Source organism: Silene latifolia, chromosome X (assembly GCF_048544455.1).
Source record: "Silene latifolia isolate original U9 population chromosome X, ASM4854445v1, whole genome shotgun sequence".
In the NCBI taxonomy this organism is placed as follows: Eukaryota; Viridiplantae; Streptophyta; class Magnoliopsida; order Caryophyllales; family Caryophyllaceae; genus Silene; species Silene latifolia.
In genome coordinates this window covers 25,169,078-25,241,166 of record NC_133537.1, presented here as the reverse complement: position 1 = coordinate 25,241,166, position 72,089 = coordinate 25,169,078, and the positions used below count along the sequence as shown (strand labels likewise).

At 39.1% G+C, this 72,089-nt stretch overlaps 1 non-coding gene across 1 annotated transcript; it reads right to left on the bottom strand.

Annotated features, from left to right (window-relative positions):
- Positions 1-36,648: 36,648 nt before the first annotated feature.
- LOC141625700 (small nucleolar RNA R71) lies at positions 36,649-36,755 on the bottom strand. Its single transcript, XR_012535466.1, has one exon. It is a non-coding gene; the product is annotated as a small nucleolar RNA R71 (small nucleolar RNA).
- Between the last annotated feature and the right edge of the window lie 35,334 nt (positions 36,756-72,089).

Genomic DNA, 72,089 nt, shown 5'->3' with positions numbered 1-72,089 from the left:
CTAAAATTCCTAGAGTCTATAGGGTAGATCGTCACATAAAACGGGTCGAGGTCATATGACATTCCACTAAATTTAAAAAACGAGTACGGTGAAACGGGGACAAAAATTTTACCTCCGGAAACTCAGGTAGAGATTCCGTAGAAGTGTCAGCAACATTCCTAACAGGGGCCCGTAGCACAGCAGCACAGGAACCCGTGCGCGTCTCGGACCGTGAACCAGCAGCAGTAACAACAGGAGCAGCGGTAGCAGTAGTAGTAACAGTGGCGGGTGTCAACACAGCAGGGGTCGACACCGTCGTAGTAACAGCTGGCGTGGTGGCAGCAGGGACCATGACCAGAGCATCTGGCGGAGTAGGAGCAGCAGCCGACAAAGCAGGCTTCTCGAGTCCGACTTCTTTACTACTCTCCATAACTATAATGAAAAGCAAGTTCCAATTAACAATCAATCAACAAAATTGAATTTCCCCAAATCAATTTTCAAAACCCTAATTTGTATAAAACTAAGGGAAAATTGTAATTAAATAACAAAGAAAGGGAAAAGGAACTTACTTGAGAGATTACCCAACAAGAATTACAATTAAAACCGAAGAAAACTACAAACAATCAAATTAGTTCGATTTTCCGCAACCCTAACTCGAAAATCCCCAAATAAATCGAGAATTTGATGATGCAAATAAGGGTAAGATGGTTTAATTGATACTTAAAATGTATTTGGGTAAATTGATTGGTAAAATTTGGGGAAGAAATTGGGGATTTAGGTTGAGGGATTAAGGGAGTCGAAGGGAATTGAGGGAAATTGAAACAAGCAAATGAACATAGAGTGAGGGAAAAAGAAATTCCCTCGTCTAATAACCGTTTGAACAGCTCGATCGAGTAATTTGGAGTTGCTCGATCGGGAATATTCCTCCTCCATTTGCTCGATCGAGTGACTTGACTACTCGATCGAGAACCTCTTAATTATTCTTGCTCGATCGAGTGTTTGGAACAGCTCGATCGAGAACTTTTGCTTAGGCATTTGCTCGATCGAGCACATAAAGTGGTCGATCGAGGGCTTCTTTCTTGGCACGCTTCCCAATTATTAGAATTTCTCCCAAAACCTGCTATATACGCAAAAATACTTCCCGTAAAATACTAAAATAAAATTACACAGTCAAAATTCGTCCTAAGCTAATTAAATCTATCTAAACTAATACTAAAGTCTATAGCTAATAACTAATTAAATGTCTATAGAAAATTCAAATTACAAAATTTTTACAAACGGGATAGCATCCCGTATCATCCTTTGAAGCAATTAAATAGCCCAAAGCTGGGCTTCTGGCTCGATGAGGTCCCTTCAGCATTAGTGACCTCCGTCTTCAATTTCTAAACAACTGAGCCATCGGAAGGGGAATATCACATCTCGTAATCTACAACCTTCCTCTTTGCTTTATCAGGCGTCTTCTTCTCATGGCCCCCATGATCTTTAACGCCAGCAGTGCTAGGTTCCAATTGCAATGCACCAAGTTCGGCAACGGGATCTCCACTATCCATTCCGTCAAGTCCTGCAAAAGCAAAAACATCATGATGGTCCTCCAATTCGCTCCCAGACTGAGGCGGAGGTGTCATAACATCAGTGTATAACTCAATATTAGCACTAGAGAGATCTTCGTTGGGGTCTATAGAGGGAATAGCGTTACAGGGCATGACTTGCATGGGCGCCCTGCGAACACTGGACTGGGTGAATGTCAAATCCTCCCCACCCACCTGAAAGGTTAAAGTCTTAGCCCGACATCAATTATTGCATGAGCAGTATGCAAAAATGGTATTCCAAAAATAATGGGAGTGTATGAGTCCTCGGGTATGTCTAAGACTACAAAATCAACAGGAATAAAGAATTTCCCGATCCTAACAGGGATGTCCTCTAATACTCCTAACCGCCGTGATAATGAGCGATCAGCCATCTGTACGGTCGTGTTTGTGCATTGAAATTTTGTCAAACCAAGTCTCTTTGTAAGAGACAGAGGTAAGACGCTTACGCTAGCTCCTTAATCACAAAGTGCATTATCGATCAAGTGAGTCCCAATATGACAGGGAATTGAGAAACTACCCGGGTCAGCTAATTTCGGTGGAGTCTTATTCTGAAGAAGTGCGGAGCACTCCTCAGTCAAAGCCACCATATCGACTTCATCTACATTCCTCTTAGGTAAGAGAATTTCTTTCATGAACTTTGAGTAAGAGGGTACCTGGGTCAGTAACTCGGCAAACGACACGTTAAATTTAAGACTTCGCAAAAGATCGACAAATCTTCCAAATTGTTGTTCCGTCTTTGTCCTCCGTAGCCTCCCTGGAAATGAAACTTGGGGCTTATAGGAATTATCCTTATTTGTATATTTATCGTCCAAATTAGATTTAGACGACAAATTATCATCCTCAGCATTAAAGTTACTCGATCGAGCAACATCACTTCTTGATCGAGAGGTTCTCTCAGAAATTTTGCTCGATCGAGCAGTTTGGGACGCTCGATCGAGAGGCCTGTTTTTCTCAGTGCTCGATCGATCACTTTTATCCCCTCGATCGAGCACTTCTTCAGTAGATTTGCTCGATCGACCATCAGATACCGGTCGATCGAGTACACTAGGTGAATCCGTTACTTTTTCGTCAAAATACGTCTTCTCATGAACAATAGCTTCAACCTTCGACTCTGAAAATTCAGCATTCTCCTTTGTTATTTCTGGTCCCTCATAGGAAAGACCACTCCTTAAACTGCTCAAATTTACCGTCTCATATGGTTTCTTGTCAGGTTGTGACGGTAATTGGCCCGGTTGTCTTGAAGCTTGCTTAGTAGCCAATTGAGTTAACTGGGACTCAAACAATTTGATAGAAGCATCCTTTGCTTGGTCATTTTTCTGCATTTAAAGTGCAAGTGATTGCACCAGTGACTTCAACTCAGCTATGTTATTATTACCATTAGAAGAGGCACCTTGCTGATGCGACGGTGGGAAAGAAGGAGGCTTGTGAAAGCCTTGTTGTTAATTTCGATGAGGTGGAACATAGGTTTGTTGTTGCTGTGGTGGAGGTGTAGGATTCAACACATTCTGGCTAGACCACCTCAAATTGGGATGAACTCCAGCTTGGTTGTTAAAATAATAGCCTCCTTGCCTAAATTGTTGAAAAGCATAGACTTGCTCTTTCTCAGTTAAACACTCCACTGCATTATAGCCATCAGTACCACATCTCTCACATGAGACGGTCTCTTGTCTAGATAACAAGTGAACCGTCTATTGATTTTCTGCAGCATGCAATTCTAACTTATCAAATCTTGCATTCATGGCTTCCAGTTGAGCCATAAGTGCACTATTGTCTCCAGCAACTGTTCTAGTACCACTCCTTGGATTCCCCTATTCAGCACAATGGGTAGCCATCTCCTCTTTAATGTGCCAGCCCTTATCATCGTTGATATTCTTCTGAAATCTTCCATTGGCTGCAGCATCTAAAACAGCACGATGGTCATCATATAACCCATTTTAGAACTGGTTGCACAAAAACCACTGGCCAAACCCATGATGTGGGACAGACCTAACCAGCTTCTTGAACCTATTCCATGCTTCATACAAGTTCTCAGTCGGATTCTGTTTAAAACTTGTAATCTTCCCTCGCAATGCATTAGTTCTCTGCGGAGGGTAGTATTTCTTATAAAAGGCAAGAGCTAGGGTATCTCAATCAGTAATATCTGCTGTAGTCCTATTCAAGTCAGTCAACCACTCCCGGGCTCCATCAGTAAGAGAAAAAGGAAACAGGACTTCCTTAATCTTCTCTTGGGTCACTCCCTTAGTAGCAGATATAGTAGAACAATAATCTACGAAGATCTCTAAATGCTTCCTCGGATCCTCACCAGCTACTCCTCTAAACAGGTTTCTCTCCACCAGATTAATATAAGAGGGATGAATATCAAAGGTACTCCCCTCATCAGTTGAAAGCTTAAAACCCTTAGGAATAGAATCAACTGTCGGCTCAGAATGACTAGCAATGTTAGGCATCTTCGCAGGTTTAGTAACGGCTGCAGAAATAGAATTGTCTTCCTCTAAAATTTGAGCTTTGCAAAAGTAAAATTTTCTAGAACTGGTTCAAGAGTACTCAAGTCTTCCTCTCGACGAATCTCCCTCAATAAGTTTTGTCTACGGCAAAATGTCCTCTCTGGTTCAGGATCAGTTGGTACTAACTCTGACCTGTTGGACCTGGGCATAAACAAAACTAAGAGAAAAGAATAAGAACTGTCTCAAGGAATTGAAAATCCCTTGAGACTTAAACAAACTAGAATAAGACAAGTAAATAAAATTGTTGCCTCCCCGGCAACGGCGCCAAAATTTGACACGGATGTCGCAACCTATCAAAAATAAAACATAACCGGCCTAAACTTATGCAGTAGAGGTAAGCAAGGTATCGTATCCACAGGGAGGCGGTCACTATCTACTCGTATTAAGTCTGTCTACGGTCACAAAATGGGGGTGGTTGGTTGATTTGTTTTAACTAAACTAATGAACTGAATTAAAAGCAATAAAAGAAATGACAATCAAAATTGGCAAGAGTGAAATAGAATGTGATCAAATAAAGAGAAGGATGCTAGGATGTCGGTTCACCATGATATTACGCAAATCAGTTAAAGGTAAGGTCAGTCTGTCTGATGTGAGAAGGATAGTGGAAATGACCTTCCGGTCCGCTATCCACCCTAGATTCTTCCTAAATAGCTTCCACTCTGATTAGGGTAGTCTATTGTTCATAACAGGTCTGTTCATTCCAATCTTCCGATCTAGGTCTGAATTTAACTAGGTTAATTAATATAGTCGCGTGCACTAAACCAAGTAATCACTGTTATATTGCTACAAGACAATTCTCACATTAAAACCTCCTAAACTAATTATCGCTTCATTGTTTTACTATCATGGCTCCCCTAATCCCAGCAATTAGGAATTTATCTAACCATAACAATAATAAAACTGATAACGATAGATAAAACTATATTAAACATGGTATAAAGATGAAATAATAGAAATTGCATAAACTAAGTATAAATTCTAATACGCTAACAACAATTAAGAGACAAGAGAATTAAATGTTGCCAGAAAGAATTAAAACTATGAATTAAAGAGTGAAAGGAATTACACAAATCGAATTCTGAGAAATAGCGAAGCAACATTGAACGAGAGTAATGAATAATGAATGCTTAAGTTATGAAATTAATGACTGATTAAAAGATTAATGAAAGATCCCTAAACCAAATTAAGTCTCTCCTATCTATAGGAAAGATATTTAATAACCTAAATACGATAACTAAGATATTAAGTAAATAAGGTTTACGCAGTAGAATCTTGCGTCAGATAACAAAGTGTTCGATCGAGCACATTTAAAATTCTCGATCGATAAATTTCCAGCCAAAACCTCTCGATCGAGTATAAAATCTACTCGATCGAGGAACACCATAAATCTGTAATACTACGGTTTTCTATGTCTACGGGTACTCTATCGAGTGGGACTTACTCTGTTGAGTAAGTATGTTTTTATATGAAACAGTAGGCTACCTGATGGGTACTCGACCGAGTATGTTGGGAACTCGATCGAGTAAGGGTCACTCGATCGAGTAAGTGACTTACTCGATCGAGTAAGTTGGTATTACGGGCTGTTTTAGCCGGGTTTTGTTAATAACGCGTGATTAATATTTAAGGGTTCTGTCATTCTTCTTAATCACTTTTCACTTTCTAAAACCTTTCGAAGATAGAAAAAGAGATACGTTGCATTGCTCTTTGCGCTGTTAACAAATCCCATGGGCTAGGTTCGTCGGAATGTATTGTTCTTAACGCCGTTGAGTTCGTCGTGTTAAAGTTAAGATTATTGTATAATTTTTATACTGTTTCATTGAGTTTGTATAAAACCCTAATTGGGTAGATTAGGGGTTTGGGAGTATTATGTTGTTTAGAGGATGATTGTATGATTATATGTGGTTATAGGAGGAGATTTCGTAGAGGAGCATTTTTTATTAGCTGCTTGTGACGGTCTTGTGGTTGCTATTCCAGGTAGGGTTTCCATACTCGATTATTGATTACATAATGTTGCGTATTGTTGTTGATTCATATCATCTTGGAATTGGAATTGGTGATTGTTGATTGTATAGTTGGTTGTGATTGTTTGTCTGTGGTTCACGAGGTGCGCCCTCGACTGAGTGGAGTCACTTGCGGGAGTCGCTTCACGCCCTTGATTCGCCTATGTGGAACCGGCCACAGAAGGGGATGTGCACATTAAGGAACATGGGTTATCGCTCGGATGAGATGAGCGGGGCTTAGGTGGGAACAACTGCAGTCCCCCACTGGCAGTGTGGAATACTTGTTGCGACGGGTATTCTGGCAGGACTACACACTTTAGTTTGTAGTCAGATGTATGGAGTTATGTGGAGAATTGGATGATTGTGTACTTTATCTTTTGGATTGTTTTTGTGTAATCAGTAACTGACCTCGTTTAAATGTTTTGAAAACTGTGGTGATCCATTCGGGGATGGTGAGCAGTAATTGAGCAGGTATGAGATGATGCGCATGGGATAGCTGGGTTGAGTTGCCACGAGATGTCTAGAAGTCTTCCGCTGTGTCTTAAACATTTATTTTTTTCATTTGAATTAGGTTTTGGGAACAGTTGTATTTCTTTTAACAGTTTTGGTTTTGGACTTGTATCGCTTTAATTATATTTAATAAAGTACTTTTCGTTATTGTCTATTTGATATACATTGCCTCGGGTAACCGAGATGGTAGCACTTCCATGCCTTAAGTGGTCCTGGTAAGGCACTTGGAGTATGGGGGTGTTACAAAGTGGTATCCGAGCGACGATTTTGGAACCTGTAACTAATGAACCTAATGAATCTAGGGAGTCAAAATAAATGAACCCGGGTAGGAGTTGTTAAGAGTTAATGCAAAGACTTGGGAGACGTCCTAAAGTCGCGATCTCGCCCTACAACTTTGAACCGGTCACTATGGGGTGTGTCTTAGGGTCGCTATGTGTTTATTTAAGTTATGTTGCATATATAAGTTGGAATGTGTTGTATGAATCAGTGGATGAATGCATGTGGAGGGTGGAGAATGTGGCGGCGTAAAGGTGAGTAAGTAACATGATATATGTGATGATATGGAGACGGAATTGCATGATGATTGATTTCAAATGTGGCTTAATAGAAACATGTAGAATAGGATGTTGTTTGTGGTATATATACTATTCATATCGTTTTATATATATAACTGTTGTGGAAAGTAGTTGAGTTGAGCATGCAGGTAGTATACGAATCAGCATGACTCGATTAAGTGGGGGGGCACTCGATCGAGTAGGTGAGGGACTCGATCGAGTGGGTGTGACTCGGTATAGTGGAGTGTATATCGTTTCTGGACAGTGTGCTGTTTTTGGGCACTCGATCGAGTAAGTAGGGGGACTCGATCAAGCGAGGTCAACTCGATCGATTAAGTATAGGGCTCGATCGAGTGAGTTTTTGATGCATCCTGGTCAGGTTCTGGAGTCGAGGCACTAGATCGAGTAAGTTCTGCTCAGGTCGTTTACGTGTTTAAGTTATGAGATGTGTGTTTATGTTTACCTCCTCTCTTATATAGTTCAAAGATGTCGCCGAAGAGAACCACGTTATATGCTAGGGCTGAGATGATAAGTATTGATGAGATAGCTAAGATGCTAGAGCATCAAGACGCGCTTACAGATGCCTTAAAGAAGTTTGGGAAGGATAAGGAGGCTGGGGTGGATTTTGCTAAGATGAGCATCAACATCGCTCGTTTCAACCCAAAAGAGTATATGGTGTTTTAGCAGGATTTTCCCTGAAAGGATCCGGCTTGATTATTGAGTAATAAGGGTATCTATTTCAATAAATTTAGAATAATAGTTTGAGTAAATAACAAGGAAATATTAAGTATAAATAATATCGTTTGTATTACTTTGATAAGCTGAACACAAACTCGTGTATACAACTGAATATCGAGGAAAGAGTAAGAGATAAATTATAAATAATTGATGAAAAAATCATATATCCTTTACAATTGTTAGATCATGCTATTTATACTTCTTCAGATGCTCACGTTGCATTCAACCTCAACATTCCCCTTGATCGTTGGAGTTGTTAGCTGGAAAATAGGGCACATTCCCTACTAATACGGTTGACCCGTTCTTCTTCAACAAACCGTTGTTCTTTTCCTCTTGCACGTTCTGATTTGCTAAGATTATATACTCTTTGTAGTTGGACTTGGTCTTCCATAAGAGTAGGAGGTGGTTATTTGTTCATATAACTGTATTTCTTGTTTGTCAATTTAATCCAGCCTGCTTGAGTGTCCTGTCAGGCTATTCTGTACTTACCATCAGACTTTTCTTCTAGGATTTAGTAGCTTGCTTATCTTGTGGTACTCTTCATCTGCCAAATAGTAATTAGATTTGTCCGGTCCCTGGTTGCCCCAATCAGCCTAATAAGGTCAGGCTAATTTGAAGTCCGACCAGGCTAAATTGGGCCTAACAATTGCCCCTTGACATTTTACTCGTGCTGGATCAGGCCAGGGGTGAGATGTCAATTTTACCGGGTTAAACAATAAAAAGAATTATATTTACTCAATGACTCTTAGACTCCTTGTGACCGTTAATCACTGCAACGGCTAACTACATGATGTCATGCTGATAGTTTTGTGTTTTCTAGGGTTTTTGCACCGTTACTCTTCTTCTATAAATACGGTAATTGCGATGAGTTTATTTTTCACCAAAATTCTTCCACTTTTCTTGCTAAATCTTCTCTAAAATTCTTCCCTATTTCCCAGGAATTCCAGTCTGCTAACTATAATTTCTCATTAAGTAACATTAATTTATCACGATAAATAAAACAATAAAGGATATGGGAGCCAAAAAGCGTCCCCGCTTCCCGCAAAGTCATGGGCCGAGCCTGAACCCACGTACGTCCATGAGGAGGAGGTGGTTGAAGTTGATCCTCCCGCCGAGCTATAGCTTTTAAATATCAAGATTCTATCTTTTCTCGCCTTCAATCCTCGGATTCCTATTTTCCTGAGGAAAACTTATTGAAAACAAACTATGATGGGGTTTTAAGGAGAAAAATTGATTCCCGACTTACCGAGGTCCGGATTCCTGCGTTTTGTCCAAACGAGCTAATCGGGTGTCACCTGGTTGGTTCTCAGATTTATGAATGGGCGTTCAAAGTAGGTTGTAAGTTACCTTTTACTCCTTTAATGATTGATACTATTCGTGCCATGGAAGTATCACCTTTCCAAATTATGCCAATGGTTTGGAAACTTGTCCATTCTATTGAAAATTTATGTGCTAAACATAAACTTGTAATTACTATCAACGATATCAAGGCAGTATATCATCTGAAAAATCCTTCTACCGTCGTTTCAATTTGAGAGTCAAGTCGAAAATGTCTCCATTAATTACTAACCTGGACTCTGGGGACGATAAAGGCTGGACAAAGACTTACCTGTTTATCCGGACTGAAAGTCTGGGGTCAGGCCTGGATTATTTGAGATATCCGCCTTTGGAGAGTGGTAGGTTTCCTGCATTCTTAATTTGCATTTTATATCATACGAGATTGGAATATTTAAGTTTTACCTGTGCATTTTTGGTGATATTTGCAGCTCCTGACTGGAACTTCGACCCTCTTGACGAGGAAGCTATTTCAAGGATAGAGGCCTTTCTTTCTATTCCTGAGGAAGAGAGGACTTGGCCTGCTAGTCTAGGCAGGGATTTGTTGCCCTGGTATATGAAGCCTAAGCTGAGTGTGGTCAAAGTACCCAAAGGCAAGCCTAGCTCCACTGCTCTTTCCTGTATGTCTTCTATATGTCTTTATGTTGATTGTTGTCTTCTTGCCGCTTCTCTTCTAATATTTATATGTATTTTTTATACATTCAAAGTGTACTGATCTCTCGCTAGGTTGGCCACTTTAGCGCCGCCGACTTGAAAGTCAAGGGGGTTGCTAGAATGAATAGTCCCAAGAGCCAGGAGGCTAGTGGGAGCGACAAGACACTTGACATTTTGGTTTCGATGTCCAGCCTCCCCGGAACCGCCTGTGCTAGTGTCCCTGCAGGTCGTTCAGCTTCTAAAAGGAGGAGGAAAGTCATCATTCCCGAAGAGGAAGGGAGAGAGAAAGAGCCTATTCAAGCTCAACCAATCGGAGTGTCGTGGAAGTGTCTCGCTCGGATGGACGATATGGACGCGCCCGGCACGATAAATGATTTTTCTCGCTAGTATGAGCGCCGCCTTTTATCCGATAATACCCTTGAGTCTTCTACCAAAGTGGTGTCTATCTTGTCTTCTCGATGACAAAGGTCACGCCGCTTCTCTTGCTTCTCAAGCTAAGGAGGTTAATTGCAAAAGGCCTTTTTTAATTATTATGTGTTGTTTGTGTTGCTTTATGTTTGGTCGATTGATTTTTTTCGTTTTTCCGTAGGGATTGACGCTGGGTTGGCTACGCTTATCGGCTCGGGGATGCCTGTGCTAGGATTTCGGCTTGGAAGAGAAATTAGATAAAGTTAACCGTGAGCTGCACACATCCAGGGGTAATGAGGTAGTACTTCAATCTCACTGGGCTCGGCTAGAGAGGCATCTAGGGTCGCTTTGGTTTGTGAGGTGGCTGCAAAAACGCCGAGAAAGTTGTCGTGCAATAGCTCGAGGCTGCAAGGGAAGAGCCGGAGGTCACAAGGAAGAGCCGTCGCGAGAAGCGGTAATGCAGATCACCGAGGAAAATGAAGAGCTTGTCTTTGAAAAGGAGCTGGTGGAGGCGCGACTTGCGATGTTGCTCAAGATTCTTTGGGAAAGGCCGGGTCGATGCTATGAGGGATCCTAATCGACCGGGCTAAGTGGGATCCGGATTAGGATGAGATACTCGGACACCCAATATCCCGATTTGGCCAATATGGGTCAAGAAGAAGAAGTGGATTCTCCTCCTTCCAAGGAGAAATCGTGATCGTGAAATGGTGGATGGTTGTGAGTCGATTCTTGGTTCAAGCCTGTTTAGATTTATGTTTCTGCTTTTCGTTTTGGCCCATCCAGGAGGGATGTTCCTGGAATGAATAAATATTAGGTATGTGGTAGGGCTGGTTTTTTGGATGAATATTTTGTTTCGGTTTTGAATAAATATTTGATCTTGGTTGGTTTCTTTTTGTGTTTTGATAAGGTATATTTGTAGTGTTGGATGTGTACTGATCTCGCCGCTTATTTGTATCGATCCGCCGATTATTCGACCGATCGGGGCCAGCTTTTTTTGCTGATCTCGCCGCTTTTTTGCGTTATGGGTGGGGTTATTGCCTGTCTGGAGGGCTTACGACCCATCTATGTTATACAAGCCAGGAAAAGGTTTTCCAGGTTTGTATATTAAATTGAGCTCAATATTTTAAGGCCTGTTTTTGCCACTGAAAGTTGGATATCAGTGGGGTGGCCCCCAATCTTTAAAATTTGTTTTAAGTAAAGCACACTATGTAAAACAAATATTGAAGATTCTACTCGTTAAAGGGAAATACGAGAATATTGATAAGTATTTGGGCATATAATGGAAGAGATCATATAAGGCAATTATTCATATAATGACAAATATCATACATTTAGTTTCGTATCAGATCAGGCAGGAAATGGTAAGATAAAGATTATACCTGGACAGGGGGATATATTTTATATGTGAAATAGTTTAAGTGTGCAATATTCCAGGCTCTTGGGATCATTTCGCCGTCCAGGGTTTGTAGTCTATAAGCTCCCTGGCCGACTATTGAGTCAATCAGGTAGGGACCTTCCCAGGTTGGGGCCAATTTGCCGTTTTCTTCTTTTTGTGTTTTGAAAAACTTTTCTGAGAACTAGGTCTCCTACCCCGAATACTCTAGCTTTGACAGTCTTGTTGTAGCTTTTTGCAACTCTTTGCTGATATACTGCCATTCTAGTGCTGGCTGCATTTCTTAGTTCTTCCGTCAAGTCTAGCTTATCCTCCATTAGAGGTATATTGCTCGTTATTGTATTCAGGCTGCATCTGGCTGATGGAATGTCGACCTCTGCTGGGATTACTGCTTCACATCCATAAACCAAGGAGTAGGGGGTTTGGCCTGTGGATGTTTTAGGCGTGGTTCTGTCAGCCCAGAGGATCAAGAGGAGTTCTTCAGCCCATCTACCTTTCCTTCTTTCTAGCTTCTTCTCTATGCAACTGATTATTACTTTGTTGTAAGATTCTGCCTGGCCGTTAGCTTTTGGATATCCTGGTGTGGAGGTCACCAGGTTGATGTTCCATTGAGCACAGAAAGCTGCTGTTCTTTTTCCCATGAATTGCGTGTCATTGTCGCATACTATTTCAGAAGGGATGCCATATCTACATATGATGTTGCGTTTGATGAATGCTATGACTTCCTTTTCTTTGACTTGCCTGTATGAATCAGCTTCTATCCACTTGGAGAATTAGTCAGTCATTGCTAGCATAAAAATTTTTGCCCGGGTGCTTGAGGTAGTTTTCTTACTATATCCATGCCCCACTTCATAAATGGCCAGGGGGCGGATATGGAATGTAGATCCTCAGATGGCTGGTGGATATATGGTCCATGAATCTGGCAGGCTTCGCATTTAAAGCTGAGTTCCAGGCAATCGGCCCTCAAAGTGGGCCAATAATAGCCTGTTCTGAGTACCTTGCTTGCCAGGCTCCTTCCGCCTTTATGATTTCCACAGTATCCTCCATGGATTTCTGATAGTATCTGTTCAGCTTCTTGTGGTTCCAGGCATCTGAGGTACGGTCCTGCCTGCGATTTCTTAAAAAGCACGTTGTTAATAATAGTATATGAAGCAGCTTTGATTTTGAGTGCCCTAGCATCTTGCTTATTCAGGGGGAGGATTCCTTGTTGTAGCCAATCATAGTAAGGTTTTGTCCAAGAATTGGCAATATATATTGGGAAACTTTCATCTTGTTTGTTTATTGCAGGTTCTAGTAGATGTACGATGGGTATTTTATCAAAGTTAGGGGGATTGAAGTTGGATCCTAGGCCGGCTAGGGCATCGGTCTGGGTATTCAAGTCCCTAGGAATTTGATCAATATTAAAATTGCGAAATTTTGTTTTTAGATTTTGGACAACTTCCAAATAAAGTATCATTTTTGAGTCTTTTGCAGTATATACGCCATTTACTTGATTTGAAATAAGGAGGGAATCAGTACGTACCTTTAGGTTTTGTACACCAAGGTCAATACATACCTTTAATCCAGCTATTAGGGCTTCATACTCTGCCTCATTGTTGGTAGCTTCAAATGCAAAGCTTATAGCTTGTACTATCTTATCCCCCTGTGGCGATTTTAGTACTACCCCTAGGCCTGTGCCCCTCATGTTGGCTGCACCATCGACAAATAGGGTCCATCCTAGGTTTGTTTTGTCATTGGTAAATCTATTTACTTCTTTTATTAGGTCGGGTTCTTGGGCTGGACTAAAATCAGCCACAAAGTCTGCTAGTGTTGTGACTTAATTGCTGTCCTTGGTTCAAATGTTATGTTGTACGTGCTTAGCTGGACTGACCATTTGCACATTCGTACGGACAATCCTGGTTTCCTAAGTACAGACTTGATAGGAAGATTGGTTCTGACTATTATAGGGTGGCTTTCAAAGTATGGTCTTAATTTTGTGCAACTCATAATTAAAGCTAAAACGTATTTTTCAAGTAGGCCATACCTGATCTTCGCATCTAGTAGACTTTTACTTACGTAATAGACATGGTATTGTTGTTCGTCCGCTTCTTTTACCAGATCGCACTGACAAAGATTTTGATCGACAATGTATCTTTCGGGGTTCGTCTTTGACTGGTTTTGCCAACAAGGGAGGAGAGGATAGATATGTTTTCAGATCTTAAAAGGCAGCTTGATGATCAGGGGTCCATTGAATGTCTTTGTTTTTTCTTAGCAGATTATAGAATGATTTGCACCTCTCTGACGATCTTGAAATGAACCTGTTCAGTATCGCTATTCTTCCCGTCGCTTGTGTATGTCTTTGACTGACTTTGGTGGTTCTAGCTCCAGGATGGCTTTGATCCGTTCAGGGCTGGCTTCTATTCCTCTTTTGTCACCATATAGCCCAAGAATTTGCCTCACGAGACTCCAAAATGGCATTTCGTGGATTGAGCTTCATATTGAATTTCTCCAGTATTTGGAAGGCTACTTCCAGGTCTTTGATGTGGTCTTCTGCCTTTTTTGACTTGACTACCATATCGTCAATGTAGACTTCCATGGTATCTCCTATTTGATCTTTGAACATCATGTTGACTAATATTTGATAGGTTTCACCTGCATTTTTTAATCCAAAAGGCATAGTAGTATAACAGTATATTCCTCTGCGGGGTGCATCTTTATTTGGTTGAATCCACTGGAGGCATCCATGAATGTTAACATCTCGTGGCCTGCAGTGGCATCCACCATTGCATCGATATGTGGCAGAGGAAATGGATCTTTGGGGCAGGCCTTGTTTAGGTCGGTGTAGTCTACACAGACTCTCCATTTGCCGTTTTTCTTTTGGACGACTACTACATTTGCAAGCCAGTCGGGGTACATTACTTCCCTAATCATTCCCATGTCCAATAGCTTGTCAACTTCTTGGTTGATGATTTCATGCCTCTCTGCAGCAAATTTTTTCCTTTTTTGCTGTACAGGCTTAAAGGATTTGTCGATATTTAACTTATGGGTTATAATATCAGCATCTATACCAGTCATATCAAAATGTGACCAAGCAAAACAAGACATTTTAGTTTTGAGAAAGCTGACCAGATTGGGTCTGATTGAGTCAGGTGCATCTGACCCTACAAGTACCTTCCTGTTAGGAAATTCTGGGTACAGAATGACCTCTCCTGTTTCCATCTGTGACTGCGCAATATATTCTTTCCTGACAGGTGACTTTAATTGTTATGCGAGGGACTTACCTGACTTTGAAGGTTTCAAAGCCTGGGTGTAGCATTCCTGAGCTGTCCTTTGTTCTCTCCTGATCGATGGTGGTTATCCGCCATTCGGTTGGTATTTTCACACATTGATCATATGTTGACGGGATTGCTTTGACGTTGTGGATCCATGGTCTGCCCAGGATTACGTTATACGAGGATAGGCAATCCATTACCCTGAATCTTTCATAGGAAGCCACGCCTTCCACATAGGTTGGCAGGCTAATTTCTCCCAGGGTGTTCTTTGTTTCTCCGCTGAATCCAACCCGGACACTGGATTTTTTGATGATTTTCTCTTCATCTATCCTCATAGCTTTGAGGACGTCAAGCATCACCAAGTTGATTGAACTCCCCCCGCCTATCAGGATTCTTGATACCTTAGCTGTGCCAATTCGCATGGTAATTACCAGGCTGTCAAGGTGTAGATCTGATATTCCCTGCAAGTCCGAGTCATCAAAAGTAATAGCAGGTAATGACTTAGATCTAAGAGGGGGTTGAAGTTTAGACTCCCTGGATATTCTTTTGGCAGCCGAGCTGGTTAAGCCACAGATTTCTGATCCTCCATTTATGAACTTGACTTCATAGATGGGGGGAGGAGGAGGAGGATCTCTGCTGTTCCCTGAATCTCTCTTGTTTTGTCCTTCATTTTTGTTCTTTCGTTGCTGGATTAAGTCTTTCAGATAGCCTTTCTTTATGAGGTATGCCACTTGTTTCCTGAGTTGGATGCATTCTTCTGTGGTGTGCCTGATGTCTTGGTGGAAGTCACACCATCTCGTTGGATCTTTCCTGGGGTTGTCGGATTTTTTGGGCCATCTGACCGTGTCTCCCAAGCTTTCCAGGCGTTTTATTAATCCTGCAGTATTTATAGAGAAGTTATATTCAGGAATAGTTGGTAGGTTAGAAAGGTTACCTTTGTGTTCTTGTGCCATGTTGACTTCAGATCGTTCAGGCCTGGAATAGGGTGCTGATCTTGGGTTGCCTCCTTTCTGGTAGGAGCTTTTCCTGTTAGTGTGTCCATAGCCTTGCTTTCCTCCGGACGAGTTTATTCTGAAGTTGAGATCTTCTTCCAATCTGACATGTTCTAAGGTGATGGATTGAACAGTGGCAAAGGTTGGGCAGGCTTTTTTGGTCAAGTCTGCATAGATGTCACTATCAAGCAGGACTCCTTACCTGAAGGCTTCTACCGCCGTCTCTTCGTCGCACCTAGGAATGGCTACCTTCTCTTTGACAAATCTTGCCAGGAATTATTTGAGTGATTCTTCAGGGAGTTGCTTTACCCTGGATAGGTTACTGGGTCTCTTGGCCATGTCTCTGCTGCTTGCGAATTGCTGATTGAAGGCATTGACCAGTTCTGCAAAATCCTTGATACTCCATTTAGGAGATTGATGAACCATTGTAATGCTGCTCTAGTCAGGGTTGTACCAAAGCCTTTACACATGCAGACCTGCCTGAGTTCACAAGGTATTGAGGCGGCTAACATCTTCTGTTTGAATATGGCAACGTGATTTTGTGAATCAGAGGTTCCATCATAAGTTCTCATGGATGGGACGGTAAATTTCTTAGGGAGATCAATCTTTGCAATTTCATCTGCAAAGGGTGAATCAGCGAAGCTGTCAACTTCTACTTCAGCCACAGGGTTTGGCACTCCAAGTATATTTTCTATGTTGTTGTGGAGTTTTTGAATTTCCTGAAGCATAGCCATCATTATTGCTGCTTCAGTTTTGTTTGTTTCATCGTTGGGAATGATTTGGGTGCCGGATGAGGTATCCCTCTCCGGAGTTCCAAAATTGGAAAAGCCAATGTTTTTGATAATGGATGAGAATGGGGTTCCTGGTTCGAATCTGGTCTTGGAGCCTGAAGCTTGATTTTCCAATTTTTTTCTCAGGTTGGACTCAGATTCCTTAAGCCTACTGATTTCAGCCTCTGCTTGGGCTGCCTTTTCTTGAATTGTCTCCAATTCTTTGATCTTAGCTAAGGCAGCCGCCAATTGTTATTCTAGGGCTAGTTCTACCATTTTTGTATGTGAATATTAAATGAAGAATGGTAAAAGGAATTTTTTTATTAACAAACTAGATGCCCCACGGTGGGCGCCAATTGTTTTAGCAGGATTTTCCCTGAAAGGATCCGGCTTGATTATTGAGTAATAAGGGTATCTAGTTCAATAAATTTAGAATAATAGTTTGAGTAAATAACAAGGAAGAATTAAGTATAAATAATATCGTTTGTATTACTTTGATAAGCTGAACACAAACTCGTGTATACAACTGAATATCCAGGAAAGAGTAAGAGATAAATTATAAATAATTGATGAAAAACTCATATATCCTTTACAATTGTTAGATCATGCTATTTATACTTCTTCAGATGCTAACATTGTATTCAACCTCAACGTTCCCCTTGATCGTTGGAGTTGTTAGCTGGAAAATAGGGCACATTCCCTACTAATACGGTTGACCCGTTATTCTTCAACAAACCGTTGTTCTTTTCCTCTTGCACGTTCTAATTTGCTAAGATTATATGCTCTTTGTAGTTGGACTTGGTCTTCCATGAGAGTAAGAGGTGGTTATTTGTTCATATAACTGTATTTCTTGTTTGTCAATTTAATCCAACCTGCTTGAGTGTCCTGCCAGGCTATTCTGTACTTACCATCAAGCTTTTCTTCTAGGATTTAGTAGCTTGCTTATCTTGTGGTACTATTCATCTGCCAAATAGTAATTAGATTTGTCCGATCCTTGGTTGCCCCAATCAGCCTAATAAGGTCAGGCTAATTTGAAGTCAGACTAGGCTAAATTGAGCCTAACATATGGGTACAAGTGGGCCAATCTTATTTGATAATTGGCACAGAGAGATGGAGAATATTATGAATGTGGTGCATTGCCCTTGGGATTTTAGAGTAGAACAAGCTGCGTTCTACTTGAGAGATGCGGCCGGTGAATGGTGGGATAAGGTGAGGGAGAGTGCCTTAGATCTGTATGTGAGACAGGGGAAGTCTGCTATACCTTGGGATGAGTTCAAGAGAGAGATGCGTCGAGTGTTTGTGCTGGAACATGTCCCTAGTAAGTTGAGAGAGGAGTTTGATGATTTCAAAATGGCTCCGGATATGACAGTGGCTGAGTACTATCACAAGTTTAATGAGAAGTCTAGGTACGCAGAGGATATGGGGCTGAGTCAGGAGAACTTAGCATTGAGGTTTGAGAAGGGTCTGACATATAAGATTATGGAAAACTTATCGGTTGGGGTCCTTACAGATGTTAAGGAGGTGTATGAGAGAGCGGGAAGAGCTGAGAGATTGGTGGAGATGGCTAAGGAGAATAGGGAGAGAGGTTTCGAGAAGAGAAAGGCTGAGAGTGAGGGTGGTGGTCAGTCCAGTTACAAGAGGGGTGGCCATAACCAGGCATGGGCTTATTCGTCGGGATCGGGCTTTAGTGGTGGAGCTTCTTTTGCGCGTGGCCGAGGTGGTGGTAGTAGCAGCTGGGGGATATCTTGCTTTAACTGTGGCAGTATGGGCCACAAGAGACATGAGTGCACCAGTGCTGTGGGCAGGGGTTTCCAGAGATCATCACAGGGGAGTTTCTTTCAGGTTCTGTCTCAGAGTCATGCTAGTAACATGCCGACTGGGTCATGGAACAATCAGGGTGGTCAGAGTAACAACAACAGCGGGGCTAACCGCAATGGCGGCGATTCATATCAGAGACCGTCGACGAACAACAACCAGGGGTCGGCTGCTAAGCCCTCTACTTCTGCTTGTATTGTCTAGGGAGGTGGGCAGTAGACCAGTGGTAAGCTTTTCATGATGGATAAGAAGGCAGCTGAGGATGATGCTCACGTAATCACGGGTACTTTTCTTGTTAGTGGACTCTTTACCTTTGTTTTGTTTGATTTGGGGGCATCACATTCGTTTGTATCATCGAGTCATGCTAAGCTTTTGGGTTTGAGAGAGTTTGAGTCTGTAAAAGATGGAAGTTTTTATACTGTCGGGTGAGTATGTATGTTGTGGGAGGTTATATAAGAGTGTATCTATGATAGTTGGGAAGGTTGACCTTCCAGTAGATTTGTTAGAGTTTCCCATGGATGGTTTTGAGATGATAGTTGGTATGGATTGGTTGGGTAAGTATAAAGCTAGGATAGATTGTCACCAAAAGATAGTCTCTTTGAGGGGTCCTAAGGGAGTTAGTGTGTCTTAAACCCAAAGTCAAAGTGATTGGAGCGGTGACATTGAAGCCTTGCCTGAGGAAGGGGTGTCCTTTGATTCTATGCCATGTGAGAGACCATAATATGGTAAGTTCGACAGATGATCAGATACGAGTGGTAGGAGAGTTTCCAGATGTATTTCCGGAGAAGATACCAGGTTTGCCACCGAAGAGGGATATAGATTTCAGTGTGGAGTTGAAGCCAGGGACGGGTCCAATCTCTAAGGCCCCGTACCGCATGGGTCTTAAGGAGTTGGAGAAGCTAAAGAAGCAGCTGGATGATTTAATTGGTAAGGGGTACATTTGATCTAGTGTATCACCATGGGGAGCACCAGTTTTGTTTGTGAAAAAGAAGGATGAGAGTTTGAGGTTGTGCATCGACTACAGGGAGTTGAACAAGGTTACAGTGAAGAACAAGTATCCTTTACTAAGGATAGATGATTTATTTGACCAGTTGAGTGGGGCAGGTGTCTTTTCAAAGATTGATTTGAGATCAGGTTACCACCAGGTGAGGATTCGGGATGAGGATATACCAAAGACAGATTTTCTGTCGAGGTATGGTCACTATGAGTATGTGGTAATGCCGTTTGGGTTGTCTAACGCACCGACAGTGTTTATGGATTTGATGAACCGGGTCTTTAGTCAGTTTTTGGATCGGTTTGTGGTGGTGTTCATAGATGATATCTTAGTCTATTCCAAGTCTAAGGAGGAGCACTTGAGGTTAGTGTTGCAGACTTTGCGTGACAATAAGCTATATGCAAAGTTGTCTAAGTGTGAGTTCTGGCTCAAGGAGGTTGTCTTTCTGGGGCATGTGATTTCCAAGGATGGGGTAGCTGTGGATCCGACAAAGATAGAGGCACTGTCTAAGTGGGAGGCATCGAAGAATGTGGCAGTCAGGAGTTTCTTGGGTTTGGCGGGGTACTATCATAGGTTTGTGAAAGATTTTTGTAAGATAGCCAGACCTATGACAGCGTTGATGAGGAAAGAGAACAGGTTTCGTTGGGACGAAAGTTGTGAGACGGCGTTCCAAACATTAAAGGAGCGTTTGACCACAGCTCCAGTCTTAGCTTTACCTGAAGGGTGTGAGAACTTTGAGGTATATATAGAGATGCTTCAAAGAAAGCATTGGGATGTGTGTTGATGCAGAATGGGAACGTAATTGCCTATGTTTCTAGGCAATTGAAACCTTATGAGGAGAACTATCCGACACTTGATCTAGAGTTGGGTGCAGTTGTGTTTGCTCTCAAGATTTGGAGGCACTATCTTTATGGGGCAACCTTTAAGGTGTTTTCAGATCATAAGAGTCTCAAGTACATCTTCACTCAAAAGGAGCTGAACATGAGACAGAGGAGGTTGATGGAGCTGATTAGTGACTATGACATGGATATTATATACCATGAAAAGAAGGTAAATGTGGTTGTAGATGCACTGAGTAGGAAGAGTGTGCATTCTCTATGCACATCTATGTCTTTAATGAGGTTGAGAGATCAGGTGGGGAAGATGGGGTTACATATGATACAGAAAGGGGATGCTAGAGGTGACTTGAGAGTGGAATCAGATCCTTATGATGATATTCGCAGAAAACCGGCTTTAGATCCTAAGATTGAGGAGTGGAGAGCTGGAGTAGAGAAAGGGACAGTGTCTCGGTTCTTTATTCATACAGATGGCAATGTGAGATTTGATGGGAGATGGTGTGTTCCTAGTGACGAGGAGTTGAGGAAGATGATCATGACAGAGGCTCATTGCACACCATATTTAGTACATCCAGGTGGTGACAAGTTGTATAAAGATTTGAAGAAGACTTTCTGGTGGCCTGGGGTGAAAAAGGAAACAACTGAGTTTGTGGCTCGATATTTGACATGTCAGAGGGTTAATGGAGAGCAGCGACGACCACAAGGTAAGATTCAGTCTCTTGAGGTACCTGAGTGGAAGTGGGAATCTATCTCTATGGATTTCATAGTGGGTTTACAGAGGAGTCAGCATGGTAACAACATGATATGGGTAATAGTGGACCGTCTGACCAAGTCAGCTCATTTTGTCCCGATGAAAGATACTTGGACCAAGATAAAGTTAGCTTTGGCTTATAGGAAGCATGTGGTTCGTTTGCATGGGGGTGCCTAAGGATATAGTGTCAGACAGAGATGCGAGGTTTATATCACGGTTTTGGCGAGTGTTGCAGGATTTGATGGGAACTACCTTAAAGATGAGTACGGCTTTTTATCCTACGACAAATGGATAGATAGAGCGAACTATCAAGACCTTAAAGGACATGTTGAGGGCTTGTGTGATGGAAATTAGTGGTAGCTGGGACGATAGGTTGGATCTGATTGAGTTTTCTTATAACAACAGCTATCACACGAGTATTGGTATGGCACCGTTTGAGGCTTTGTATGGGAGGAGGTTTAAGAGTCCGATTTGCTGGGATGATAGAGCGGAGGCCGTGGTTTTAGGACCAAAGATGGTACAGGAGATGATAGAACAAGTTAAGCTGATCAGGCAAAAGATGAAAGCGGCCCAGGATCGACAAAAGAGTTATGCAGACTTACATCGTCGTGACATAGAGTTTCAAGTTGGGGACAAGGTTCTTTTGAAAGTGTCGCCTATGCGTGGGGTTATGAGGTTTGGTAAGAAAGGGAAGCTGAGCTAGAAGTTTATTGGACCATATGAGATTTTGGATCGTGTGGGTGAGGTTGCTTACCGGTTAGCGTTACCTGCGGCATTGGATAAGGTGCATAATGTGTTTCATGTGTCTCAGTTACGGAAGAATGTGAGCGATCCCTCACATGTGTTAGAGGTGGAGAACATAGAGTTGGAGGAGTCCTTGTCTTATCTTGAGGTGCCAAAACAGATTCTTGATCGCAAGATTCGGAAAACTAGGAATGGGGAAACAGTGTTGCTTAAGGTTATATGGTCTAACCATGAGGTTGAGGAAGCTACTTGGGAGGCGGAAGAGGCTATGAGGGAGCGGTACCTGTCTCTTTTTGATCAGGTATGTGTGGTTACGGGGATGTAACCATGTTTCTTTTAGGGGGGTAGGAGGTGATCGCATAAGGTTTTGGTATGGTTTATGTTGGTTTTGCATAGTTAGTAGTTGCTTTGAGTCGGGTTGAGTTGAGTTGTGGGTGGGAGTTTTGTTTTGAGTTTTAGTTGCGTTGTTGTGTCGTGTTTTGAGATAGTATGTTTTGTTTTGTGTTTGGGTTGAACTTCGGGGACGAAGTTCTTTTTAAGGAGGGAAGACTGTAATACTACGGTTTTCTATGTCTTTGGGTACTCTATCGAGTGGGGCTTACTCTGTCGAGTAAGTATATTTTTATACGAAACAGTAGGCTACCTGATGGGTACTCGATCGAGTATGTTGGGCACTCGATCAAGTAAGTTGGTATTACGGGCTGTTTTAGCCGGGTTTTGTTAATAACGCATGATTAATATTTAAGGGTTCCGTCATTCTTCTTAATCACATTTCACTTTCTAAAACCTTTCGAAGAGAGAAAAAGAGTTATGTTGCATTGTTCTTCGCGTTGTTAACAAATCTGATGTGATCAATATTTGAGCATATTTAGTCTCCGAATTAGCCTTGTTCCTATGCTTTTTAGTACATATTTGGGTCATTTACTATCTTTAGTCCTTTGTTTTGCATATTCTTTGAGGTTTTGTTTCCTTGGTAAGAGAGGAGTGCAAACCTTGCATTTTCATGGCAAAATAGAGCTAAATTGATCGAATCTAATGACCAAGCATCAAAGAGAAGACAAGACTAGAAGGCCTTTATGAATATTGTAGTAGATGGGCAATGATGAAGAAGATCCTTGCATCCCCGACAAAATCCCGGAGGATTGTTGGGAGAAGAGAAGAAGAAAAGAAGAAATGGAAGCTGACAAAGAATCCGCTCGTCCAACAACTCGGGACGCCCGTCCAAAGGCTTCCCGGGATGGTCGTCCAAGCTTCCCAGACGCCCGTCCAAAACTGAAAGAATCCGAGCGTCCAAGCTTGAAGGCCGCTCGTCCAGCCATCTGAGAACCGCTCGTCCCGACCCTTGGACGCCCGGATTGTGTTACAGGACAACACGTCCTCTTCTTCCCTCCATTGAAAATTTGCATATTTTTGGAAGACTAGCAAAAAGTTGACTCGCATCTTTTTCTGAGAGGAGTGATTCCTCAAGGACTTAATCGTCATTTAAGCCGTTAGTAACCCTAATTTGTGCACCTAATCCCCACTATAAATACCCCATTAGTCTAATTAGGTTATCATGTTCTTCTTATCAATATTTAGTGTAGTTTATATCATTCTAATCTCTTCTTAATCTTGTAATCAACTTCTAATAAAACATTAATACAAATGTCATTTCCTTAATTTCTCTTTTGTTCATCTTTTATTTTGGGTAATTGAAGATTATTTGGGTTTATTGGGAGATTGACAACCTTCCATCAATCATCAAGTATGTAACACCCGCGAATTTCCCATTCTGACATTTAAAACTTATTAAACCGTTTGATTGCTTTATTTTATATTTTTGAATTATTCAATTTAATTAATTTTATGTCAAACACGATTTTTATAAAAGTGATATATAAAAGCTCATTTATATAAAAATACGTATTATTAAATTATATTTTGAAGCATAATTTATATAAGAATAAATGTATACGTATTTTTGGTCGGACAATAATAATAGTGAAAATAATAATAATAATTTCCGTCTACCTATAGACCGTCACATTTTCACTTGTAAGACTAATCTTTTCTCGACCTATCCTATATCGACAATACACTCACCTACCCTCTTACACTCTACCCTTTTAAATAATTCTTATATTCTTATTATTAATATTATTAGTATTATAATTATAATTATAATTATAATTATAATTATAATTATTATAATTATAATTATAATTATAATAATAATAATAATAATAATAATAATAATAATAATAATAATAATAATAATAATTATTATTATTATTATTATTATTATTATTATTATTATTATTATTATTATTATTATTATTATTATTATTATTATTATTATTATTATTATTATTATTATTATTATTATTATTATTATTATTATTATTATTATTATTATTATTATTATTATATCTCTCACTCTCACCCTACCGTCCCCACCCCCCTTGCTCACTCCCTTTCTTTTAATTCTAACAGCAGCGACAATCAATCCACTGCAACAACAACAAACCCAGACCAACAACTCCATTTTCGCGACATAAAAACCCAGATTCCGACTTCGTTTCTCAACCAAACTCCATTATTTTTGTACCTTTAGCTTCCTCCTTCCTTTCTCGTTCTTTTAAGGTAAGAAAGCTTCTATTTTGTTGAGGTTTCGAAAATACCATCTTAAATGACAACTCGATTTCTTGTCTTAATCGACTCGTTTTTCCTCCTTTTAGCTGAAGACTGATGAGAGACTCCCATTTTTGACGTTTTTACATGGAAATTCGAAGAGTTTAAGGTAACGGTGATAGGTTACTCGATAATGAGTCGATATTTCGTCCCTTGTATTCGGTTTTATACTCTTTTCTTCATAAAGTTTAGTTCTTTACGCTTTTCTCACATGTATGGTCGAATGTCTGGTTTTACTCGTCCTTTACATGCTTGTTTAAAGTCACTTCTTGGTTTGAATCTTCATGTATTTCTCGGGTGTGAAGGGCAGGGTTTCGGACCAAAACATCGTCTCAGCGTGGACTGTTCTCATGGTATTTTAGAGTGTTGTTGGGACAAAGTTAATGGTCGTTAGCCTGTATTAGTAGTGCTTAATTATGGTTCATTACAACGGAATGAATGCAATAGTGGTCCTGAGATTTTGAATGGGATTGAGTAAGAAATAGAAAATGTACAACTTTTGTCATAAGTTCAATAAGCTTGGATGTGGAGGTCTTATACGGCTGTTTTGGACTGTTCTTGGGACGACTTTATGCAGACCTTCGGTACAGTTTTAAGACGGAAATGTGACTACCTTGAGGACGGATGTATACCACATTTAGGATTGTCTTTGTGTTGCTCTTTCAGGTCAAAATCATCTTGCTAGTACTCTATTTGTTGGGAAAGCTCAGTCTTTTTCCACTTGAAAATCTCGTGTTAAAGTGTCTCGGTGTGGTCTGTGTTGTCGAGTCTGGTATCCTGCCTTTTTGGTTCTGTTTTGAGCAGGAAATGGTGGTAGTTTGACACTGTCGTGGGGCTGCAATAAGGGCTGTCCACGGTCTGATTTTAGGCTACACTGGACTGTCTTGTTTAGGCGGTTGTAGGAGCTGGCAGTTTGGGTTAGTCCCGAAGCAGGGTATACATTCATACCCCCTGTTTTCCTCCTCTTCCTTCCCCATTATGTTATTTGTCGGATGACTGGGCTGTTACATGGAAAACCATTGGGCCGCTGGATTATGGTTTGTCAATTGGGCTTGTTCGTATTTTCAGTTTTGGGCCAGTCTAGGAGTTGGGGTGGTCTTATGTATGCTTTGTTTGCGGTTATTTAAATCGTATCTCGTATATTATATTACGTATTTAGTTAAATATCGTCCGTTTATATATTTTTCTCACATTAATCATAAATGTGGAATTTATTATATATTCAAGTCAAAATTTGATGAAATGTCTCACTTACCTATAATATGAATTTTGATCCGTTCATTCTCATTTGTTTATCGTATCTCAAATATGAGTGAACTATTCTACTTATTTAATTAAATTGAGTCATTTATAATTGAACGCTTGTTTTGCTTTTTATAAATGGTTCATTTCCGTTTGTTTGCATTTTTATTCAAGTGACAAGTAGTGGATAAATGGATTACTTGTTTACATTCATGAATATAATCTGGTGTGAAATGTCTTATTTAGATTATCATCGGCTCATTTCATTAGTAGTCTCTTTCCAAGTTGATTCGTATCGCTTGGTTGAGTCGTGTTCGTTTGATAATGCCTTTATACTATACCGTATTGCTTGACTTATCTTTACGCCTCTTTCGGACTGTCCTGCCGATTGTGGGTTTAGCTCATATTTTCCGCCTCTTTCGGACTGTCCTGCCGATTGTGGGTTCTCGATTTCCGATCTATCTTCGAGTCTTGGATGCGGACTATTCTGCCGCATGTCGAATCGGGAACTGTACTGTCCTGAGAGTCTGGCTAGATTTAGACTAGGATTGAGTCTTGGGAATACCATTGTCGTCCTACCAGGGGAATTATATATTGATATATGAGTAGTAAAGGTCTTGCTTGGTTATAGATATTGGTATTTGTCTTTCAAGGCAAGAGTTATGCTTTGTGTTGTTTGTCTTGGTCCTATCGGACACTAGGGGTGAACTATAAGCCCTCTAGTTACGATATGATCGCCGGGATTGATGATCCCATCCGTTCTTATGGTGAGATGCAAGCCATAAGTATGAATGTGACATTAGTAGCCACGTCCCGTACACTGTTTGCTAAGTGGTTTTCCAAATAATGGCTACAATTTCTGTTCTTGTAATTTGCATTGGTTGACCCCTTACTTAATTGTTTCACATGATTCGGATTCTAACCTCACATCTATGATGTATTTCCTTGAAATGCGTGCTTTGGTATAGATTATCGTATTCTTGTCTTTCATATTATTTAATTGTCTCACGTGAACAGTTTAACCGTGATCATGCTAATGTTGATCTATCTTATTCCATCTCATCTGATTGCCTTGTTTACATATAAACTTGATATTCACATCTTTTGTAAGTATCTTACATGATTTACCTGTTTTAGTTCTTTGTTATGTTCATTTCGACAATTTGTGGCTGGGAGAACCTTGAGTTACTCCCCACTGACTGTGGCGTTCATGTTTACATGAATGACAGGTACTAGTTGGTCCATTTATGGGGTGAAGACATGTGTGAGCTAGCGAGCACTTTGGCCTTGTAGTCGGTTTATTAGGATTGTTTAGACTCACCTTTTATTGTATTGTCATTCGAGGGATATATTTTCCCTCACCTTGACTATCACGTTTGTATAATTTAAAATCTTTATTTCCGCACTTTAAATTTTAAAAGTTTCAAAAATTCCCAAATTTCCGCTTGAATTTTATAAGTTATAATATCCGCGTTTTCGCGGGGTGTCACAGTTGGTATCAGAGCCTATGTTGCTCCCGACGCACACACGTGTACCCTAAACTTAGTTTGAACTTAACCTTGAATAATGAATGTGAGATGGGTAGACTTAAGGACCTAAGGTGGTAGTCTGTATTGTGTTTGCTCTTTGTTAGGTTCTAACATGTTTGTTGAATGTCAATAATTTTTATGCCCTTGGATCATTGACCGTGAGCTCACCTACGTGAAGATCAGGACTTGGTGCCTTTTGCCGAGAATTGAAGATTGTTCAACCTTTGAAGAATGCTTCTTCTTCCTCGAAGATATTTCTCTTTTGTTGTGTACCTTGTCTTATCCTTTGCTTCTTAATGCTTCTTTCTTCTCCTAAACTCTCTTTTTCTTTTCCTTGGAGGTTACTCTTGTACCCTCCCAACTTGTGCTTTGTTCCTTGCTTATCCTCCCTTAACGCCTTTTGATGGTACTCTTTCTTTTGTGGAATGTTGACCTTGGTTGGAAAGTTTGACTTTTGAGGAGATTGTTTGTGGTTGACCCATAACCCTGGTTTTAAGAGGTTGTGATGTTGGAAAGACTTAGGTAGTGTGATGAGACATACTTAATGATTCTTATACCTAGTTCCTTGATAAAGTGAGTGTGCTTGTTTAGTGGAATTATTTGTGTCGTCAAGTGTGAGTTGCATTTGTTACTAAGATTATGGAACTTGGCCTTGTTGATCATGTTTGGGATTTGAAAGCCTTGGGAAGTGTAGTGAGACGTGTCTTGGGATACTAGTGCTTAGTACTTGATATAGAATGGATGAAATTGAGTCGTGGACTTGAGAATGTAGGGTTGACTAAGTAAGACGAGTTTGTGATTGGCTTTCGTAGTCGTTTGAGATGTGAGGGTTTGATAATGTATTCGTTACCATGCGATAAATACTTGTAGGATTATTAGTTAGTATAAGTGAGTTATCTTGATTACTACTTGAGGTATGGTATGAGAGTGAGACTAAGCTACATTGGTGGAAAGTTTTAGCGCTTGTTTTAGTAGCTAGAAGAGATGATGGTAGGGTTGACACTGGTTTGATATGAGTATAGTTTTGTTGGAAACTTTGACCTTGATCTCGTAGAAGTTGTTTGTAGACATTAGAGGATTTATAGTGGTGAGATGACACTTATAGTGAAGCACCTTGTTTCATGGAATAGCTTAAGATGATGTAACATAAGCATTTTGAGGAAATTCTTGGGAGTGTTGCGGTTATAATTTTTGTTGTTAGGAAGTTTTCAGAACCGTTTAGGCTGATGTTATTTGGGATTCGAGTACTTGGCGTTTCGTTCTTGTCTAATTCCCTTATTCTTTGACCATAAGTGTTACCGTTCAGACCTCTCTGCCTTCGCTTCATCTTGCTCCTCCCTTAAGTTTGATGCTAGTGACCTATAAAAACCCTATCTTTGACATCCTTGTTGACCTTACTTTGACTTTGACCCCTAGAAAGTTCATCGTAGATCTTTTTGATTAGTTAAGTTTCAATCCTCTTAGCGTACTTTGTTTTTATGACATCTACGTCCTTCTCATTTCATACAATTTCTAAACATTTCAAGCTACCGGTTTTGATTCGGTGTTGAAAGTTTATGTTACTTTTGTAAAACCTTACCTATTATAAATTTTGAAAATGAGAATTTGATTTAATTCCCTACTTGTTCTTGGAATATAAACTTATTTATCATGATTTTAATTGCCAAACCCGAAATTTCTTTAAATTTTATTCAATTTCGGTTAACTTTTATCCGTTTATGATTTCTTTGCCAAAGTTTGATGTTATCTTTTCACAAACTTGACCCTCTTTTGAGTTTAAAAGTGAAACTTTTATTTTTATATTGGCTTTTGTAAAAGGAAAATTTGAATAAATTACCTTTTCTTTTGGATTTTGACGTTGATTGGATGTTAGAACTCGTTATTAGAGACGTTTAATAACTTGTTCTACGCTTGTCGGCGAATGATTTTTGTTTTATATTTGTCTTTGACTTGGAAAGTTAGCGTTCTTGTGTGCGCGACAAGAGCAATTTCGTTCCATGAATGAGACTTGTACTTTTGAAAACTCTTCATTAATGTTTTTGAAAGTATTTTGATTTTCGATTTATACAAATGATTTGCCTTTTGACCTTATCTTTGATTTGGAATGTGATGTTCTTGAATACGTAACGAGAACACTTTCATTCCTTTGATGAGAATCTGGTTCTGTTGAAAATTTTTATTTGAAACTTCTGAAAGAATTTTTATATCTTACTATTTGTAACCTTTTAAATGTTTTGGTTACCGACTCCAAAATTCCAGTTTTATTTTATATAACCTTTCATTTCTACTTTCAAGTTTCGAGGACGAAACTTTTTAAAAGATGGGGTGATTGTAACACCCGCGAATTTCCCATTCTGACATTTAAAACTTATTAAACCGTTTGATTGCTTTATTTTATATTTTTGAATTATTCAATTTAATTAATTTTATGTCAAACACGATTTTTATAAAAGTGATATATAAAAGCTCATTTATATAAAAATACGTATTATTAAATTATATTTTGAGGCATAATTTATATAAGAATAAATGTATACGTATTTTTGGTCGGACAATAATAATAGTGACAATAATAATAATAATTTCCGTCTAGCTATAGACCGTCACATTTTCACTAGTGAGACTAATCTTTTCTCGACCTATCCTATATCGACAATACACTCACCTACCCTCTTACACTCTACCCTTTTAAATAATTCTTATATTCTTATTATTAATATTATTAATATTAATATTATAATTATTATAATTATTATAATTATTATAATTATTATTATTATTATTATTATTATTATTATTATTATTATTATTATTATTATTATTATTATTATTATTATTATTATTATTATTATTATTATTATTATTATTATTATTATTATTATTATTATTATTATTATTATTATTATTATTATTATTATTATTATTATTATTATTATTATTATTATTATTATTATTATTATTATTATTATTATTATTATTATTATTATTATTATTATTATTATTATTATTATTATTATTATTATTATTATTATTATTATTATTATTATTATTATTATTATTATATCTCTCACTCTCACCCTACCGTCCCCACCCCCCTTTGCTCACTCCCTTTCTTTTAATTCTAACAACAGCGACAATCAATCCCCTGCAACAACAACAAACCCAGACCAATAACTCCATTTTCGCGACATAAAAACCCAGATTCGACTTCGTTTCTCAAACAAACTCCATTATTTTTGTACCTTTAGCTTCCTCCTTCCTTCCTCGTTCTTTTAAGGTAAGAAAGTTTCTATTTTGTTGAGGTTTTGAAAATACCATCTTAAATGACAACTCGATTTCTTGTCTTAATTGACTCGTTTTTCCTCCTTTTAGCTGAAGACTGGTGAGAGACTCCCATTTTTGACGTTTTTACATGGAAATTCGAAGAGTTTAAGGTAACGGTGATAGGTTACTCGACAATGAGTCGATATTTCGTCCCTTGTATTCGGTTTTATACTCTTTTCTTCATAAAGTTTAGTTCTTTACGCTTTTCTCACATGTATGGTCGAATGTCTGGTTTTACTCGTCCTTTACATGCTTGTTTAAAGTCACTTCTTGGTTTGAATCTTCATGTATTTCTCGGGTGTGAAGGGCAGGGTGTCGGACCAAAACATCGTCTCAGAGTGGACTGTTTTCATGGTATTTTAGAGTGTTGTGGGGACAAAGTTAATGGTCGTTAGCCTATATTAGTAGTGCTTAATTATGGTTCATTACAACGGAATGAATGCAATAGTGGTCCTGAGATTTTGAATAGGATTGAGTAAGAAATAGCAAATGTACAACTTTTGTCATAAGTTCAATAAGCTTGGATGTGGAGGTCTTATACGGCTGTTTTGGACTGTTCATGGGACGATTTTATGCAGACCTTCGGTACAGTTTTAAGACGGAAATGTGACTACCTTGAGGACGGATGTATACCACATTTAGGATTGTCTTTGTGTTGCTCTTTCAGGTCAAAATCATCTTGCTAGTACTCTATTTGTTGGGAAAGCTCAGTCTTTTTCCACTTGAAAATCTCGTGTCAAAGTGTCTCGGTGTGGTCTGTGTTGTCGAGTCTGGTATCCTGCCTTTTTGGTTCTGTTTTGAGCAGGAAACGGTGGTAGTTTGACATTGTCGTGGGGCTGAAATAAGGGCTGTCCACGGTCTGATTTTAGGCTACACTGGACTGTCTTGTTTAGGCGGTTGTAGAAGCTGGCTGTTTGGGTTAGTCCCGGGGCAGGGTATACACTCATACCCCTTGTTTTCCTCCTCTTCCTTCCCCTTTGTTTTATATGTCGGATGACTGGGCTGTTACATGGGAAACCATTGGGCCGCTGGATTATGGTTTGTCAATTGGGCTTGTTCGTATTTTCAGTTGTTGGGCCAGTCTAGGAGTTGGGGTGGCTTATGTATGCTTTGTTTGCGGTTATTTAAATCGTATCTCGTATATTATATTACGTATTTAGTTAAATATCGTCCGTTTATATATTTTTCTCACATTAATCATAAATGTGGAATTTATTATATATTCAAGTCAAAATTTGATGAAATGTCTCACTTACCTATAATATGAATTTTGATCCGTTCATTCTCATTTGTTTATCGTATCTCAAATATGAGTGAACTATTCTACTTATTTAATTAAATTGAGTCATTTATAATTGAATGCTTGTTTTGCATTTTATAAATGGTTCATTTCCGTTTGTTTGCATTTTTATTCAAGTGACAAGTAGTGGAGAAATGGATTACTTGTTTACATTCATGAATATAATCTGGCGTGAAATGTCTTATTTAGATTATCATCGGCTCATTTCATTAGTAGTCTCTTTCCAAGTTGATTCGTATCGCTTGGTTGAGTCGTGTTCGTTTGATAATGCCTTTATACTATACCGTATTGCTTGACTTATCTTTACGCCTCTTTCGGACTGTCCTACCGATTGTGGGTTTAGCTCATATTTTCCGCCTCTTTCGGACTGTCCTGCTGATTGTGGGTTCTCGATTTCCGATCTATCTTCGAGTCTTGGATGCGGACTGTTCTGCCGCATGTCGAATCGGGAATTGTACTGTCCCGAGAGTCTGGCCAGATTTAGACTAGGAGTGAGTATTGGGATTACCATTGTCATCCTACCAGGGGAATTATATATTGATATATGAGTAGTAAAGGTCTTGCTTGGTTATAGATATTGGTATTTGTATTTCAAGGTAAGCGTTATGCCTTGTGTTGTTTGTCTTGGTCCTATCAGACACTAGGGGTGAGCTATAAGCCCTCTAGTTGCGATATGATCGCCGGGATTGATGATCCCATCCGTTCTTATGGTGAGATGCAAGCCATAAGTATGAATGTGACATTAGTAGCCACGTCCCGTACAATGTTTGCTAAGTGGTTTTCCAAATAATGGCTACAATTTCTGTTCTTGTAATTTGCATTGGTTGACCCCTTACTTAACTGTTTCACATGATTCGGATTCTAACCTCACATCTATGTTGTATTTCCTTGAAATACGTGCTTTGGTATAGATTACCGTATTCTTGTCTTTCATATTATTTAATTGTCTCACGTGAACAGTTTAACCGTGATCATGCTAATGTTGATCTATCTTATTCCATCTCATCTGATTGCCTTGTTTACATATAAACTTGATATTCACATCTTTTGTAAGTATCTTACATGATTTACCTGTTTTAGTTCTTTGTTATGTTCATTTCGACAATTTGTGGCTGGGAGAACCTTGAGTTACTCCCCACTGATTGTGGCCTTCATGTTTACATGAATGACAGGTACTAGTTGGTGCATTTATGGGGTGAAGACATGTGTGAGCTAGCGAGCACTTTGGCCTTGTAGTCGGTTTATTAGGATTGTTTAGACTCACCTTTTATTGTATTGTCATTCGAGGGATATATTTTCCCTCACCTTGACTATCACGTTTGTATAATTTAAAATCTTTATTTCCGCACTCTTTATATATGTTTTAGATTTTGGTGAACCCGCGCTTTAAATTTTAAAAGTTTCAAAAATTCCCAAAATTCCGCTTGAATTTTATAAGTTATAATATCCGCGTTTTCGCGGGGTGTCACAAAGTACTTCTTTTATTCTTTGCAGTATTATTTTGGAATCATCATTAGGTATAACTCTCTTAATCCCTTTTTAATTATTGTTAATCATCTTCATTTATTCATCATGTTTTGCTTTGTTAATATGATTGAGAACCTTGTTAACATGTTAAACTTGATAATGAGTGAGTAGATTCCTTAACTAGGGTTAATGGGTAATTAGGGAAAACCAACATGGGGGATGATTCATACTTAATTTAATATGTTTTCATAATTTATTTGCTTGAATGTTGTGATCTCAACTTATACACATGTTATGTTTGATGAAATGTGAGCCTATGAATCCTTACATTTTTTACCTATCACTTACCTTTTCCATGAGACTTGTAAGACATAAACCAACTCGAGTCTCATTAGACCATGCATATAGTTGAGTAGGGAGGATTAAGTTGACTTGTAAGTGTTGTACAATCTAATCGATTCAGCTCCGGGACCCAAACCTTCCTAGGATTGTAAGATATAAACCAACTCGATCCTATCACAACAATAATTGCTTGCTTATAATTTGAGAATATGTTTGTATGATCAATTTCCATGAATCCCCTATGACTCCATGACACCCTAGTGCTTTTAATCAATTGTTTACATCTCATTTTAGTTATCTTGCTTGTTTACTTTGATTGTTATTTAGTTTAATGATCTTCTTATCTCAACCCAAATTGTGACACCCCTAGACACCGCTACTTGAAATCGAAAATCCTACATCAATACCCATCCCTTGGGATCCGACCTTTACTCGCCTCTTTACTAATAGTAGAGTTGTTTGTGAAGTTATAAATATTGTTTTGGTCTAGGTGCTCCTACGACAAGTAACCGAAATCTAAGCTCCAAGTGAGTCCGACCAAAAATGGTGCCGTTGCCGGGGACGGTGTTAACTTGATTTGATTTTCTTAGATTGTTATTAGTTGTGTCTTTCTTTGCCTTTGGGAAGTAAAACTCCTCAAGGTTTGTTCTAATTGTGTTCGAGTTGTTTGATATTTTGCATGTCTAGAAAATCACAAGGTAGCTTGTTATCACTACTACAAATCCAGGCAACTACAACGCCCCTTTAACAACGATTATTCACGAAAATCACAATAGACGTTGTAGAATGTATGGCGCGAATTTTACTAAAATCAATTACAACGTGTATGGTTATAAAAACCGTTGTTATTAGTTTTAACAACGGGTCACACATGCACAACCGTTGTTAATAATTTGGCGCAAAATTGGCGCAAAGTTAGTGAAAAGTAATCACAACGGTTATTTTTGAAACCCGTTGTTAAAACTTATTTAACAACGGGTGTTTTTTACAACCGTTGTTAAAACATATTTCACAACGGTTGTTGTTTAATAACCGTTGTCAATACCTTCCATACTATAAACCACACAAACAGAAGTCTTCTCTGCGACCACAAAACACAACCCTTAATAAACAAACACAAACACAAAGCAGACAAACAAACACAAAACACATACACACTCTCTTTCTCTCTTTCTCTATTTCTCTCTTTCTCATCGTCGCTTTATCTTCTCGCCGTCACGGTGATTTCATCGTCTATTACGTTCTGTATTTATCAGGTAAATCTCGCCGTCATCTTTATTAGTTTCATCGTCATTCTTTTCTTTTTCTATTTATTTCTTTTGCATGTATGTGTTTTTATCGACCATTATGTTATTTGTTTAAGTATTGTTCGCATAATTAGTTACTAAAACAATGAAGAAGCAAGATGAAGAAGTAAGATAAACATAATTAATATATATATATATATTTATAAATACATAAATTAAAAAAAAAATTACATATGTAAAAATGCAATTCTTATATTTTCATGGAGGATCTTATTGTGCTCTATCGTATCCGTCCTCTCCTCCTTGGCTATTTGGAGGTTCCGTTCAGCTTGCTATATCGTCATATAGCCGCAATCTGCTGCTTTGCTCCGTCAAGCCATTTTCTTTGGCGTGCTTGATGCGGATCGAGCTTCCGCAAGGTAGCTCCTGAAACTTTCCTCAATATGGAGGAACCGGCGGATGAAGTTGTTGTTGTTCTCGATCATGGTAAGAGTCTTTAGGATGAAATCATTCATTTTCTTAGAGTTTTTGAGTTTGATTTGAAAGATTAAGTAGAGTTTGTTTTAACAGTTAGAGTTTGGAGATGAATATATGAGATAATGGAAATGTTAGTTGAGATATGCAATGTATTTATACTAAGCAATGTGTGGGTTGAGTTAATTGCTTTTTAATTAATATATATGTTAGGAAGTTGTGCCATAATAATCATCATCATATCTCTCAATAATGCTGCTTCAAATCCTATTACTAACCCTTCTCATTCCATATTATCCGTTCATATGTACAGTGATGTCGGTAATAATGCATGCATCGGAATTCTAACAGTAGTAATTATGCATGCATCTAGTAATATTTAATTTAATTTTTTTTTATTTTTTAAGAACAAACAACAACGGTTATTGCGAAACAACCCGTTGTCTTTAGTTATAACAACTGTTTTGTATATTACAACCCGTTGTTATAACTTTCCCCCCAAAATTGAGTCACACTTTCCACAACGGGTTTTTATACATAAAACCGTTGTTAATAGTTTTAACAACGGTTTCGTTAAGTAAACCAACCGTTGTTAAAACCTTCTACAACGGACGCTTTAACAACGTCCGCTTTTTTATATAACAACGGTTTTTGACCGTTGTTATAGCCTGTATCTGTAGTAGTGTATCCATTGATCACGGAATTGAAAGGACTTTAACAACCAATAGAAGACTTGCTAGAAATACTTTGAGAGGTATTGGTGAGGTTGTAGATATTCAACCAAATACTATTGAGTTCATCAACCCTTTTGCAAGAGAAGGTGAGGAGAACCCAACACAAAATCAATCACACAATCAACCCACAATGCCTAAGTTTTCATCACATTCCGTACCAACCGAGGAGAACCTACCCAATGGTACTCCCACACCACAACACTTAACCGGAAATTTCATTGGAAAATCCACATTTATCCAATTAGTCGAAAGAAGCCAATTTGGGGGTATGCCTAGTGAAGACCCTCATTCCCATATGAAAACTTTTTGTGACTATTGTGATGCCATTTCACAAACCGGTGTAACTCAAGACCAAATTCGATGGGTCTTGTTCCCTTTTTCTCTAATTGGCACCGCAAAACAATGGTTGAAAAGCCTTGATAAAGCTACTCTTGGAATTGACTCTTGGAAGACGTTGGCTCTAGCTTTCTACAAAACATTCTACCCTCCGGAAAAGACTAACATGCTAAGAGCTCAAATTACGGGTTTTAAGCAAAGGGATGAAGAATCTTTGTATGAAGCTTGGGAGCGATTCAAAGGAATTTGTCGCTTATGTCCTCATCATGGACTTAGCGAGTAGTTCTTGGTACAACAATTTTGGAATGGTCTTTATGAAGACTCAAGAAACATTCTCAACATGGGATCAAATGGTATGTTCACCGAAGTTGACGACAATCAAACTTGGAAGAAGATTGAGGAAATGGCGGTCCATAATTCACAATATAGTAGACCTCGCAAGGCTACTAGAGGAGGAAAGCATGAAGTGGACTCTATTACTCAATTAGGTGCTCAACTTAGTGCTCATATTGATACCATCAACTTGAAGTTTGAGAAGGCTATGGCTAAACTTGAAGAAGCCTCAAAATCACCAAAGCATCATGTTAATGCCATGGTAGCATCTTCATCAATCCCAAGTGGGATATGTGAGAATTGTGGAACTTTGGGCCATGACCAAAGTGAATGTAGGGGAACAAATGAACAAGTGAATGCTTTTCAAGCATACAAAAGTGTTACCCCTTATTCCAACTATTACAATGAAAACACCAAATTCCACCCAAATCTCTCATACAAAAGCCAAAATATCCAAAACCCTCAACCAACATACACCCCACCTCCCATGAGAAACCAAAATCAAAGACCCTTTTTCAACCAAAACCAAGTTTACCAAAATCAAACTCCATACAATAAACAAAATGACCAAGGTTTTGATGTCCAAAAAGCGGTCCTCCAAATGCAAAAGAATCAACAAGAATTTTTCACTCAAATGCAAAAAGATAGCCAAGCAAAAGACATCACCATCAACAACATCCTAGCCCACACAAAAATGTTGGAAACTCAATTGACCCAACTAGCATCTTCAAACTCTCAAAGACAAAAGGGGCAATCACCACTTCAAATTAATCCCCCAAGACCTGAAACGGTTAGTGCCATTCACTTGAGGAGTGGTACGAGATATGAAGGGCCAAAGAAGCAAGTTGAGGATGAAATTGTGGAAGCTAGTGACAAAGAAGAAGTTGTGCAAAACTCTAAGGAAGGAGAACCAACAAATCAATAAGTTTCAAAGAAAAGTGAAGAAAAGGCCAAGGAGAAGGAGCCCATTGTGATTAGACTTCCATTCCCGAGTCGTCAAGCTAAGCCTAAGTTTGATGACCAACTTGGAAAATTCATGGAAATTGTGAAGAATTTAGAAGTCTCGATTCCTTTCACGGAATTAATCAATCACGTGCCGGCCTATGCAAAGTACATGAAGGACATCCTTACGAAAAAGAAGTCAATCCGGAAGCTTGAAACTATCGCCTTCACTAAGGTGAGTAGTGCAATCCTTCAAGGGAGTACACCTCCGAAACTTAAAGATCCGGGAAGCTTCTCAATACCGTGTAGCATTGGCGACACCACGATCAACAAGACTTTGTGTGATCTAGGAGCAAGCGTGAGTGTTATGCCGTATTCGGTTAGTAAAAGGCTACGGATGGGAGAGCTTAAATGTACCAACATCGCACTCCAAATGGCCGATAGAACAACGAAGACACTGTTAGGGATATGGGAAGATGTTCCCATGGGAATTGGCAAATTCTTCATCCCGGTGGACTTTGTCATTGTTGAATTGGAAAAAGACTCCAATATTCCGATCATCCTAGGAAGACCTTTCTTGCACACCGCGGGTGCGGTGATAGATGTGAAGCACGGAGAGCTTACTCTAGAAGTGGGAGATGCGACCATAATTTTCAATCTTGACAAGACCATGAGAGCTCCCCGATTGCATGAACCATACTTTATGGTTGATCACTATAGCCGGAAGGATGATAGGAAGAAGTCGAAATTTCAATGGAAAAAGAAAGTTGATGATGCTCCATCAAAAGAGCAAGGAAATAGCAACAATGAGAGCTTGAAAAGCTCACCCATGACAAGTGAAGAAGATGGCCCCATTGGCCAAGACAAGAAAGAAGGAGACTGGTCTCTATCAACTCAAGAAATTTTTAATGATCAAGTAGACGAAGTTTGCGGTATTTGGGATGATGAGTTCGAAGGGATATTCAATCCCTATATTGGTAATGCTATGAACTAAGACCATCATGGAGAACAACAAGTGCAAAAATCTACTGAGGACCTTTATCATGATAATGAACAAGCTTTTGATTACTTCTTCAAGGTGTTAAGTAACATCAACAACACCTTGAACATGCCCCCTTGACATCTCACATTGGATGAGAGTTTGGTGGAGTCCTCCCTAAACCACCATTTGTAAATATTATAACTCCCTAACTTGCATTTCAATTTTTATATTGCATTTTTGTCATTTTTGGATTTATTTTGCCTTGATCAAGATATTCATCATTTTGAGAGAAGTGAGGGAGGGACTTATGATTTTATTGATGTGCAGTGCTTTACCTTAGTGTGGGGATAGAAAGTGCCTAGGCTATTCATGCCTTTGTAGCGCCCCTACAATGAAGAACACGAGAATTGAAGAATGAAAATGACACGGGTTATGCAGCACCCACGGATGGATCTGAATCCGTGTGGTCAAGAAGGAATCTGAGCGTCCAAACAGACAATCCGCTCGTCCTGAAGAACCCGAGCATCCAATGTCACCAGACGCTCGTCTGGCAGAGCTGCAGAATACAAAAAACTAGTCTGTAAGAGAATCCGAGCGTCTCATCTGGGAATCCGCTCGTCTCATTCTGGACGCCCGTCCTTCAGAAAAGACGCTCGTCTTTTTCAGTAGTAAAAGTCTGGGAATTCCTTTGTGAAGGAATTCGAGCGTCCCTCCAGAAAGACGCTCATCCCTCAAGAAAGAATCCGCTCGTCTTAGAAGCAGGACGCTCGTCCTGTGGCGTCTTTTCCTGGGTTAAACATTGAAGAATCCGCCCGTCCCGATGACAAAGCCGCTCGTCCTCTGCTGCGTTTTCAAATATAACGGGTCTTTTTGACCCTCTTCCCTCATTCATTCTCATTTATTCTACATTCAAACACTACCCAAAACCCAAAAACCAAAAACCTCAAAAACCCTCGTCCTCTACATCAACAAAAACCAAATTTCCTCAACCAAATTCAACAAAATCAAATCCAAACTTCCTTACAACAAAAATTAATCACACCTTTTGCAACAACAATTGATTCAAACACCAAAGTATTCAACTTTTGAGTCGATTTTTTTGGATACGAAGCAACATTCATTCATCCTAAGTCGATTTGGGTATCACTAAAAATTGAAGATTTCAATCTTTCATTGGTGTAATCAAGCAAAGGAGAATGGCAAGAACTAAAGGAGGTAACAAGGCACCCCCAAAGAAGACACTTTCCAAAAGGCAACAAGCTCTTCAAGCAAAACAATTGTAAAAGGCATTGGTAGTCCATGAAACAAGGTTGGAGGTTCAACAAGGTCCCCCTATGGAAGCTACAACATCAACAACTTCGGTCATTGAGCAATTATCCAATTATCCGGAGGTAACTTTCACTTCCGACTCTCATAGGGAGAAATTCATTCTCTTTGCTAAGAAAACCATCATGCCTACTAAGTTTATTTGTGAAGATGCATTGTCAAAATTGGGTGTTCTTGAACAAACCAAAACCTTCTTTGAGTCTATGAGATTGGGTAAATTGTTTACAATGAAGGAATTGACTTACCCCTCCCTCACCTTTGAATTTTTGAGTTCTTTGAAAGTCACAAGGGTGGAGACTCGAACCACCTTCGAGTTTCGTCTTGAAAATGTTGATAGACGCATAACTTATGGCGAATTGGGTAAGATATTAGGCCTTAGTGATAACCCGAAATATACAAAGACTCCTATCAAGTATGACCCCGCTCCTCTTTGGATGGCAATTTCCGGGAAGAAAATCGTGCGTTTTCATGATTGTCGCGCTCTATTAGTCCACCATCCGGGCATTAGAGTATGGCATAAGGTCATTGGGAATACTTTGATAGCAAGAAATGACACTAATCACCTTACCAAACTCGATTGTATTCTTCTTGAGTCGGCCTTGAACATATAAAGGAAATTTACAAAGCCATATAATGCTCTAAGACTTTTGGTTGAACGATGGCTTAATGTCAATTGTGGCAAAGAAGGCACCGCATTTATTGTAAATGGAGGACTAGTTACCCATTTGGCTATGCATTTTAACCGGGATTTCAATAAAGACAACACCTATGTGTCGGTTAAATGAGGCCATCTTGTTGATATGGACACCATGATTCACAAGTTCAAGTGGGTCAAGCACGACACTCTTGACGACAAATATGGGTGGTTAACAAATGAAGCTAGATCTTTCAACTTGCCTTCCAAAATTTGTCGATTGAATGTTCACCGACCGAACTACCTTCTCCCACTCTCCGAAGAGACAGAGTATATCATTCAACAACAAAGAGGCGAAATTGTCGAGCCCTCCTCCTCCATTATCACCCCACCTTACCTATTTTGTGGACAAAGCGCGCAGGATCTGCGTCTACGGGATCCACACTAGGCATAATCGACTCGAGGTTCTTTCGAATCGAATTAAGATAAATTGGAGTCGCCACCAAGTTTTATGGGAACTTTGAACCGTTCAAGTCAACTTTACACCTTTCATCGAAAAGCATAAAGCCAATCGACTACGAGTGATTAAAGATAAAGACTTGTACCCTATATCACTCGATTTGAATGACTCTCGTAATCCAATGGTATTTAGACGGATCCACACACCATAGATCTTGAGTAAGGGGTGAGGGTACGTGTTAGGAAGCCCATAAGGACACCTAACCCCGCCCGTTCATGACGGCCTCTACTAAGTCAAGTATCGGATTTCAAACAAGGTCGTAGTTACTGCAATATATGATATGCAAACATCGTTTTAAAACCCTAACATGTGACAACAATTTCTATGTCGTTTTAGATGCAACTAAACTAACTTTGTCAAAGTTGTAATTTAGCATGTGGGTTGATTGATCTAACAGCATACAAAACAAAGCAAACAAGGCTTGATGGGAATGGGGGAGCCGTTGGGATCTACCCTATTACAACCCAGGCATTTCATGCCGACACAACGAGAAATTAGAGAAACAACTCGATCTAAATACAATTGCTATATACGACACCATACACGACACATGGCCATTCGGCCCAGGAAAACGTGCACAAAGGGGTGGCCCACAGTTTACATAACTCACGGCCTTGGGTCACTCATCGTAATGCGTGCTTTCACTTAATCTCATCGAATTAGACATTAGGTCACACACCAAAACCTGCATTAGCATAAATCGGGCCATGTTGCTTTAAACAACATGCGATTTACTACGCTCTTACATGAATTGGAGCACAGCCATCTAACCAGACAAGACTAAGGTTTTTATAAATCTTTTTACTCGATAACGGCAAACTAATTACAAACAAATTACAAAACACGACTCGATAAACAAAATTAATTACAAGATACGAAATAACGAGATAAAGATAAAAAGAGTGAGAAAAGGACTACAAAATACACGGCCAAACACGACCTACATATCCTAGCCTACCCTAATCCTTGGGTTAGATTCATTAGGGTTAGATAGATTTGCAAAGCGATACGGGATATACATTAGAAATCGATGATAAGAGAGGTCAGAAGGCTTCGCCTAAACCGAGTGCTCTACACGGCCTAAAGGGTCGAATTAGGTCAAGTTCGCTAGTTAAATTAACTCGTCGAGTGTTAATAAGAAGGTGCTAATCACGCACTCTTATACTAGCGAGAAATCATGTGAAAAGAGAGATGTATTCAATTAGGTTACAGAATTGTTAACCGATTTTAATGCTTGTGTCGAAGCACCCTAACATGTCTAATTAGGTTATTAAATCGATCTAATATCGTCTAAATGAGTCATATGTTAACAATCAGAGGTCGAACTAACATGCGAAGGGTCCTAGGGCAGGTCGAATTGAGCGAAACAAGCGAGGGGTCAAAAGCGAGGAACAAAGTTAGAATTCGTTTTATTAATGTCCTACCTTGAACACGAGGATATGTAAATGAGAAGGGGGATACGACCGACCGATGTGGCGGATTTCTTTCCCGACTCAAATCAACGCGGGTGTTCATGGTGGTACTTTAACTCGTACTCAAACTAACTAGTTTCATAGTTAACGAAATCAAACGATAAACAAAACGATAAACAAAGTAAAAACGAACTATAAAAAACAAACATAAAAAAACGAAATAAAAGGGAGAAGAGGAGGATTTGATGCACCCTCAACCTAAATATATCGTTGACACCGTCTTGGGTGGTAATCGATCGTAGATTTTATCTCGAGAGGCCGTCGTCGACGAAGGAACAAAGCAACAACACGTTTTTTGTAAATCTGGACAGCGACTTTCAAACTGCAATTTCTCACTCGTTTCACGGTGAAAATTATATTTAAAAGATGTTTTGAAAACTAGAAAGAGAGTAGAACAAAGATCTTAAAACAAACCATGCTCGTTCTGAGTTATTGGCCACGACAAACGAGCACAAACAGAACTGGACAGACAGGAAAAGCCGCGAAAACAATGTGTATGACACTCTGTTTTTCGAGGGGATTCATGTACTCTCAAGGTCAATTTGGCTCGTGAATATTTGTCTAAGATGTAGATGGATGTTATATGGTTAATTAGGAATAAGAAACTCGAATTTTAATGGATATTTGAAGGGGAAACGAATGGTATTTCGAGAGAGACACAAACTGTTTCTCAGTTTGAATGTCTCGGTTTTGTCGAGAGTTTTGAGACGCAATTAGAGTTTGTTTTTGGAGATTAATGCTGGTGAGTGAAGGTAGTATCTGTATAGAACTTAGAGGAATGAAAGTATGGCAGAGGGGAGGTATTTATAGGGACTTAAAGTAGGGTAAAAGAGAGCAACAAGCAGTCGGGCTGCTTTGTTTCGCTGCTGCTGTCCAGCAGCTTTCGTGAGCTCGTGTAGGGTTTTGGAGGGGTGTTTGTTCGTGTTTAAGCTAGAGTAATATGGGTAGGATATTAGGGTATGGTTTAGGATTAATGGGCACGGGTTTAAGTGGCGTTTGGAGCGGGTTTGGGGCTTGGCAAAGCTAAACACGGGTAAGGGAAAGGGTTGGCTGTGCGGGCTGTTTGGGGAGTGTTTAGGACGGGTTTGTGGAAGGGGTTAGGGCCTGGTTATGAGGGTGAGTGATGGGCTGGGTTATGGGTCAAGAGTTGGTTTGAGTTTGCTTCGAAAACCGTGCTCAAATCGAGTTGAAAACGAGCTCAAAATCGTGTATAAAACCATCGTAAAAAATCGAGTTCTTCAAATACGATTTATAAACGATATAAATTGATTTTTCAATTCAAGTAACTAAAGAATGATTTTTCAAATCAAAAAATATATTTTATTTTCAATAAAATAAAATTAAGAAAATAAATTCAAATTAAAACAATAAAATGAATTTACTTTAAAAAAAACATTTAATTTAAATATCATTTAAATTAATAAAATACTTCGTCGACAACGCTCATTCTACATCGTAAAACGAGCCCAAATAATGACAATGACAACTAAAGAATACATGTGTCCTATCATCATCGGGTGTTTGTCGGGTTCTCTATAAATTCCAATATCGACGGATACAGGTATCTACAGAGCCCCCACTTTGACTGAGGCTTGGACAAGGCGAAAGTCAAAGTTTACCCCAGGTCCCTCTCGACCTGAGGATTCCGAGGGTCGTTTATAGTCCATTAGACTTGTGTATATAAGCTCGCCAGCCATAAGAAGAGATCATACCTGAAACTTCGTCGGGGATTAACTCTTGGTTCTGTTGCGTCAAATTGTCATCATTAGTCGTCGACCCATAAATTGCATATATGGTGGGTTAAGCCTTATCCTCGGGCGCCTACGTATCCGTTTCGGACGGAATCAAACCCGCGTCGTAGTTCGGCAATTGCTGACACATGCCCAAAGTTTATCATCTGCTGGCACCTGTCCGAAATTCATCATCTGTTGACACTTGCCCAAAGCTTATCATCTGCTGCTAGGTGCCTAAATGGGACGGGACTTTCCGATTAAGTTGCCGCCGCTTTCATCATTTGCTTTCAGCTATGGAATTCTTCCATTTCATACTCTTGTATTGAAATGAATTCTTGGTGGATGCCATCCTTTACATCTTGATAATGGTCTCTGAAGCCAATGGCTTCAGAGCCCCCTGTTTGCAATGGCTCTAAAGTCGAAGACTTTAGAGCCCCCAGTTGAAGCATATCCTGCTACATTTGAAACACAAAAAATGTACGAGCAATAATCATCACTTAAGCACATTTGGATCATCGATCTTGAAATTGGATCATTTGAAATACTGGGTCATCGATCCGAAAATTGAATTTGAAAATTTTGAATAATTGGGCCAACGACCCGAATTTTGAATCACTTGAACATTAGGCCATCGACCCGAGGTTTGAAGTTGAAGTGCTGGAATGTTGGATCGTCGACCTAAAATTAAATTTTGAATGACTGGGTCATCGACCCGAAATTTGAACAAGTTGAAATTTTTTAATAATTGGGCCATCAACCCAAATTTTGAATTTGAAATGAATCCCTTGGATGTTGGGCCATCGACCCGAAATTTGAATTTGAAACGAATCATTTTGATTTTGAACTTTGAGATTTGAACCTTGACTTGAAATGTACCACTACTTGGATCATCTATCCATAATTCGCAAAAAGTTTTTGAAATTTTGGAATTGTGAAATATTTGGCATTTTGAAATCGAACCTTGACGGGTGAGCAGGAAATACGACTCAGACACTCTGTATGACCCGTAAATAACGTGGGCGTAGCCCGCTACCGTAAAACAAAAAGGAAAATAAACCGCAAGTGTGCACGGGTTTTAATTCAATTATTGACTTATTGGGAGTAGAAATGTAAATTGGCCAATCTGGTGCCAAAAGATGGCAAATGGGAATCACAAGGTCGTCGGACCTGGGACGGAGATATCGTATGGCATGGGCGTGCTCCCGAGGGCACATGGGAATCAAGATCACTTGGCATTGACAAGGTGGATTAAACTCACGGAGCAACAACGTTGGCTTCGCCCAGACACTAAACACAGACTGATTTTATGAGAACACTTAGACATCACACATAACTTTTGTTGGGAACATTCTGTCACTCTTCTCCTCGCCTACTTTCTTTTCAGCGAGTTTCATCATTTCTTGCCACCACCTTCTTTCTTTTCGGCGGGTTTTTCATATTTTCTGTTCCCAACACAAACCCACATCTATGTGACTCAGCATCTTTGCCTAAACCATTAGATAAAGCTCATTCTGATACTTGATACTATTCATCCGAACCTATATCCTTATCCTAGCCTACATCGAGTGCTAAGACCGACTCAAACAAATGTGGCATCATTTGGACTTGGTTAAGACCCTAAGAAACCGACAAGATGACAACTTGGTTTATGAGTGGATTGAATCCCTTGTTCAGAAGGACTGCCTACGTATTCGCGTGGAGCGAAATCAAATCCGACGTAGTTCGATCAGGGTGCATAAACATGGCATTTTGATTGTGTGTACACACTCGAAGGTTTCACCTAAGGTATCATGTCATATCCCATTCTAGCCTGTAAAGTACCGTTAAATCCCGTGTTTGGGGTTAGGTGTAAAAGGCTTGGATCTTTTGGGATGTGGAGCTTGGTAATAACAAGTTGGAATGGTTAACCATCATTCTGAAGGTTTGTTTTGTGGTACTAAGGGCAAGGGCTATGGCTGTTGATGTGGTTGGAATGGGTGTCTCGGGTTTGATGAACCACGAGTGCAAATGGGTTGAAAAATGATGTGGGTTAAAATTTCCATGTCTGGACCCTAGAGGCTGGGTGTAACAACACAAGCGGAATAATTCTCAAAATTCCCGACTATCCCTTTGTAACTGTCTCAGGAAGGACTTAGAGGGTAAAGAGGTTACTACTTAAGCTTTTGGGCTTCGCCCATTGAACTTCAACTATGGGTACTTGACTTGACTTCTGGCTTCCGTAACTTCGACATTCAACCAAAAGCGTTCTGCAATGACTTCAACATCTTTTTTTTCTTTTTTCCTTTTTCTTTCATCACTTTTCATTTTTTCATTTTTTTCATTTTTCCAATTTTTCTCTTTTTCTCATTTTTTCATTCTTTTTGAAAAAAAAAAGTCTTCTACTCATTCTCCTAGTCACAAATGGATACACCTTGAAAACATGGCTTCGCCAACTAATTTGGGTCAGAACGAACAATTCCTTGTTAGAACGGGTTGGTTTCTTCTCTCTTCGAGAGGGGATGATTTTGTGGGGATGGGCTTGCCTTCCATCATCTATAGGGAAACCAGGAGCTAGTCCGGGTTCATCATAGAATCATCTAAAGGCTTGTGTTAAGAATTGGTTTTGATGGAGGTTTTCTACCGCCAGACATGGAATAGGTAAAGGAATCAAACACAGGATCCTAGTGTACCTTACATTTTGAAACGAGACATATTTCCACCCCAGGGATGCCTTTGAGTATGTTGTGCGTTTTATCATATTTCGGAATGATTGAGGATGGGAAACAAGACATATTTGGAAACGAAACTGCAACTTTTTATTGGAAAGGCAATTGCTTAACAGACTCAAAGGAACGATTCCTAGGACACACCCTAGGTCATCGCGGGAAAAACGACTCAACTTCAAGAAAAGAAAGTCCTAGACTCGACTCGACTAAGAACAGAAAACAGATCCCGACTCATAATTTTTCAAATCTGGTCTTGAGCTTTCCCTTGTTCAGCTGTCAGCTTAGATGCTCGGTTCTAGTCCTTGATCCCTTTGATGGTCTACCTCCATCCTGAGGTAGTCCTCTCAGGATCTACGCCAGTGATGAAGGTTGGTGAATCGAATTGTCCTTTATTAACTTCGTTAACGAGAGGAGTACATTCTAGAGCAAGACTCCCGATTTGAATTTCATTCTTTGGGTTTGGCAAGAATTCAGAGCAATCCACAAATATTTTCCCGATAAACGCCCCTTTTAAAAGACATGGGCGGATAAGATGGGAATAATCGACATTGTCTTCGACAGAAACAAAGTTGGCGTGATCGCCAAATGGATTGGTGATGTTATTGGGTTTAACAGTTGGGATCGGGAGTGTTCCATTCTCAATCAAGTCTTGGATTTCGTGCTTGATCGATAGCACCTTTCGATATCATGGCCTTTCCCTTGATGAAAGGCACAGTAGGCATTTGGTTTATACCATTTTCCTTGTTGATCAGCGGGAGGGTCCGAAGTTGGACCAATAGGCTTCAGCTTTCCTTGAGCTATGAGCCTTTGGAGAGCGTATGTATAAGTGCATCCGATATCGGTGAATGCCCTAGGTGTTTGGCGCTGCGACTTCTTCGATTGCCCTTCTAAGAGATTGATGGCTTTATCAATATGGGCCGTTGCTGGGGCCTTGCCCTTAGACGATGAGGCCCCTTGGTACCCTTTCGGCTTTTCAGCCTCTGCCCTTATGACATCATCTTCTACCTTTATCCCGATTCTTATCAATTCTTTGAAAGAGCCGAAATTATGGTATTTTAGAGCATTGCGGTAAACAGGTCGTAGATTCTTTACGAACTTATCTACCAATCCACTTCGTCAGGCTTCTTGGCTAACTTCACGCTTTCAAATAGCCATCTTGCAAGGAATTCAGTAAAACCTTCTTTGTCTTTCTGTGTCATAACCTCTAGCGTTCTTATATTGGTTCGTATCTCGACATTGTCAGCATAGTGCTTACAAAACTCCACCGTGATATCTTCGAAAGTAGGGAAGTTCTTAAGGTCCAGATTGTAGAACCACGCCTTCGGGTGTTCATCCAGAGATTGAGCGAAAATTTCAGAGAGCATGTCAGCAGGCACTCCCTTCAGTGCTAAGTACCCCTTATAGGCCTTAACATGGTGGACTGGATCTTCTGTGCCCTTAAACTTTGGGATGTTCGTGGGCAACTTATCCTGAACTGGGGCATAGGCCCTAGCATTTTCGTAATGGATGTTCTTCCCCTGGGAGAGTTTCAGACGGTCCTCAATGAACTTGAACCGTTTCTCCGTCGCCGAGGTGGGGTAGATGAAGAGGAATCTTCACCCAGCTTGGATTCGATCACATCCATTCTGGCCATCATGAGGTTTACGGCCTCAGTGGGTTTGTTAACAGCATCTTCCATTGCTTGAAGTCGGGTTTTTGGCGCCCTTTCTACAAGAAAACCCCGAACTGAGTCAATATTCAAATGTAAGAGCCCCTGCACACTTAAGGACACGACACCAACTTGACTCAAACAAAGACTCGACATATGACTGACTAACCCAAAAGGTTCAACTCACGGTTGGATTTAGACCTCGTTTCATTTTGGACTCGACAAAACGACACGACCCAAACCATCATAACTCGATTCTAAACTGGACTCGGTGTGACTAAACCCGTGATTGGACCAACATAGCCCATAGGTTTAAGTGAAACGCCCTAAATGGCCTAGCTTGGACGTTATTGTGGACTATCCTAGACCAATTGGTCGACCCACATGACTCGAATCCCAAGAGGTGAGCTTGGGTGACCCAACAGGGTCGTGTTCTAGATACTTAGGACGAAACATGCCTAGCCAAACACGGCCAAGCCCCGGACACGACTCGACGCATTTCATGCTTGGTTAGGGTTCGAGAAACATTTTGGATTGAATTTGAAAAAAACGAAAAAATCGATTTGAAAATGAGATTTAAAATGGGCAGCATGCCGGCTATAAAAGCTCATTTTGGGCCAAAAAATCTAGTCCTACTTGGGCAGCATTCCGCGTTTTTAAAACCATGCTATTTTGAAAGTAAGTTGTTCAAAAGTTTAGTTTTGAAATTGATATAGAAAATTTGAAAAGACTCGGGAAATTTACCTTGCACATTGTCATTCTCATGTTATAAGGATGTATGTTCCTAGACATTTCTAAGTCTCGGCAAGTCTTCTACAAGAAGGTCTATGCCCTCCGTCCTTTTGGGTCTAATAGAGCAAGGGCCTTTAGGTAGAGTACCTAGAAGAGCATCCCCACCCTCAAGAACCACGACGAGGCAGAGCGGAACCAAGCAATGTGCAACCACCTGGCATAGTGGGACGTCGCCCCCCACGCGTCACAAAGAAGCGATGGGACGGCCCGAGAAAGTCCTTAAGGGTTTATGCATGAATCGTAGCACTACGAGTAATGTTTTACTTTCCAATACTTTCTTTTCAAGTTTCACCTCGGAGGAAAAGACCCTAGAAACAAAGTGTAACTAGTCCTCTTTTCCCCAGCGGAGTCGCCAAACTGTGGACAACGCCCGCAGGATCTGCGTCCGCGGGATCCACACTAGGCATAATCGACTCGAGGTTCTTTCGAATCGAATTAAGACAAATTGGAGTCGCCACCAAGTTTTATGGGAACTTGGAACCGTTCAAGTCAACTTTACACCTTTCATCGAAAAGCATAAAGCCAATCGACTACGAGTGATTAAAGATAAAGACTTGTACCCTATATCACTTAATTTGAATGACTCTATCCAATGGTATTTAGACGGATCCACAAACCATAGATCTTGAGTAAGGGGTGAGGGTACGTGTTAGGAAGCCCATAAGGACACCTAACCCCGCCCGTCCATGACGGCCTCTACTAAGTCAAGTATCGGATTTCAAACAAGGTCGTAGTTACTGCGATATATGATATGCAAACATCGTTTTAAAACCCTAACATGTGACAACAATTTCTATGTCGTTTTAGATGCAACTAAACTAACTTTGTCAAAGTTGTAATTTAGCATGTGGGTTGATTGATCTAACAACATACAAAACAAAGCAAACAAGGCTTAATGGGAATGGGGGAGCCGTTGGGATCTACCCTATTACAACCCAGGCATTTCATGCCGACACAACGAGAAATTAGAGAAACAACTCGATCTAAATACAATTGCTATATACGACACCATACACGACACATGGCCATTCGGCCCAGAAAAACGTGCACAAAGGGGTGGCCCACAGTTTACATAACTCACGGCCTTGGGTCACTCCTCGTAATGCGTGCTTTCGCTTAATCTCATCGAATTAGACATTAGGTCACACACCAAAACCTGCATTAGCATAAATCGGGCCATGTTGCTTTAAACAACATGCGATTTACTACGCTCTTACATGAATTGGAGCACAACCATCTAACCAGACAAGACTAAGGTTTTTATAAATCTTTTTACTCGATAACGGCAAACTAATTACATAAAAATTACAAAACACGACTCGATAAACAAAAGTAATTACAAGATACGAAATAACGAGATAAATATAAAAAGAGCGGGAAAAGGACTACAAAATACACGGCCAAACACGACCTACATATCCTAGCCTACCCTAATCCTTGGGTTAGATTCATTTGGTTAGATAGATTTGCAAAGCGATAAGGGATATACATTAGAAATCGATGATAAGAGAGGTCAGAAGGCTTCGCCTAAACCGAGTGCTCTACACGGCCTAAAGGGTCGAATTAGGTCAAGTTCGCTAGTTAAATTAACTCGTCGAGTGTTAATAAGAAGGTTTTAATCACGCACTCTTATACTAGCGAGAAATCATGTGAAAAGAGAGATGTATTCAATTAGGTTACAGAATTGTTAACCGATTTTAATGCTTGTGTCGAAGCACCCTAACATGTCTAATTAGGTTATTAAATTGATCTAATATCGTCTAAATGAGTCATATGTTAACAATCAGAGGTCGAACTAACATGCGAAGGGTCCTAGGGCAGGTCGAATTGAGCGAAACAAGCGAGGGGTCAAAAGTGAGGAACAAAGTTAGAATTCGTTTTATTAATGTCCTACCTTGAACACGAGGATATGTAAATGAGAATGGGGATACGACCGACCGATGTGGCGGATTTCTTTCCCGACTCAAGTCAACGCGGGTGTTCATGGTGGTACTTTAACTCGTACTCAAACTAACTAGTTTCATAGTTAGCGAAATCAAACGATAAACAAAACGATAAACAAAGTAAAAACAAACTATAAAAACAAACATAAAAAAACGAAATAAAAGGGAGAAGAGGAGGATTTGATGCACCCTCAACCTACATGTATCGTTGACACCGTCTTGGGTCGTAATCGATCGTAGATTTTATCTCAAGAGGCCGTCGTCGTCGAAGGAACAAAGCAACAACACGTTTTTTGTAAATCTGGACAGCGACTTTCAAACTGCAATTTCTCACTCGTTTCACGGTGAAAATTAGATTTAAAAGATGTTTTGAAAACTAGAAAGAGAGTAGAATAAATATCTTAAAACAAACCACGCTCATTCTGAGTTATTGGGCACGAAAAACGAGCACAAACAGAACTGAACAGACAGGAAAAGCCGCGAAAACAGAGTGTATGACACTGCTTTTTTTTTCGAGGATTCGTGTACTCTCAAGGTCAATTTGGCTCGTGAATCTTTGTCTAAGATGTAGATGGATGTTATATGGTTAATTAGGAACAAGAAACTCGAATTTTAATGGAGATTTGAAGGGGAAACGAATGGTATTTCGAGAGAGACACAAACTGTTTCTCAGTTTGAATGTCTCGGTTTTGTCGAGAGTTTTGAGACGCAATTAGGGTTTGTTTTTGGTGATTAATGCTGTTGAGTGACGGTAGTATCTGTAGAGAACTTAGAGGAATGAAAGTATGGCAGAGGGGAGGTATTTATAGGGAGTTAAAGTAGGGTAAAAGAGAGCAACAAGCAGTCGGGCTGCTTTGTTTCGCTGCTGCTGTCCAGCAGCTTTCGTGAGCTCGTGTAGGGTTTTGGAAGGGTGTTTCTTGGTGGTTAAGCTAGAGTAATATGGGTAGGATATTAGGGTATGGTTTAGGGTTAATGGGAACGGGTTTAAGTGGCGTTTGGGGCGGGTTTGGGGCTTGGCAAAGCTGAACACGGGTAAGGGAAAGGGTTGGTTGTGCGGGCTGTTTGGGGAGTGTTTAGGACGGGTTTTTGGAAGGGGTTAGGGCCTGGTTATGAGGATGAGTGATGGGCTGGGTTTGCTTTAAAAACCGTGCTCAAATCGAGTTGAAAATGAGCTCAAAATCGCGTATAAAACCATCGTAAAAAATCGAGTTCTTCAAATACGGTTTATAAACGATATAAATTGATTTTTCAAATCAAGTAACTAAAGAATGATTTTTCAAATCAAAAAATATATTTTATTTTCAATAAAATAAATTTAAGAAAATAAATTCAAATTAAAACAATAAAATGAATTTACTTTAAAAAAAACATTTAATTTAAATATCATTTAAATTAATTAAATACTTCGTCGACAACGCTCATTCTACATCGTAAAACGAGCCCAAATAATGACAATGAAAACTAAAGAATACATGTGTCCTATCATCATCGGGTGTTTGTCGGGTTCTCTATAAATTTCAATATCGACGGATACGGGTATCTACACATTTGAATACCAAGAATTCAAACCCAAGGATGTCGAAGTGGGAAATGATTACTTGACACTACTCATGAGGGAAATGCACAAGCAAGCTTACAATGATAGAGTGGATGCTTACAAGGCCCAATATCCGCCCCTCCTACATCTAGCTAGGCAAGGACTTCTTGATCCGTCTTGTCCTTTGTCTAGTTGGGCGGATAGGGAAGTATTCTTTCCTATCATTCCTAGTGGTAGTAGACCGGGTGGAGAGGAGATGGTTGTTGAAGAGGGTGGTGTTCAAGAAGAGGTTCAAGAAGAAGAAGCTCAAGAAGAGGAAGAGAAAAGTAAGGAAGAACAAGCAAGTGAAAGTGAGAGTGGACGCGATTCCACATCTATGGAAGTTGATGATACCTCAAGAGAGGAGGAGGATGATGATGATACGATGGGTAAAGATTAGAAAACTTTGGAGGCTCCTACATTCTTACACCTCCATTATGGTTTGTCTACTTCCCTTGGTTTTATTTTATCTTGATCATTTATTTTGTGGAGTCCTAGCAACATTGGAGGACTAACACCTTGGCTTCATTAAGGTGTTCTTTATCTCTGTTCCCAACTTGTAAAATCCAAAATGACAATCTTTAGTTTCATGAATTGCATTCCATGTGCATGAACTACCCCGAAATTCAAGACGTTAGAAATAATGTCTATTTTGGTTTGGGGAAGTCCATGCATATGCATTGGGAGCTAATTTAAATTATACTCTCCGCCATAACAAAAACACATGCATCATGTAGTGTAGCTTAGTATAATTTGCATTTAGTTTAGAAATCATGCATATTCATTGCATAATTTCCTATCGTATTGGCCATTGAGGACAATGCCCATACTAGTGTGGGGATGGGAAATTCTAACTTGACTTTTATTTAAAATCCAAAAAAATCAAAAATTTCGAAAAATCCAAAAACTTGAAAATTTGAAAAATCAAAAACATGTTCATTCCTTTTTAGTGTAGTCTTGTATATGTTGTTTGTATATATTGTGTTTGTTTATCCTTTTTCACATTGATTGACTACGCCACATCCGAGACATGAGGATATTGAAGACCGCATGGTATGATCTTTCCAATCTCCTTTTTCCTCTTTATGTTAATGACTATGTGACTTTATTTTGATTGATGCGGTAAAAACAATGTGAATTTAGGATTGCATTTAGATTATTTGGCATACTAGTTGGTAGAAGCATATGCATTAAGATGTATAAATGTTAGTTGCATCATAGCATGTAGTTTGCATGTATGAAAAAATTTGTGAAACCGTCTACTTGGGAAGCTTGACAAGTGTATATAGGCCCTAGTAGATGCTTTTTCTTCTTAAGATTTTGCTTGTTAGAATACTTGTAAAACACCCTAAGATGTGTCATGCTAGTATCCTTTGACCCATGGATTAAGGCATAGTCAAGAGTACCTTGTGGTGTGATAACTCCTTGGCTACCGTTTATTCCAAGGTGACCCTTGAAACCATGCAACCATCATTCATCCATGTTCTACCATACATTTTATCATCAAAGGGAATGGGCACAAAAATTGTTCAAAATTTAAGTTCAAGAATTGAAATGAAAAGAAAAGAAAAGTTTACAATTGCATCAAAAGAAAAGAGGAGTAACAAAAATGAAAACTCTTATGCTTCAAATATAAGCACCCTCCTTACAAATGGGGTGACTTTGAAAATGTTAAAAAGAAAATGCAAAACGTTGAAAAATTGTTAAGTATTGAAGTGCCAAACATCAAAAGAAATGGCAAAAACAAAGTGTTCTCAAATGTCAAATGCCACAAGAAATTGGAGGGAAAAACAACAACAAAAGCAAACTCCCACATGAAACTCAAATACTATCGATCCCTTTATCCATCGTATCCACTTTTGTGCATGGTAGAGAGGGGACGACCCTTCTTCTTGTCTAGGCAAGAAGGGGAATTCCGCGATCCTCCAGTGTTTCTAACACCATAGAGAGTCTATTCTTGACAAAAGCATTTAACGATTGAGGACAAAGGTACCCTAGCTTGACACAACTTGGAGGTGATTTATTGGTATCCTTCTAGGCCTAGTAGTCTGAAGAAACCATATCTATGAAGGAGTGTGTACCCTTGAATTGCCTCCCCTTTAGATAATTTCCGCCACTTAGATGAGGAAAGTGGCCATTCTTTTGTAGATGCATCCATTTCTTGATTTTGTGTGCTTTAATGCTTGGATGTGTCGCCATTTTGGCAAGACCCACCTTGCCTTGCAAGAAGGCATCCTACCTCATGGTTGTCTTGTTGTGAGTTGAAGGGGCGGAGTGAGACCCGCTAATTGTCTCATGTCGGCTATATTAGTAGGATAGTTTAAATAAGGGTCCTAGTTTTGTCACCTCTTTACTCGGGACGAGCAAAGGTTCGGTTTGGGGATATTTGATGTGATCAATATTTGAGCATATTTAGTCCCCGAACTAGCCTCGTTCCTATGCTTTTTAGTGCATATTTGGGTCATTTACTATCTTTAGTCCTTTGTTTTGCATATTCTTTGAGGTTTTCTTTCCTTGGTAGGAGAGGAGTGCAAACCTTGCATTTTCATAGCCAAATAGAGCTAAATTGATCGAATCTAATGACCAAGCATCAAAGAGAAGACAAGACTAGAAGGCCTTTGTACATATTGTAGTATATGGGCAATGATGAAGAAGATCCTTGCATCCCCGACAAAATCCTGGAGGATTGTTTGGAGAAGAGAAGAAGAAAAGAAGAAATGGAAGCTGACAAAGAATCCGCTCGTCCAGCAACTCGGGACGCCCGTCCAGAGGCTTCCCAGGACGCTCGTCCAAGCTTCCCAGACGCCCGTCCAAAACTGAAAGAATCCGAGCATCCAAGCTTGAAGGCCGCTCGTCCAGCCACCTGAGAATCCGCTCGTCCCAACCCTTGGACGCCCGGATTGTGTTACAGGACAACACATCCTCTTCTTCCCTCCATTGAAGATGCGGATATTTTTGGAAGATTAGCAAAAAGGAGACCCGTATCTTTTTCTGAGAGGAGCGATTCCTCAAGGACTTAATCGTCATTTAAGCCCTTAGTAACCCTAATTTATGCACCTAATCCCCACTATAAATACCCCATTAGTCTAATTAGGTTATCATGTTCTTATTATCAATCTTTAGTATAGTTTATGTCATTCTAATCGCTTCTTAATCTTGTAATCAACTTCTAATCAAATATTAATACAAATCTCTTTTCCTTAATTTATCTTTTGTTCATCTTTTATTTTGGGTAATTGAAGATTATTTAGGTTTATTGGGAGATTGACAACCTTCCATCAATCATCAAGTACTTCTTTTATTCTTTGCATTATTATTTTGGAATCACCATTAGGTATAACTCTCTTAATCCCTTTTTAATTATCGTTAATCATCTTCATTTATTCATCGTGTTTTGCTTAGCTAATAAGATTGACAACCTTGTTAACATGTTAAACTTGATAATGAGTGAGTAGTTTCCTTAACTAGGGTTAATGGGTAATTAGGGGAAACCAACATGGGGGATGATTCATGTTTAATTTAATATGTTTTCATAATTTATTTGCTTGCTTGTTGTGATCTCAACTTATGCACATGTTATGTTTGATGAAATGCGAGCCTATGAATCCTTGCATTTTTTACCCATCACTTACCTTTTCAATGAGACTTGTAAGACATAAACCAACTCGAGTCTCATTAGACCATGCATATAGTTGAGTAGGGAGGATTAAGTCGATTTGTAGGTGTTGTACAATCTAATCGATTCGGCTCCTGGACCCAAACCTTCCTAGGATTGTAAGATATAAACCAACTCGATCCTATCACAACAATAATTGCTTGCTTATAATTTGAGAATATGTTTGTATGATCAATTCCCATGAATCCGCTATGACCCGATGACACCCTAGTGCTTTTAATCAATTTTTTACATCTCATTTTAGTCATCTTGCTTGTTTACTTTTTTTTTTGGTGAAAGGTTAGAAATTCTCATTAAGATCATAAACAAGCTATTACAAACTATCCATTTTGGATACACTTCTAAGACTAAGTGAAAGACAGTCAATAAATTACTGTCTTATACCAAGTCCTATCACTACTCCGTTTAATACAAACATGCCACCCTAAGAAACGACATTTAAGTAGGCACTTAAGCTGCTGAAAAACGTGTTTGGGCCGTTGAACAACTCCTTCAAGTCTAGCGTTATTCCTCTGATGCCAGATAGTGTAGTACAAGGCTTGGATCCAAACAATAGTAACCTGTTTCTTGATTTTTGCCCATGCTTTAGTCTGCATCCAGACTAAGAGATTAGCTGCAGGCAAACAAATATTCAGTTTCAGACTAAGCATTCTAAAAAGCTGTCTGGTGTAACAGCACTGAGTGAACAAATGTTGATGGTTTTCAGCTGCTGAGCCACAGAGAAAGCAAACATCATCAGGGATAAGCTGCAAGGCTTCACGAGCAAGTAACCAGCTGATAAAAGAGTGCTTTGAAATGCACCAGGAATTCCAGATCACTTTATTCCAAGTAACAGTAGGTTGTTTCTGTCTGATCCACTGGTAACCACTACTAACTGAGTAACCAGAAGGTCTTGGCAACCACAGTCCAGTAGAGGAGAAACCAGCAGAGAACTTATCCTTAACCTTACATATAGTCTTCCAGGTCCAAGGAGAATCATGCTTAGGAGTATAAAGAGACCAGGGGACATCTTTCATATAAATGTGGTGTACCCACTGTACCCACAGGCTATCCTGATTAGAGTATATCCACCAGGAGAGCTTACAAATTGAAGCAAGATTCCAGGCAATGCTATGTCTAATACCAAGTCCACCTTCATCTTTTGGTACACAAACCTTTTCCCAACTGACAAGAGGGGATCTAACATATTCAGTTGATCCATCCCATAAGTAATTTCTGCAAAGGGCATCAATTGTCCTTAACACTCCCTTTGGCAGTATAAAGATTGAGGCCCAATATGTGTATAATGTAGTAAGAACAGAATTCACCAAGGTTAATCTATCAGCATAAAATAACTTCTTGGCAGCATAACCATGAATTTTTTTAGTAATCTTCTCAATTAGGCAAGAACAGTTCTTAACAGAGAGTCTACCAACAGAAATGGGCACCCCCAAGTACTTAAAAGGTAAGACTCCTTCAGAGAAACCAGAGACCTGAAGAATATCAAACTTAACACAAGAAGCAACTCCATTAAAGTAGATGTTAGACTTCATAGAGTTCATTTGAAGGCCAATGGCTACATAAAAGGTTGCAAAGGCTCTAAGAAGAATCATGATAGAAGTAGTATCCCCCTTAGAGAAAAGAAGCAGATCATCAGCAAACATGAGGTGGGATAACTTGAGATGGCTACACAGGGGATGAAACTTGAAAGGCAAAGTAGCTGTAACATGAGTCAAGATCCTACTTAGGTATTCCATGGTAATGGTAAAAAGGAGAGGGGAGATGGGATCCCCTTGCCTCAAACCTTTTGCCCCCTTAAAATACCCAAAGTTCTCTCCATTAAGCACCAAAGAGTAAGAAGCAGTTCTTACACAAATCATAACAAGTTGAATAAATTTAGTAGGGAAATTTAAGGCAGTAAGTATTTGTTCCACAAAATCCCAATGCACAGAATCATAGGCTTTCTTAAGATCAATTTTCATCAGGCATCTAGGAGAGACAGTCTTCCTATTATAGAGTCTCACAAGATCCTGACAAATGAGAATATTTTCAGCAATACTCCTCCCCTTGACAAACCCTCCTTGGTTCTTACTGACAATAAAAGGCAAGACAGAGGAGAGCCTTGTGCATAAAACCTTAGAAATGACTTTATATAAAACATTACAGCAGGATATAGAACGAAACTGTGTAACATTTTGAGGATTTTTAATTTTTGGTATCAAAGTAATGAAGGTGTGATTGACCTGTTGAAGCAGCTTACCAGACTGAAAGAAATCCAAAATGGCAGCACACACCTCATCACCAACAACAGACCAAGAGTCTTTAAAAAAGGCACTGGAGAAACCATCAGGTCCTGGGGCCTTATGGTTTGGGATAGAAAAGAATGCCTCCTTAATTTGCTTCCTAGTGACAGGAGCCATAAGAATAGAGTGATGATCAGAATTACAGATAGGACCTTGTTGTACCACAGAGGCACAAACATTAGTGATATGCCCAGCTGTCCCAAGTAAAGCATCATAATATTTCAAAAAGGCTGACTGAATATGATATCCATCAGAATACACATTACCAGCAGTATCCTCAATGAGGAAAACTTTATTTTTTGCACTTCTTGCTCTTAGGAGACTATGAAAATAACTAGTGTTGTTGTCCCCTTGATTTACCCAAGTTGCTTTTGATTTTTGGATCAAAAAACTGTCACAAGCAGCTTGCAGCTCCCTGTAAACACCAGTAGCTTCTTTTTCCTTAACTAGAAGAGTAGGATCACCAAGTGTAGCTCTCAATTGGTCTTGTATATTATCCAAAATCTTCCAAGCATGGAATGCACTATTCTTAATATCATCAAATAAGGCCTTATTTAATTCTTTCAAAGGTCTCTTAAGACTTTTCAATTTCATAACAACTTGAAACATCTTAGTCCCTTGCCAAGGCTGATTCCAATGGTGAAGAATGCAAGGCTTGAAGTCAGCCACTTGGCTCCATATATTAAAATACTTAAAACTCCTTCTCCCCTTCATAGAGGTAGCAGGCTCTTGGATAATACAAGGAGTGTGATCAAAAATGCCTTCATTATAAAAGTGAGCATATGCATTAGGTCTGTGGTGAGTCCACTGAGGATTGACAAGGACCCTATCAAGCCTGGAATAAACTCTAGACTGTTGATCAAGTTTGTATGATAAACTCCCATGAATCCCTTATGAACCCATGATATCCTAGCATTTTTAATCTTGTTTTAATTATTGTTAATCTTTCTTACTTGTTCATCATGTTTGGCTTTGTTAGTATGATTGACAACCTTATTAACATGTTAAACTTGATCATGAACATATTTTGGAATCTCCATAGGTATAATTCTCTTAATCCTTGTTTTAATTATGAACATATTTTGGAATCTCCATAGGTATAATTCTCTTAATCCTTGTTTTAATTATTGTTAATATTTCTTACTTGTTCATCATGTTTGGCTTTGTTAGTATGATTGACAACCTTATTAACATGTTAAACTTGATCATGAACATATTTTGGAATCTCCATAGGTATAATTCTCTTAATCCTTGTTTTAATTATGAACATATTTTGGAATCTCCATAGGTATAATTCTCTTAATCCTTGTTTTAATTATTGTTAATCTTTCTTACTTGTTCATCATGTTTGGCTTTGTTAGTATGATTGACAACCTTATTAACATGTTAAACTTGATCATGAGTGAGTAGTTACTTAGCTAGGATTAATGGGTAATTAGGGAAAATAAACATTGGGAATGATTCATGCTTAATCTAATATGCTTCCATAATTAATTTGCTTGCTTGTTGTGATTTCAACTTATGCACATGTTATGTTTGATGAAATGCTAAGCCTATGAATCCTTGCATTTACAACCATCACTTATCTTTTCAATGAGACTTGTAAGACATAAACCAACTCGAGTCTCATTAGACCATGCATATAGTTTGATAGGGAGGATTAAGTGGACTTGTAGGTGTTGTACAATCTAATCGATTCGGCTCCGGGACCCAAACCTTCCTAGGATTGTAAGATATAAACCAACTCGATCCATCACAACAATAATTACTTGCTTATAATTGAGAACATGTTTGTATGATCAACTCCCATGAATCCCTTATGAACCCATGATATCCTAGCATTTTTAATCAATTGTTTACATCTTTCCTTTTGTTGCTTGTTTATTGCTTTTATTAGATTAGAATCATCAACCCATTATAATTGTGACAACCCCAAGCACAACCATAATTAGATTGAATAATTTGAGTAACCACCGTCCCATGGATCGACCTCGACTTACCACTAACTAGTTGTATGTTGAGTATTATAAATATGTTTGATTAGATGTGACCCGACGACATCTCCTACATCAAAATGGCGCCGTTGCCGGGGACGGTGTTGTTTATTTGAATTGTTCTTTTGTCTAGTTTTAGTTGTGCTTCTTTTTCTAGAGTTTTATTGTACTTGTTCTATTTCACATGCTCAACATGTCTACATTTACTTTTTGGCAATATGAAAATGAATCATTTGATAAATATGTTGCAAGATTTGAAGATTATATGACTCATGCTTGGCGTCATGGTTTTACTCTTTCAAATTATGAAGCATGTTGTGTTGTTTATAATGGCATGAACCTTGAAACCCGCAACTTGGCATTTTACTTGAGTGGTGGTAGGATATGTGAGATGAGTTGTGAGGAATTTTGGGAATTTGTTGAATTCATGACCATTCATTGTCTCAAGCAAACTATACATGACATATTTGAAAGTGCCAAGGAAGGTATAGAAGCGATAAAAACCACATTTCAAAAATTCATTGAGGAAAACTATGATGAAAATGAGATTTGTGAGGATGACAAACCTTCATATAACCTTGAGTCAACCTACTATGCCCACAAAATTACCCCACCTTGGGAAGACGGAGTGCTAGATGAGGAGAGTGATGATGAGGAGGAGTACATTCTTGATTGTGAAACTAATGCTTGGATGCCGTCATCCTACTCTTCTTGTGTTTCAATTAACTCAATCTCCATGGAATTTGATGTTAATGGGAAAAGTGAGAATGATATGATGTGAGCTTGAGAGAAAACTCACCCTTTAAGGATGACATATTTGAGGGAGACAATTGTGTTGAGCTTGGTGAGCCTTGCTATGACAACCCCTTTGATAATGGACCTTGTTGGGATGAGGAATATGATGAGGACATTTGGGAATCCCAAATAGATACCCTTAAAATCACCTTGGATGATAATGATAGTACTTGCATTGAATGTGGTGATTTTGACTATTTGGAGGATGAGTTGAGTGAATTGCCAACCAACTACCCATTTCATGTTCCTTCCATCCATCATTTTTCTTATAATTTTTGTCATAATATTCTTGACATGCTTGTTCGGTCTTTTACTTGAGCATTATTTCATTGCATAATCTTGTGTTGTTATCCATGCCTATTTATTTCTCACTCCCAAGAATTTGACCGACTTCTACGTGCTTTGAGTGCTAGTGATAATTTCCTATGAAATTGTTCCTTGATAATCTTTGGTTTGATGGAGTTCCTTAATAACCATTAATTTGTATATATGCATTTAGTGTAGTTTTGCATTCATTTAATAAATTGCATGAGAGATGAAAGGGAGGGATCTCATATTTTAATTGAGTTTTTGAAGAAAATTAATGAAAATGAGAAGATGAAAAATGTAAAGAAATGAAGAAAATGGAAAATTTGGGCTTATGAGTAAGTGTGTTATCAAGAGAAAGGTGTTGGGCAAAAATTTCAAAAAAGATGCGCATCCCGAGACAAATCCGAGCGGGTTGAAGAACAAGAAAAGAAGCAAAAGTTCTCTGACCAAGAATCCGCGCAGATTTTGAGAAAAATGCTCGTCTTCACTGCCAACCGAGCGGGTTCATTTCATCTGGAGCGGGTTCACTGTCAACCCGAGCGGATTGAGTTTATCTGGAGCGGGTTGACCCTGGAATTCCTCATTTTCTCTCATTTGGCTCGTGTCATGGCTATAAATGCTTCTTATCTACCATCTTCATCCCCTACAATGATTGTAAGAACCCTTTTCTTTCCTTATCTCTCACGTATAGTTGTATTTATGTAGTTGCCTCATGATTAAACCCCTTTCTTCCTACATTAGCAATAGTGTTTAAAATCGGTTTGGGGAGGTTAAACCATGAAGCAACATACATATATCATATAGTTTAGGCTTGCACTTATATTATATTTCATATTGCATTTACATTAGTTAGTTCAAATAGTGTAGTTGCATTGTAATATATCTCACATGATTCATGTAGTTAGTTGCATATAGATTAGAATTCATGCATAGTCACTAATGACCAATCCTATTCTTTTCTACACTAGAAATAGTGTTTAAATCGGTTTGGGGAGGTTTGATCATAGATTACCATATCTAAATAGAAATCATGCATCATTTAGTATAGTTTAGATTGCATTCATTTGTTATATATGCCATATAGAATTGCATTTAGTTAGAGCATGCATTCATTCATATCATATCATTGCATTTGTACTTTATTTCAAAAATTCAAAAAATTCAAAAACATGTATTTCCTTTTTATTCCTACTCCTACATGTAAATTGAGGACAATGTCAAAAATAAAGTGGGGGATGGGAATTTATATTCCAAAAATGCATAAAAATTGAAAAATTTCGAAAAATCACAAAAATATGTCTTTTAATTTCATAAAAACAAAACCCATAAAAATTGAAAAATCAAAAACATGTTCATTTCCTTTGTAGTGTAGTCTTGTATATATTGTGTTTGTTCATCCTTGTTCACATTGATTGACTATGCCACATCCGAGACATGAGGATATTGAAGACCGCATGGTATGATCTTTCCAATCTCCTTTTTCCTCTTTATGTTAATGACTATGTGGCTTTATTTTGATTGATGCAGTAAAAACAATGTGAATTTAGGATTGCATTTAGATTTTATGGCATATTAGTTGGTAGAATCATTTGCATTAGGATGTATATATATTAGTTGCATCATGGCGTGTAGTTTGCATGTTAGAAAAATTTTGCGAAACCGTCTACTTGGGAAGCTTGACAAGTGTATATAGGCCCTAGTAGTTGCTTTTTCTTCTTAAGACTTTGCTTGTTAGAATACTTGTAAAACACCCTAGGATGTGTCATGCTAGTATCCTTTGACCCATGGATTAAGGCCTAGTCAAGAGTACCTTGTGGTGTGATAACTCCTTGGCTACCATTTATTCCAAGGTGACCCTTGAAACCATGCATCTATCATCCATGTTCTACCACATTTTTGTCATCAAAGGGAATGAGCACAAAAAGAAATTGATTTGAGTTCAAGAAATGAAATGAAAAGTGAAAGAAAGTTTGCAAAATGCATCAAAAGAAAAGAGGAGTAACAAAAATGAAAACTCCTATGCTTCAAATATAAGGCACTCTCGTTACAAATTGGGGTGACTTTGAAAATGTTCAAAAGAAAATGCAAAAAGTTGAAAATTGTCAAGTATTGAAATGCCAAACATCAAAGAAATGGCAAGAAATTGTTCTCAAATGTTATATGCCACAAGAAATTGGGGGGAAAACAACAACAAAAGCAAACTCCCAAAAGAAACTCAAATACTATCGATCCCTTTATCCATCGTATCCACTTTTGTGCATGGTAGAGAGGGGACGACCCTTCTTCTTATCTAGGCAAGAGGGGGAATTCCGCGATCCTCCAGTGTTTCTAACACCATATGGAGTCTATTCTTGACAAAAGCATTTAACGATTGAGGACAAAGGTACCCTAGCTTGACACAACTTGGAGGTGAGTTATTGGTATCCTTCTAGGCTTAGTAGTTTGAAGAAACCATATCTATGAAGGAGTGTGTACCCTTGAATTACTTCCCTTGGAGATAATTTCCGCCACTTAGATGAGGAAAGTGGCTATTCTTTTGTAGATGCATCCATTACTTGATTTTGTGTGCTTTAATGATTGGATGTGAGTTGAAGGGGCGGAGTGAGACCCGCTAATTGTCTCATGTCGGCTATATTAGTAGGATAGTTTAAATAAGGGTCCTAGTTTTGTCACCTCTTTACTCGGGACGAGTAAAGATTCGGTTTGGGGATATTTGATGTGAACATTATATGAGCACATTTAGTCCCCTAATCGAGCCTATTTTGCATACTATTATATCATTCCATGACCATTTTATCCGTCAAATACTTTCTATTTTGCTTTCCTAGTGCATTTTATATGTTTTATAGGAAAGGAGATAATAAGGCGGAAATTCCCGTCTTTTGTGCATATTTGGAAAGGTTTTTGATGATATTGGATGAACTAGTATGAAGAGGAGACAAGAATGATGACCAAGGATGTAGGAATAAAGTGTATATAGAAGGATCAAAGGGTTAAGAGTAAGGATGAAGAGAAGGAAGACATTGCAAGAAGAACTTGCTCCAAAACCAAACCAAGAGTTGCTCCTTTGGCTCTGAAAGTATGCTAGATGAAACGGCGTTGAAAAATCAAGTGATCTAGGCTTTTGAATCACTCCAATAGGATTCCGGATGAGAAAATGGCGTCCGTTTTACAATCCGAGCTCAAGTAAGGCATGATACAGCTCAACCCGCTCGGGACAAATTCAACCCGCTCGGGTTGAAGCCCAGGATGCTCATATTACGCTCGGGACGAGCGTATTCCTGGACAGAAAGTCTTCCCTTGCTACGTGAACCATGATCCGCGCATATTTCTTGAGAGACTAACAAAAAGGAGACCGGAGTCTCTCTTGAGACCGGCGACTCCCTACCCAACAATTAGCATTGTTAAATTACTATTTTACCCTTGCTTAACCTAATGATGCTCTATTATATATGCCCCATTTGTAATAATCAAACCATCAAGTTTTTCATTAGGTTAAATCAATCATTCCTTAGATTAGATTAGGAGTAGATTAGAATAGATTATCATTTAATCTTTCCACAAATTACACATTAATCTTTCCTTAATTATTGTTCAAGTTTATCATTGAGTAATTCAAGTTTATTATTGGGTAATTAGAAGATTATTGGGTTTATTGGGAGATTGACAACCTTCCATCAATCATCAAGTTCTTCTATTATTCTTTGCATTATTATTTTGGAATCTCCATAGGTTTGTTTACTATTATTCTTTGCATTATTATTTTGCTTGTTTACTTTGATTGTTATTTAGTTTAGTGATCTTCTTATCTCAACCCAAATTGTGACACCCCTAGACACCGCTACTTGCAATCGAAAATCCTACATCAATACCCGTCCCTTGGGATTCGACCTTTACTTGCCTCTTTACTAATAGTAGAGTTGTTTGTGAAGTTATAAATATTGTTTTGGTCTAGGTGCTCCTAAAGACAAGTAACCGAAATCTAAGCTTGGTCGGACTCTCGAGGAGGTTTAGTTTTCGGTACTTGCCGTTAGGAGCACCTAGACCAAAACACAATTTATAACTTCACAAACAACTCTACAATTAGTAAAGAGGCAAGTAAAGGTCGGATCCCAAGGGACGGGAATTGAGATGAGATTTTCTATTGCAACTAGTGGTGTCTAAGGGTGTCACAATTTGGGGTTTGAACTAGAAGATCACTAAACTAAATAGCAATAAAAGTAAACAAGCAAGATGAATTGAAAGGGATGTAAACAATTGATAAAAAGCACTAGGGTGTCATGGGGTCATAGGGGATTCATGGGAATTGATCATACAAACATATTCTCAAATTATAAGCAAGCAATTATTGTTGTGATGGATCGAGTTGGTTTATATCTTACAATCCTAGGAAAGTTTGGGTCCCGGAGCCGAATCGATTAGATTGTACAACACCTACAAGTCGACTTAATCTTCCCTACTTAACTATATGCATGGTCTAATGAGACTCGAGTTGGTTTATGTCTTACAAGTCTCATTGAAAAGATAGGTGATGGGTAAAAAATGCAAGGATTCATAGGCTCACATGGCTCGCATTTCATCAAACATAACATGTGCATAAGTTGAGATCACAACAAGCAAGCAAATAAACTATGGAAATATATTAATTTAAGCATGAATCATCCCCCATGTTGGTTTCCCCTAATTACCCATTAACCCTAGCTAAGGAAACTACTCACTCATTATCATGTTGAATATGCTAGCAAGGTTGTCAATCATACCAACAAAGTAAAACATGATGAATAAATGAAAGTGATTAACAATAATTAAAAAGGAATTAAGAGAATTATACCTACTAATGATTCCAATAATAAAGCAAAGAATAATAGAAGTACTTGATGACAGATTGGAAGGTTGTCAATCTCCCAATAATAACCCAAATAGTCTTCAATTACCCAAAACAAAGGATGAACAAGAGAGAGATTAAGGAAATGAAACTTGTATTAAAACTTGATTAAATGTTGATTATAAGATTAAAGAGAGATTTGATTGATATTAACTACACTAAAGATTGCTAAGAAGAACATGCTCTTCTAATTAGACTAATGGGGTATTTATAGTGGGGATTAGTTACATAAATTAGGGTTTACTAAGGGCTTAAATGACGATTAAGTCCTTGAGGAATCGCCGGTCTCTTGGGAGACTCCGGTCTCCTTTTCGCCGGTCTTAGAAAAATATGCGCATCCTTTATTGAAGCTTGTAGATGACGAAAAGGCCGTAAGGGAATCCGGGCGTCCAGGGCACGGGACGAGCGGATTTGGGTGTTTCTGGACGGGCGTCCAGAAGGGGAAGACGGGCGGATTGTGGGTGCTTGTGGAGGAAGACGCTTGGATTGTGGGTGCTGGACGGGCGTCTTGTAGACAATCCGCTCGGATTGTCTTACAGCTTTTTTCCTTCTTCTTTTCTTCCATTTTCTTCAAAAATTCCTTGGGGATTTCCTCGGGGATGCAAGGATCTTTTCTCATCATTGCCCATCTACTATAGTATGTACAAAAGCCTTCTAATCTTGTCTTTTATTTAATGTTTGGTCATTGAATTCAATCAATTTAGCCTCATTTTGCCATGAAAATGCAAGGTTTGCACTCCTTTCCTACCAAGGACACAAAACCTTAAAGAATATGCAAAACAAAGGACTAAAGACAATAAATGACCCAAATATGCACTAAAAAGCATGGGAACAAGGCTAATTTGGGGACTAAATATGCTCTAATTATGGTCACATCAAATATCCCCAAACTGAACCTTTGCTCGTCCCGAGTAAAGAGGTGATAAAGACTAGTAGCATTATTTAAATTAACCTAATAGCATAGCCGATATGAGACAATTAGCGGGTCTCACTCCGCCCCTTCAACTCACAACAAGACAACCATGAGGTAGGATGCCTTCTTGCAAGGCAATGTGGGTCTTGCTAAAATGGCGACACATCCAAACATTAAGCACACAATGTCAAATAAAGGATGCATCTACAAAAGAATAGCCACTTTCCTCATCTAAGTGGCGGAAATTATCTACAAGGGAAGCAATTCAAGGGTACACACTCCTTCATAGATACAATTTCTTCAAACTACTAAGCCTAGAAGGATACCAACAAATCACCTCCAAATTGTGTCAAGCTAGGGTACCTTTGTCCTCAATCGTTAAATGCTTTTATCAAGAATAGACTCCTTATGGTGTTAGAAACACTGGAGGATCGCGGAATTCCCCCTCTTGCCTAGACAAGAAGAAGGGTCGTCCCCTCTCTACCATGCACAAAAATGGATACGATGGATAAAGGGATCGATAGTATTTGAGTTTCACTTTGGGAGTTTGCTTTGTTGATGTTTTTCCCCCCAATTTCTTGTGGCATATAACATTTGAGAACACTTTCTTTTGCCATTTCTTTTGATTTTTGGCAATTCAATACTTGACAACTTTTTGCATTTCTTTTTGAACATTTTCAAAGTCACCCCATATGTAGTGAGGGTGCCTTATATTTGAAGCATAGGAGTCTATTTTTGCTCCTCTTTTCATTTGATGCATTTTGCAAACTTTCTTTCACATTTCATTTCATTGAACTCAAATTGATTTCTTTTTATGCCCATTCCCTTTAATGACAAAAATGTGGTAGAACATGGATGAATGATGGTTGCATGGTTTCAAGGGTCACCTTGGAATAAACGGTAGCCAAGGAGTTATCACAACACAAGGTACTCTTGACTAGGCCTTAATCCATGGGTCAAAGGATACTAGCATGACATATCCTAGGGTGTTTTACAAGTATTCTAACAAGCAAACTCTTAAGAAGAAAGAGCATCTACTAGGGCCTATAGACACTTGTCAAGCTTCCCAAGTAGACGGTTTCGCAAAATTTTCTTAACATGCAAACTACATGCCATGATGCAACTAACATATAAACATCCTAATGCAAATGATTCTACCAACTAATATGACATATAAACTAAATGCAAGTCCTAAGTTCACATTGTTATACCGCATCAATCAAAATAAAGCCACATAGTCATTAACATTAAGAGGAAAAAGGAGATTGGAAAGATCATACCATGCGGTCTTCAATATCCTCATGTCTCGGATGTGGCGTAGTTTTTCAATGTGAACAAGGATAAAGCAAACACAATATATACAACAATATATACAATTCTACACTACAAAGGAAATGAACTTGTTTTTGGATTTTCAAATTTTTTCAATTTTTTTGATTTTTTCGAAACTTTTTGATTTTTTTGAATTTTTGAATAAAAGTTAAGTTAGAATTCCCCATCCCCACACTAATATGGGCATTGTCCTCAATGCCAAAATGATGAGAAACTATGAAAGCATGATGCATGAATTCGACACTAAATGCAAGCTATACTAATCTACACTACATGATGCATGGGTTTTTTGTTTATGACGGAGAGCGTAATTTAGATTACCTCCCGTTGCGTATGCATGTACTTCCCCAAACCGAGATAGACATTATTTCTAATGTCCTAAAGTTGGGGTAGTTCATGCACACAAGATGCAATGCATGAAACTAAATTTGTCATTTTGGATTTTCAAAAGTGGGAACAATAAAATAAGAACACCTCAATGGGGCCGAGGTATTAGTCCTCTATGTTACTAGGACTCTCCAACTATGATCAAGATAAAATAAATAAAACAAAGAAAGAAGTAGACAAACCTCAAGAGGGTAGGAGCCTCCAAAGCTTGCTAGTCTTCCACCATATCATCATTGTCATCATCTTCCTCAATAGAAGTGGACTCGTCACCACTTCCCTCTTCACTTCCTTGCTCACTTCCTTCATCATCCTCTTCTTCTTCATTTACCTCTTCAACAATGCCCTCATCATCAACAACCTCATCACCGACAATCTCATCGTCACCCGATCTTTCAACCCTAGATGCACTTGGAAAGAAAACTTCCCTATCCGCCCAACTAGGCAAAGGACATGAATGATCAAGTAGTCCTTGCCTAGCTAAATGAAGAATGGATGGATATTGGGCCAAGTATGCATCTTCCCGATCCTTATAAGCTTGTTTGTGCATCTCTTGCATAAGTAGAGTCATGTAGTCATTGCCCACTTCAACACCTTCGGGTTTGAACTCTTGATATTTGAATGGGTAGGGTGGTGTGACAATGGAGGAGGAGGGAATTTCAATTTCACCCCTTTGTTGACGGATGATGTATTTGGCTTTCTTTGAGAGGGGAAGAAGGTAGTTTGTTCTATGAACACTTAAGCGACATATCTTGGAAGGCAAAGTAAAAGATCTAGCATCATTGGTGAGCCACCCATATTTGGTGTCAAGAGGATTATGCTTGACCCACTTGTACTTGTTAATCATGGCATCCATGTCAATGAGATGACCCCCTCTTTTCGCCACATACTTGCTATCCTTGTTGAAATTCGGATCAAAGTACTTAGCCAAAAGAGTGACTAGACCTCCATTTACGATAAAAGCGGTGCCTTCCTTTCCACAATCAACATTGAGCCATCTTTCCACCAAAAGCCTTAGAGCATTGTAAGGCTTGGTGAATTCCCTTCCAATATTTAAGGCCGGCTCAAGTAGAACACAATCGAGCTTGGTAAAGTGGTTAGTGTCTTTTCTTGCAATGATAGTATTCCCGATGACCTTGTGCCACACTCTAATGCCCGGATGGTGGACTAAAAGAGCGCGACAAGCATGATAGTTCTCAAATTTCTTGCCGGAAATCGCCTCCCAAAGAGAAGCGGGGTCATATTTTTCGGGCTTCTTGTAATAACGAGGTGTATCACTAAGACCTAATGCTTTACTCAAAACATCAAAGGTGATGCGCCTATTCACATTGGCAAGGCGAAACTCGATGTATTCTCTAGTCTCTACCTTAGTCACTTTCAATGAACTCAAGAATTCCAAGTTAAGGGAGGGGTATGTCAATTCTCTTGTAGTAAACAATTTTCTCAACCCCATGGCTTCAAAGAAGGCTTTTGTTTGCTCAAGGACACCCAATTTGTTCAAGGCATCTTCACATATGAATTTGGTGGGTAGAAAGGATTTCCTAGCATACTTGGCAAATGTATCCCTATGGGAGTTAGAAATGAAAATTACCTCCGGATAGTTTGATAATTGAGCAATTTCCGGAGTTGTTGTTGTTGCTTCCAAGGGAGGATTTTGTTGTTGTTGGACTTCTAAGTGTGCACTAGCAACCACCATAGCCATTGAAGCTTTGTTTGCTTGAAGGCATTGTTGCCTTTTTGAGAGTGCATTTGCCTTAAGTGCCTTTGTTGATCCTTTTGTTCTTGCCATTGATGATTATACCAAGAAAAGATTGAAAATATTCAATTTTCAATTATACCCAAATCGATTTTAAGATGAAAGGTTTTGCCTTTGTATTTCAAAAATCGACTCAAAGGTTGAAGATTTTGGTGCTTGGATTGATTATTGTTGGAAAAGGAGTAATTAATTGTTGTTGAAAGGAAGTTTGGATTTGATTTTGTTGAATTTGGTTGAGGAAATCTTGTTTTTGTGATGGAGAGGATGAGGGTTTTGGGGTTTTGGTAGTGTTTTGAATTTATGAATGTGGGAGGGGTATTTAAAAAAAAACACCCGAAAATTTCGAACTGTAGGGGGAAGACGGGCGTTTTTCCTTTGGGACGCTCGGATTCTGCCTATTCTGGGTTCAGGAATTCTCGCCTAAAGACGGGCGTCTATCAGCTGGGATGCTCGGATTCTTTGACTGCGGGACGAGCGGATTCTTTCAAAGACGGGCGGATTTTGTTACAGCAGGTTTTCTTATTTTGCACTGACAAAAAGACGGGCGTCTTTCTGCAAAGACGAACGGATTCATTAAGACGAGCGTCTTCTCTGCTGGGACGCCCGGATTCTTCAACAGTCCCAAATTTTCAATTTTACAGCTCAATTGGACGGGCGGATTCTGCCAAAGACGCT